The sequence below is a fragment of the Phragmites australis genome, chromosome 3, assembly GCF_958298935.1.
Source record: "Phragmites australis chromosome 3, lpPhrAust1.1, whole genome shotgun sequence".
Lineage (NCBI taxonomy): Eukaryota > Viridiplantae > Streptophyta > Magnoliopsida > Poales > Poaceae > Phragmites > Phragmites australis.
In genome coordinates this window covers 42,544,952-42,615,447 of record NC_084923.1, presented here as the reverse complement: position 1 = coordinate 42,615,447, position 70,496 = coordinate 42,544,952, and the positions used below count along the sequence as shown (strand labels likewise).

At 44.1% G+C, this 70,496-nt stretch overlaps 5 protein-coding genes across 7 annotated transcripts; 4 read left to right on the top strand and 1 right to left on the bottom strand.

The window, feature by feature from the left end:
* The first annotated feature begins 316 nt into the window (after positions 1–316).
* Positions 317–5,744, top strand: LOC133911222 (glyceraldehyde-3-phosphate dehydrogenase, cytosolic-like). 2 transcript variants are annotated; one of them, XM_062353427.1, is made up of 14 exons: positions 317–642; positions 1,229–1,339; positions 2,218–2,603; positions 2,674–2,749; positions 2,821–3,005; positions 3,099–3,160; positions 3,251–3,338; positions 3,527–3,673; positions 3,758–3,818; positions 3,911–3,966; positions 4,726–4,871; positions 5,067–5,153; positions 5,234–5,323; positions 5,394–5,744. In XM_062353427.1, the coding sequence occupies exons 2-14, from the start codon at positions 1,231–1,233 to the stop codon at positions 5,440–5,442; spliced, it is 1,542 nt and encodes a 513-aa protein (XP_062209411.1). In that variant the 5' UTR covers positions 317–642; positions 1,229–1,230; the 3' UTR covers positions 5,443–5,744. The 2 variants fall into 2 exon arrangements, with proteins under 2 accessions (XP_062209411.1, XP_062209412.1); XM_062353428.1 differs by lacking the exon at positions 5,234–5,323.
* An 11,187-nt stretch (positions 5,745–16,931) lies between these two features.
* On the bottom strand, positions 16,932–27,846 carry LOC133913183 (glutamate decarboxylase 1-like). The gene is made up of 7 exons (XM_062356249.1): positions 27,609–27,846; positions 27,328–27,532; positions 18,480–18,680; positions 18,172–18,386; positions 17,810–18,063; positions 17,669–17,721; positions 16,932–17,575 (listed from the first exon to the last, which is right to left on the bottom strand). Exons 1-7 carry the CDS (start codon positions 27,692–27,694, stop codon positions 17,111–17,113), a joined length of 1,479 nt encoding a protein of 492 aa, XP_062212233.1. The 5' UTR covers positions 27,695–27,846; the 3' UTR covers positions 16,932–17,110.
* Positions 27,847–39,831: 11,985 nt separating this feature from the next.
* Positions 39,832–44,125, top strand: LOC133913181 (protein NRT1/ PTR FAMILY 8.3-like). Its single transcript, XM_062356246.1, has 5 exons — positions 39,832–40,316; positions 41,171–41,276; positions 41,362–41,579; positions 42,218–42,774; positions 43,088–44,125. The coding sequence occupies exons 1-5, from the start codon at positions 40,257–40,259 to the stop codon at positions 43,908–43,910; spliced, it is 1,764 nt and encodes a 587-aa protein (XP_062212230.1). The 5' UTR covers positions 39,832–40,256; the 3' UTR covers positions 43,911–44,125.
* A 2,793-nt stretch (positions 44,126–46,918) lies between these two features.
* LOC133913182 (probable protein kinase At2g41970) lies at positions 46,919–49,096 on the top strand. Its single transcript, XM_062356247.1, has 7 exons — positions 46,919–47,174; positions 47,276–47,529; positions 47,669–47,795; positions 47,891–48,164; positions 48,272–48,404; positions 48,532–48,618; positions 48,718–49,096. Exons 1-7 carry the CDS (start codon positions 47,090–47,092, stop codon positions 48,835–48,837), a joined length of 1,080 nt encoding a protein of 359 aa, XP_062212231.1. The 5' UTR covers positions 46,919–47,089; the 3' UTR covers positions 48,838–49,096.
* A 9,884-nt stretch (positions 49,097–58,980) lies between these two features.
* On the top strand, positions 58,981–65,988 carry LOC133913180 (phytochrome a). 2 transcript variants are annotated; one of them, XM_062356245.1, is made up of 7 exons: positions 58,981–59,209; positions 60,664–60,699; positions 61,140–63,272; positions 63,506–64,322; positions 64,517–64,813; positions 64,918–65,159; positions 65,744–65,988. In XM_062356245.1, exons 3-6 carry the CDS (start codon positions 61,208–61,210, stop codon positions 65,129–65,131), a joined length of 3,393 nt encoding a protein of 1,130 aa, XP_062212229.1. In that variant the 5' UTR covers positions 58,981–59,209; positions 60,664–60,699; positions 61,140–61,207; the 3' UTR covers positions 65,132–65,159; positions 65,744–65,988. The 2 variants fall into 2 exon arrangements, with proteins under 2 accessions (XP_062212229.1, XP_062212228.1); XM_062356244.1 differs by lacking the exon at positions 60,664–60,699.
* The last annotated feature ends 4,508 nt before the right edge of the window (positions 65,989–70,496 follow it).

Below are 70,496 nucleotides of genomic sequence, written 5' to 3'. Positions count from 1 at the left end.
CATATACTATGGAGCATTTGGTCTTTGTATTTTAGATTTTCATTGTAAGAACAATGTTTGTTTAAAGAAACTGCTATCGGTCTTTTTTTTTTTTTTAATGCACGCGCCGAGAGGGTTCCCTCCTCTTTACGGTACTGTGCCGCTCTGTATGGAAGCACGAAACGAAGCTTCCAGTGTTTGGGGCCTGCTGAGTGTGGACGTTACCTGGGCTCGGCCCAAATAACACAATCGTGTCCGGCCCACGATGGCGTCCTCTCGAGCGCCAATACTTCCCGGCTTGCCGGGGCGTTGTGCGGTGCAGTCGCTCCCCTCGCTCCCCTTCGTCTTCCCTCCACCTCCCGGCTCTCCCCCGAAATCCTCCCTCTCTCGCAGCGCCGCACCGCCATGAATCTAGTACGCCCTAGTGTCCACATGCTTATTCATCCGCCTATAAGAGCACCCCCCGCTTCCGCACACCCGTGGTTGTTAGTTGCACGCGCCCACCCAAAGCTCTGCGCGCTCGCTCTTGAAGCAAGAACTCGAGGCCGGGCGCACGAGGTGGGGATTGAGGGCCATTCCCTTGCTACATTCCAAGGGAATACCGCCCTGTAGCAATAGGTTGCTCTTGGAGAATCCAAGAACCGGGTATCTGAAAGAATCGAGGTGGGTTCCTCGTTCTTTAGCCCCCTATTCCCGAGTTCTTGTTCCTGTTCATCTGTTTCGGTTCTTGATTCGGTATCTGGATGTCAAATTCGTCAGCTTTTGATGATGATTTGGTAGGATAATAACTCTGGTTTACAAAATTCGTTAGTTTCTTGATTTCTTGGTATCTTCGTTGCTCTATTATCCGGTTCTTGCAGTCTTGCTTTTGCTAATCACGTTCGTGATTTTACTCGCCAATTCGATCTCCTTTCGTCTGGAATGAGAAAGAAGTATGAAGTTTTAGGTACAAATTTTCACCCACATTCTTGAAGCTACTGTAATTGTCAACTCAACTTCTTGAATTATCCACGAATCAGTGAGTTCTTGATCTTTTTTAAGTCGTCCTGTGATGATGTTTCAATTGAATGTCATCTCAACTGTTTGCACAAATGCTTCAAAGAGTTAACGTGTTCTTTATTTCGTCATCGCGTTGTGTTCTTTCTTGTTGTGGCTTGAGTTCTTGGGCATTTTTTTTTAAGTTTTGATGTGATGATGTTTCAAAGAATTAACGTGTTATTTATTTCGTCATCTCGTTGTGCTCTTTCAGGCATGGAACAGTCAGGAAGTCCTCAAAAGGACCCGTGCAACTCCTCTGAAGGCCACACCAGTGGCACTGACAAGCTGCCAAGCCTCTCTGGGGTCTCTGCTCATGAGAAAGGTTCACTTATAATTTTTTTACCAATTAATTGTTAGTTCAACTAGCCAGTATCCTCGGAAGACTTCAAACCTAGTTATAAATTTTATTTGCATAGTCAATGGTATTCACTGTATCTACCCCATGTTCAAAAAATTAAGTAAGAATATTCTGGTTCTAGGCGAGTATCGCACACGAATGCTTACCTGTAGATATCTCTTCTCACCACCTACATTTGATCATCGTGGATTGTGAATAATAGAAACAATAAAGTTACCTCTAGGCATCTCTATACTATGTTGCAAGGCAATTCAGTGCGTTTCCTCATCACAACCGTGTTGCTGGTCGTATCCACTGCAAGCCCGCAGCAGTCTAGAATCGCGCGACCACGGTGTTTCAGCAAGCAAAATCAACACTAAACTTATTAGGGTTAATATTTGACTAATCTCTCGCTTGATTTCTTGGAATGAGTGATTGAAGGGGATGTCAGAGTGTGCATGCACTAGTTTATATTACAAATTCCATATTAACCACTGCAAGTTGCAAAATCATAGGAGCGAAGCATACATGAGATGAAAATTACAAGATTTTGGATGAATTGTTCGGTAGTACATGATGCAAGAAAGGAACATGAGCATATGAACAGGGCATGCATGGAGGATGCCTTCTCATAGGTATATCTGAAGTTTGTGTTTTCCATATCTATAAGGCAAGGCTAATAAAATCCATTGGTTGTAGCTTGTTTAAGTCTTATAAACATAAGGCTCCAACGAATCAAGACCTAGATGCTTTTCCTTTTTTTTTGTGAGATAAATGATTATTTGTCCCAATTGTATTGAATTTTGTTATCAATGCAATGCAGCAGTTTGAGTTGCTCAAATTGTTAAAATGCATGTGTGTAGGCCGTTTGGGTTTGGACCCCTACGGTGTGGATGCCGGCACCGTGTTCCCTAGTGCCCTTAGTTACCCAGAAGAGTGGCCGATGCCACCTCCTCTTGAGACGCAGAAGCAGCAGCAGCAGCTGGATCAGCTGCCGCCCATGGCTGTGAGCAAGGGGGACCCTTGTGCCAAGCTTTACCGAGAAGGCTGTTCCTCATCAAGGTGCCAAGGCCTGTCGGAAGGAGAAGATGATGATATGCCCCCTGTGGTCCAGAGCGTGGTGCAGGCGTTCCTTGGCAAGCCGAATGAATATGACCGCCAATTCCCTCCAAAAGAGCAGCTGGAATATTGTGAAAAGAGGAAGAAGGCGAGGAAAAAGGCCCACCTGCCTCACTTCAGGGAAATCAAGGTATAGTCGGTCCTAATCAGTTCTAGTTTTGTTATTCCTGTTGTTCTGAATTCCATACACTTGTTTGCAGAATTCGAGGTATGGGTTTCCTAAGCTTGGCCGCCCCACACCCAAGGGGTCAGACAATCTGTGGGTTGGAATAAATGGTGAGCATTTCTTTCAGAGTACAACATTATATAATCTGGCTCACTTTCTCTGTCGATTCGGTTCAATTCAGGTTTTGGGCGGATCGGCAAACTCTTGGCGAGATTGGTAATGCTGCGGCAACACAGGAAGCAGTTGAAGATCGTCGCCGTCAATGATCCCACTGTTAACGACAACGAAATGGTTATCCAGACAGCTCCCAGCAAGCAGTTGGAGATTGTCGCCATCAATGACCCCACTGTTAGCTCCGAAGAAATGGTAGTTATCCAGACAGCTACCTTTTCTCTTTGGAGATATCTTTCTTCGTTTGATCTCTGATAAAAAAATGTTGTCTTTGCTGCGGTACTATAGAAGAACTATATGGTTGAGATCCCTCCAGATGACTTTCCTGACATTAAAGTCTTCCATTTCAAGTATGTATCAGCAGTTCATACACTCGACTCAGTTACAAGAGAGTTCATCTTCACGTTACAGTTTCTGTTCATGCCAATTTTTTACCTAAGGAACCCTGAGGACATCCCCTGGGGCAGACTTGAAGTTGACTATGTAATTGAGTCCACCGACAGTGATGCTGCCGCTGCCCACTTGAAGGTACTAACTAGTTTCTGTTTCAAATTCCACTAGATTGATCACTACAGTGCTTCCATTTCTCACGTGCTAATTGGGTTTACTTCGGTTGAAATTCGCTGATGTCATTTTGAAACCATGCATTGCTTGTCCAGTGACTTGCTAAAAGTTCTGCAATTTTACTGACATTGTTCCCTGGTGTTGTGTACTAGAGTGGTGCTAAGAAGGTTATCATATGTGCTTTGACCAAGGATGCTCCAGTATTTATTTGTGGCGCCAATCAGGAGAAGTACACAACAGACATTGCAGCTGTTTCGATTGCTGATTGTGCCACAACCTGTATTGCTCCACTTGCTAAGGTAGCTTTTGTCCTTTGTTTGCATTCTCTTTTGTTCATTTTGGTCTATAATATGCATTTGCTGATGGCACTAAACTGTTTCCAGATAATCCATGACATTTTTGGTATTGCTGAGGGTTTTCTGACCATTCGTGAACCCTGCCCTGGTATCTAAATTTGTTTCGAGTAAAATATTAGTGGTATTACTGTAATGGTTTACATTAAATTTGGAACTAAAATATATTTATTCATCTTGTAGTTAACCTAGAGAATGCTGATGGACCTTCTTGCAGTGAATGGAGGGAGGGTGCCACGGTATGTCACTTAACCATCCTTATATTGACAAACAGTATGCTTTGCTTAATTACAACATGCTGTATGCTGCTGTACCTATTCAGCATTATTGTCTGGTAACAGAATTGTCTAGTTTCCATATGCTATATGCTGCTGTACGCTTGTAGCTATTCATCATTCTGGTCTACTGGCTAAGGGCCTGTTTGTTTGGGCTTCTGCTTCTGGCTTCTCTGAAAAGCTGTGCTTTTGGCTTTTTCTGAAAAGCAGATTTTAGATTTTAGCTGTTGAATTTTACAATAATTTTTTAGCTTCTCAACACATTACTTCTCAGAAAAGCTATTCTCAATTAGCTTCTCAGCTTCTAGTTTATTTCCTCAGAAGCAGACTTTTGGCTTTTTCAGAAGTCACTTTTCAGCAAACCTGTTTATTTGGGCTTCTGACAGAAGCAGCCTGAAACAAACAGGCCCTAAATTTCAGCGTTCGGATCTGGTAGCAAGAATTTTTAGTTTCCATATGCTATATGCCTTTTTTTAAAAAAGAAACATATGCTATATGCTGCTGGAGCTAGCATTTGGTCTGGTAGCAAAATTGTATAGTTTCCACATGCTATATGCTACTGTAGCGATACAGCACTGTCATCTGAAAATCTCTCTGACTGCTGGTTCTTAAAAAGCTCTATACCAGCACGTTTCTAAACTGGAAACTAGCCAGCACTTTTAGTTTGCTGTGGTTTAACTGCCAATGTGGTGCGTCCTTATTATCACACTTGCTAAACTGCAGGCACTTGGCTCTGTGCTTCCTGATTTAGCTGGCAAATTCAGTGGCAAGGTCTGGCACGTTCCTGATTTGGAATTATCATCTGTGGAAATGGTCATTAAGCTTGTTGATGAGTCAGCTGACTATGAAAGAGTCAAGAATGCTGTCAGGTAATAGTCAAACGCTCAAGTCATAACTATATCTGTTGCAAATTCCATTTTCAACGAACTTATTCTGTGTGCGATCGACCTTTTTCTTGAAATTTTGTTGACACAGATGGGTCTAATTTCGTGTAACCCTGTTGAACTGCTAGATTTGGAAAGAATATTCACTGAAAGGTTGACTTAAAATGTACTATTATACAGGGATGAAGTGTGCAAACGCCAACTTTTAGATATTGTGGCTTACATGGAAGGGGTAACAGCGCTAAGAGGTTATGAACACGATTTCAGGTAAGGCATGGCGCACTCATAAATTGGTCTTATGTAGTAGTCCTATTCATCCATTCAGTTACATGGTTATAACTATGTAGATCTTGCTTATTTGATGTGGACGCTGGACACACTTTGGATGACAATAGAATCAGTATCATTGCACGATTCAACAACGACTACGGCTATAGGTATCATTTGGAGATAACACCTATATCTATGTAACTGCAGGATTTTTATACTATCGTTTTCCTTTTGCAGCATGCGTTGCATTGATCTGATCCTACACATGGCCACGGTTGATGAGTAGAAGTTCTGCTCCTTGGTGCTCGTTTACCCTTCTCTGGAGCCATTGATTTGAATTCCAGCTGCTCCTGGAGACCCGTGTGTGTACCTGGGAAACTAGAAATACGGCAAAGATACGTTTTGTAAGGAACACGTACGATTGTGCAAGGATTTGCGTCGATCTTCAAAATGTATAAATACAAAATTCTCGTGCCGGTAGACTCGTGGTCAGATTTGCGCGTTAATGATTTGTTTCACTGGATTCCTGTAAATGGTTCAATCCGTGCTAATGAATAAAACTGTGTAGATCTTTTGTAGTGATCCCAATTTGTTGTCTCATATTATTGTGTTTTCTTTTTCTTGGGTCGGAAAAAAGTCACACATGATGTGTAAGATATATTGCTATATTTTCATGGAGTCGAATGCGACAAACTATTTAGGCCTAAAATCAAATGTGGTATTATTTTACAGAATCGAATATGAAACCAAAGAGTTTCAGGGAAGGACATTAATTGTACTACTAGCTAGCAGATGGTCGTGTGTAATTTAACATAAAGTTCAGTAGCTTGCAACTACTGATCTGATGCCATGGGCCGATGGGCTAGTCCTAGGTGGGTGTAATCCAAACCCAACTCTCCATCTGGACGGCGGTAATCTCAGGTTTTTAATAATATTTTTTACGGGAATTTCAAAAATATTGCACAAATCGCAAAATTACAAAAATAATACGTAGTAGCTGGACGGTTTAGTGAAAATCAATTTTCACTCGATGGAATAGTGAAAATAGTAACTTTCGTACTTTGGACCCGTGAAAATTAAATTTTAATAACTTTTGCGGTAGTGTAGCGTGAAAACTAATTTTCGCGGCACTGCAACGTGAAAATTATTAAAAAATAATTTTTAATATTTTTTGTGGAACCAATTTGCGAAAATAGTTTTTCGGTTTTTATGAAAAAATTTGTTGTATTTTTCGATGTAAGTTGTTATTTTATTGTGGTGCACAATCTTTTTTTTACGTAGTTAATTTTCACGGTTAATCATAATTTTTACTTTTGAGTGTTTATCATTCGAAATGTCACTCTACTTGCTCGGACATAGTAATCGAAATAGTATATCTGCTCTCTTATTTCTTTCACGAAGGCTTGAATTATTGTAGAAGTGGGGAGAACAAGGCGGCTGCTTAGCTTGATGAATAGTGTAACTAGTAAGGTACAAATATTATGTAGTGATAGCACCAATAGTTTTGAGCCTTCTCTGATTTCATTCGATATTTACTTCCCCAAAGTGTGGCAAAAAAGTTAAATTGTAATTATAGTAATATTTTAGTATCCTATCACAGGATCAAGCATTTTCAGTTATCTATTTTCAAGAATGGATGCAATGTTCTCTTCCTTTTAGAGCATCAATTGTCCTATTTTTTAGGCGAGTTCAATGTAAATGCCTTATATGTATGTATGTCATTGATCTTCAGGGACGTATTATTTCTATATGACAACAAAATAACAACTTACATAAAAAAATAGAAAAAAAATTGCATGCATAAAAAAATGAAAAACAATTTTCGCACATTGGTTCCGCAAAAATAATTTTTAATAATTCCCGTGCTACAGTACTGAAAGGACAATGATGTCGCCTAGAGGGGGGAGGGTGAATAGACGTTTTAACAAAAATTCAACCCTTTTTACCGTTGGTCTAAACTTGCAGTGGAATATAAACTAACGAATTTTTCACAAGAGAAAAACCTAAATATGCTAGGCTCAACTAGTGCACAATCACCCTAAATAAGTGTGGAAATTACAATCCTAAGGTGACAAAAATTACTCAATTCTAGCAAGAGATATGCAATAAAACTTAAATTAAAAAAGGCTGAAAATACTGTTCATATGACTGGAATTACTGTTCACCCCGGAGTCTCCGGTGTAGTCCGGATACTCCGGTGTGTACAGGTCCGGAAACTCCGGTAAAGTCCGGATTCTCCGGTTTCTGTACAGAACAGAGCCCGAAACTGAATAAAATTAATGAGTGGAGAGTTCTAGCTCAAACCAAGTGATGTCGTGTGTTCCCGGAGATGATTCCAAGTAGATTCACGAAGAACCTACACTCAAATACACACAAACAAGTAGATCGAGCAATATGCACAAAGATTTGAGTAAGAATATAAAAGTAAGGAAACAAGAGAGGAGACGCAAAGAATTGTTTCCCGAAGTTCGGATTCACCACCGTGAATCCTACGTCTCCGTTGAGGAAGCTCCAACGAGCCGGGTCTCTTTCAACCGCTTTCCTCTCCAAGCTCGGTCACACTTGAGCTCGGTTTCCACTAACTTGATCTCTTTCCTTCCGGAGGTGAGATCGACCTTCACAAACTTTCCGCGGCTCACCACAAGCACGGGAGCTCACCGGCGACACCTAGCCGGCTAGGAGGCTTCACCTCCAAGAGTAACAAACGCTTCGAGAACTTTTTGTCAAGAACTCAAGTGCTCAAGAATGGATTTAGCTCACTTGCACTCAATCTTCCAATCTCTCAACCCAACTCACTTTTCTTCTCAAATCACACACTAGAATGGAGTGGGAGGGAGTTCTTTTGGCTCTAGAGGATGTTCTTTTCGTGCCCTTGCAGCAGCCCCAAAGGATGGGGTGAGTGGGGTATAAATAGCCCACTCCAAACAACTAGCCGTTACTGTTTTTGACAGAACTGACCGGAGTATCCGGTGAACACCGGAGTATCCGGCCCTAAATCCAAATACGGCGTCAGAACGGTCACAGAATGTGTCAGAACTAGCCGTTATGCTCTTTTCTGGACTTTTACCGGAGTATCCGACCTACACCGGAGTCTCCGGTCGGCACTTAACCCAGAAAACAGCCCCGAAGACTTCCCGGAGTCTCCGGCCACTCCAGGTACCGGAGTATCCGGACTTCACCGGAGTATCCGGACCTCACCGGAGTCTCCGGCCTTTCCAGGTACCGGAGAGTCCGGTCTTCACCGGAGTCTCCGAGTACAGCACAGCTGACCTCCGAAAAACGGCGATAACTTTTGATCCCGGAGTCCGATTTCGACGATTTTGGACTCTATGGAAAGCTTATTCAGAGGGCTACTCATCCCAACTGAATTCATGACCTAAAACACAAAGGATCAAATTAGGAACACTCCAAAACCCATTTTGGACACTTCCCCACTTTCCGCTCCGGACTCTTAACAACAAACTCTCACTTTGGGTTTGGTTGGGAACTCTTGAGCACTGAGACGCGACAATTAGCTCACGTTGCATCCCTCTTAATAGTGCGGCATACCTATACTCAAATTCAAAGATAAAACTCATTTGAACCACTTTGAGCATTTGAAAACTTTCAAGTACCGCTTCTTTTTCTTTCAAACCTTGAGGGTTGCCAACTTCCATATATTCTTCACTCCATCTCTTCTTGATTCTTCATATGATTGATGTGAATCATCCATAGCTTCACATAGCCTCGCACGGTCCATCGGCGCAAAGCCTTCACTCGCTCTTCACCACCGCCTTAGTCCTTCGGCGCCAAGCCATTTGCTTGCCCTTCACCACGGATGGTCCATCGCAGCCGAGTCTTGCTTGCCCTTCACTGTCTTGCCATAGAAAACCACTTTGTATTCGACATCTTCTAGGAATTCACTTTTTCATATATGGAGTCCATTCTTGTTCTTCACTCTTGGCATATATGATTTCAATTCAACTTATGCCTTTTTATGGATCCTAACCCCAACTCACTCTCAAGCACAAAGTACATGGATTAGTCCATAAAACTTAAATGACAACATTTATACCTTAAGTTACTTGATCTCCACAAGTAACTTATTAGCCTTCATGCATATTGTCAATCTTCATATAGAACCTAACCCTACTCATTCTTAAACACATAGCACACAGGTTAGTCCATAAAACTCTATTAACAAGTCATACCTTTAGTTACTTGATCTCCACAAGTAACTTAGCATTCAAGCTTATTGCCAATCTTATTGAGCTTCTTCTTATTCTTATGAGCATCACTAAAATCTGAATGACTTTTGATGCAATTCTTTGAACTCATGGCATTTCTCAAAGAATCCATGCTTCATCATTTATGCATCTCCTATGGAATAACCTAATAGCCATAAAAGAAAGAGAAGTACAATTAATGAGACTTCTTCGAAACTATAGCATTGTCGTTTTGGCCACATTTCGAGGGGGAGAATGGAGCGTCTCATTAAGGAAGAGATTCTCCAACCCTTAAACTTCTCCGACTCTGACCACTGCATATATTGCATTAAAGGAAAATACGTTAAGCAAATAAAGAAAGGGGCCACTCGGAGCATAGGATTATTAGAATTAATTCACACGGACATATGTGGTCCTTTTCCTGTGACATCAGTTGACGGTTTTGATTCTTTCATTACCTTCACTGATGATTTCTACCGTTACGGCTATATCTACCCCATTAAGATCGATCTGAATCTCTCGATAAATTTAAGATATTTAAGGTTGAAGTAGAAAATCAGGACAACCTGAAGATTAAAGTAGTGAGATCGGATCGCGGGGGAGAATATTATGGGAGGCATGCCACATATGGGCAAATCCCTGGTCCTTTTGCCAGATTCCTTCAGGAAAATGGCATAGTAGCCCAATATTCTACACCTGGTGAACCTCAGCAAAACGGGGTAGCTGAGCGACGCAACCGCACGCTTATGGACATGGTGCGAAGTATGCTCAGCTATTCTAGTTTACCATTTGGACTGTGGATGGAGGCACTTAAGACAGCCACACGCATTCTTAATCGGGTTCCCAGTAAATCAGTTCCAAAAACACCATATGAATTATGGACTGGAAGAAAACCCTCTTTAAAGTATTTACGTGTGTGGGGCTGTGCAGCTGAAGCTAAAGTTTTTAATCAACATATTGGGAAATTAGATCCTAAGACAGTTAGTTGTCACTTTATCGGGTATCCAGAAAGATCAAAGGGATATCGCTTTTACTGTCTAGATAGGATCACTAAGTTCGTAGAAATAAGACACGCTGTGTTTCTTGAGAACGGGGATATGGAGTCAAGGGAAGTTGATCTTGAAGAAAAACGGGTTTATGTTCCTACTCCGCTGATACAAGAGTCACACATCCCTGTGCCTCAGGTGGTTGCACCTTCAATAGAAACTAACGTCAGTACACCCCCTGTTGAGGTCTCTGAAATTCCTAATGATATACCTAACGATGAGCCTCAGCAGTCCCCTGCAGTACCCAGTCCTTGTCCTGCAGTGCATAATGAACCGATCAGGAGATCACAGCGTGACAGGAGACCTGCCATCTCGAACGATTATGTTGTTTATATGAATGAGGATGTTAATGACATAGGGAAGACAGAAGATCCCAACTCATATAAAGAAGCCATGATGAGTAAACATTCGTCTGAGTGGCTTAATGCCATGAATGACGAATTAAAATCTATGAGCGATAATGATGTATGGGATCTAGTAGAAATTCCTGACGGAGCCAAAATAGTAGGCTGTAAATGGGTCTACAAAACAAAACATGACTCTAATGGGAACATCGAAAGGTTCAAAGCAAGGCTCGTAGCTAAAGGCTTCTCGCAAAGAGAAGGAATCGATTATAATGAAACTTTCTCTCCTGTATCAAGTAAAGATTCTTTCAGAATAATTATGGCACTCACTGCGCATTATGATTTAGAGCCGCATCAGATGGATGTAAAAATGGCATTTCTTAATAGTGACTTGGAAGAAAATGTTTACATGGCTCAGCCAGAAGGTTTTGTCATGAAAGACAACGAACATTTGGGATGTCGCCTTAAGAAATCAATTTATGGTCTAAAACAGGCGTCTAGACAATGGTATCTCAAATTTGACAAAGTCATCAGAAATTTCGGCTTTAAAGAAAATGAAGTTGATAACTGCATTTATATAAAGTTTAAAGGGGAAAAATTCACCATCTTAGTTCTTTATGTGGATAATATCTTATTGGCCAGCAGTGATAAGGATATGCTGTTTGAGACTAAGAGATTTCTTTCCTCTAATTTCGATATGAAGGATCTCGGTGAAGCCTCTTATGTTCTTGGCATTGAAATTCATCGAGATCGATCCAAAGGAGCATTAGGTTTGTCTCAAAAGGCATACATTGACAGAGTACTAAAGAAATACAATATGCATAAGTGCTCTGCCACGCCTGCTCCTATTGTTAAGGGCGATAAGTTTGGGATATATCAGTGTCCAAGGAACCAATATGAGATTGATCAAATGAAGACGGTTCCTTATGCTTCTGCTGTCGGAAGCATCATGTACGCTCAAGTATGTACACGCCCTGACTTAGCTTTTGTGACCGGGATGCTTGGCAGATATCAATCAAATCCAGGACCGGACCACTAGAAAGCCGTTAAGAAAGTCCTTCGCTATTTGCAAGGCACTAAGAACTACATGCTCATATTTAGAGAATCCGATAACCTTGAAGTCATTGGTTATTCGGATGCAGACTTTGCGGGGTGTATAGACACTAAGAAATCCACGTCAGGTTATATCTTCACCCTCGCTAGAGGAGCTATCTCGTGGAAAAGCTCCAAGCAGACACTTACAGCATCTTCAACGATGCAAGCTGAGTTTGTGGCATGTTATGAGGCTACCGGGCAGGCTGTATGGCTAAAGAACTTTATCCCGGGACTAAGAGTGGTCGACAGCGTTGCAAAACCACTTACATTATACTGCGATAATCAACCCGCAGTTTTCTATACGAGTAACAACAAGTTGAGTGGTGCTGCCAAACACATCGACATTAAGTATCACATTGTGAAAGATAGAATCCAGGATCAAATAATAAGTGTCAAGCATATAAGCACTAAGTCAATGCTTGCGGATCCGCTCACTAAAGGCTTACCACCTCATATTTTTCGTGATCATGTTGCCGGCATGGGGTTATTGGAAAGCCTATGATTCTGGATAAGAGGACCATTATGCCAACCACTCTCATTAGGAATAATGAATTTCCATTTCGAGATGAAATAGTGTACTATGGGTTCTGGGTTTCAGTGGCATTTTATGAGCCGCTGTAATCTTTTGCCTTGGTGTGCTATTTCATTAAGAATGGGCTTATGATGTTAGCCTTTCGATCAAGGGGGAGAATGTTGGAATTGATCTCGGCCTTATCCCTGATGTGACCGAGATAAAAAGAGGACCGTTTGCCCTCCATGCGCTCTGATCGGGAGCCCCAACCAACAAATGGTGGTGGTCCCACCTTGTGCTGCGCTTTATATAAACCAGGGGGAGTCCCGTAGGGCATGTGACCAGAATTTCGCATGTTAGGCTAATCTCCCCCCCCCCCACAAACTCTAATCCGATCCTAAGAGAACGTAGTAAACAAGGTGAAGGCTACTGCCGGCGTCATCATCGACAACATTTGCTTCTTCACCGACACTCCCTGACCTTACCATCAACCTCTAATGTCATCACCGAGCTCAGGTACCCATATTCACGCTTCCACTTCAAGTTAGTGTTTGATTTAGGGCTAATGATTAACTTGATTAAGGTTTGCTAAATACAACATAGGCAACCCTTTATTCTGCTCAGAGATGACTATCACTAGCTACTAACTGCACTCTATAGACCAAATACTAACATAAGAGAGCGTGTTGGTTTTCAAGGAACTAACATATCTAGATATTTTCTTCATGATTTCACTCGATGGTTAGGAATAATTTTTCTGGCCGAGCGAAATCTATTAGAATGAACAGCGCTAGAGAATTTATTTCGAAAGTATTCGATAATTATTACACTGGTTTGGTAATTAAAGTTGAATATTCTATACCGCACGTCCTCACTCAGAATAGACTATCCAAAACACTAATACAAAGAATAAAATTTATTGCTAGACCTTTGTTACAGCATTATAATTTGCCCACTACAGGTTGGGGATATGCATTTTTACACGTGGCATCTCTCATTAATTATAGACCATCCTCTTATAACATCCATTCAACTATACAACTAGTGAAAAGGGTAATTCAATGTATGGTTTATGTGTCAATACCGCCGCCACAACGGACCGCTATGTGACATTTGCAGAAAGTTGAAATATATATCAGTTATGAGACAATATCCATAATCCCATATTTAGAACCAACAACTGAAAATCTGCACACGACCTGCTTCGCTAACTGCATTTTTTATGAAAATATTTTTCCATCATTAGGGAGAGAAAATATACCCTTAGATGATAAATGTCAAAAAAAATTATTTGGCAAGCCGAAGGAATTGCGGCACATAATCCTCGCACTAGTGAAGCAAATAAAATTATCGATTTGCAGAAATTAGCAAACGATTTGCCTGATCATTTTTGTGATTTGAAGAGCGTGACTAAATCGCATGTGCCTGCACGCAATGCACTAGAGAGGGTGAAAGTACAAAAAAGGTACCCCTCATCTTGTCTTAGGAGGTCCGAAAAAATAATAAAATGATAAAAAAATCGGTTCCTCAAGTCTTAAATAGCCGGAGATGTCTGACGAAAGTGAAAAATGAGATCTTACTAATCTAAAAATACCCCAACAGAAAAAGAAGGGGAGCCACTTGAGATCTGGCGATGGTATAGAAATTAAGGAAGTATGCATACCAGATTTAAATCTACCAACGCAGGAAGAAACTGCAAAAATGCACGCGCTGAAATTGACGCTGATAAACTAAAGAACCTTGCTCCTACTATAAGAAATAACGAAGAGCAAGATGTTGAAGCACCTGAAAGTGCAATTCATGATGAAACAACAATAAACTATGTGAATTTAATGGAGTCCTATAACATAGCAACCACAATAGTTGATATATACTTCGCAAATAAGGTTGCCACAATTATAGATCATGACCCTGAGCATTGATCGCTCACTGAATGTAGAATGATGTCAGATTGGGAAGACTGATCGAAGGCAATTACAACTAAATTGTTGTCCCTGAACAAAATTGTGGTTTTTGAGCCAGCATGCCGCACAGCTCCCCACATCAAACCAGTAGAATACAAGTAGGTTTTTGTTCGTAAGAGGAAAGAAAGAAATAAAATTATGAGGTATAAAGCATGACTAGTGGTATAAGGTTTCACTCAACGATCAGACGTTAATTATGAAGAAATATATTCCCCAGTGATGGGTGGCAATACCTTTAGATATTTAATCTCGATGACAGTCAACCTGGAGTTGAAAATATAATTGATAGATGTTGTGACCGCATATCTTTACGGGAGTCTTAATTCGAATATTTATATGAAGGTACCTAAAGGAATATTATTGCCGAATTAAGATGTAAGAAATAGATGTCTTTATAGCGTACAATTGAAGAAGTCGCTATATGAGTTGAAATATTCAGGTAGAATATTGTACAATTATTTGAGTGAATTTCTCAGAAAATGAGGCTACATAAATAGCACGGATTGTCCTGGTGTATTCATAAGAAGGTCGTAGAATAGATTTTGTATAATATCTGTATATGTAGATGATCTGAATATCATCGGTACAGAAGAAGAAATAGAGCAAACAAGCTCATATTTGAAGTCTGAATTTGAAATGAAAGATTTAGGTAAAATAAAGTTTTGCTTAGGCCTACAGCTAGAGCATGTGGTAGATGTAATTTTTATACATTAGTCAAACTACACTCAGAAGGTGTTAGAACGGTTTAGTTTTTAAAAAATATTTTCCTCTAAAACCCTCATGATCGGAAGGTCAATACAAGCAGATCAAGATCCCTATAGATCTAGAGAAGAGGGAGAGCAAGTATTGAGACCGGAATTTACATTCTTAAGTGTAATAGGTGCGTTGATGTATTTAACTAATTGCACTAAACCAAACATAGTGTTTGCAGTGAATCTACTTGCACGATACAGTGCAGAGCCTACTAAAAGCCTTGGAAGGGCTTGAATCATATTATGTATTACTTGCAAGGTAGCAATGATATAAGTCTGTTTTACAGAAAGAATTGGAATCTAAGTCTGGTTGGATACGTAGATGCTGGATATCTGTCAGACTCGCATATGGCGAAATCACAGACTAGCTACATTTTCCTATATGGTGGAACTGTAATATCCTAAAAATCGTCAAAGCAAAGTCTTATATCTACTTTGACGAACCACTCGAAAATAATAGCTTTATATAAAGCCACACGGAAATACATATGGCTTATAAGAGTGATCAATCATATTCAGCAGTCATGTGATTTAAACACTACTAACACTCCTACCATTATCTATAAAGATAATGCTGCATATATTGCATAAGTGCAATCGGGATATGTAAAAAGTAACTTAACGAAGCATATTAACCCCAAGTTCTTTTATGCTCATGAATTGTATAAAATGAATGAAGTAAAGGTAATGTATATCAAATCATGTGAAAATCTTGTAAATTTATTCACTAAGCCTCTTCCTATATCTAGTTTTTAAAGATATATCCATGGCATTAGGATGATGAGCCTTAGAGAGTTGCATATTTCACGAATTTTTTTTTCACATAATACTGATATGAATAATTAAATCTTAGTTAAGAAGATTAAGTGTCCAAAGTTAATTATGAAGATTATAAGAAATATTTTGGGTGGATTGTACTCTTTTTCACTTAAATGAGTTTTTCTGAAGTTTCTCATGATAAAGTTTTTAATGATGCAATTCGTGTGATCATATCACGAGTTATGTACTCTTTTTCTTAATTTTTCTCACTGAGTTATTGGTAAGTTTTGATGAGACATACGCATTTCGCGAGAAGTGCCAATAAGGAGTGTTAGAAAATCTGGAGTTTTACAATTAAATGTGGGTCCGTCTTGATCTCTTGAAAGATTCGATTATATTGTTTAAAGGTTTTTTCCCTATATATATAGGCTGCACCTCTTATTATAAATATAGATGAATAAAAAATAAAAGGTTTTTTCCCTACAATATATCTTTTTTGATTATTTTTTGAAGTATCTCTCAACTATATTCAGTAGAAGAGATTTCTCAACAGTACACAAGCTACTCTCTGGTGGCCGCACCATGTGGCTTCCGCTCCTAAGGCCATCTCCAGCAGTTTTAGTTTTCATGCTACAGTACAGTGTTTTACAGTGTTGCGGAGAGAGAATCGGCACTCCAAATTTACTGTAACACTGTAGCAATTGCAATACTGTTTATAGAGGTTGACTGTGAGTCCGGAGGGAGGAGAAGAGTAATATAAGTTAAAAAATAGGTAGCTGCTGGAGATATAAAAAATAAAGAGTATTATAGTAGTGTAAGAAGATACTATAATAATGTTATAGGAGATGAATTTTTATAATATTTGCTGAAGATAGCTAAATGCGCACTCCGCGGTATCATTTCGAACGGAAAAAAAAAGGTACCGCGGGGTATTTTGGCGTACCACGAACCGCTCTTCAATCCCATTTTGCTAGTACGATGGCAACCTCCATTCACGAATGCACAAATACGTTATTGATTCGATAAGATCGAACGCACAAATTGTGGTGTGCGACTGTCACAAAACAATACATAACACGTTCCAGAACACAGTCGTTACTTAATATCGAGCCGGAATTATTCCGTCCCCCAAGAATTAACTTCGACAGGCTGCATCCTTAATTCGGGAGTAAAATTCACGTAAAAAAGGATAATTTTCACCCAGAGTTCGTAAAAAGGAGTGACTCTCATCCAGAACGGCAGATACGCAAACAGCACAGCCACGCGGGGTAGCGCTGCTTAACAGACGCCGTTGGTCTTCTTGGCCAGGACGGCCCTCTTCCAGAGCGAGATCACCTGGCGCTGCTTCACCTTCTGACTCTCGCTCTCCGCGGCGGCGGCCAGGGCGGCGATGTCGCCGCTGGGGACGCGCGCGGGCAGCGCGTCGAGCTCGTGCAGCACCTTCTCGATGTCGAGCACGAGGCGCTCGGCGAGGGTGCGGCTGAAGTCCTCGCGGATGACGACGCGGAGAACAGTCACGTGCTGCGCGTCGGGGGGCATGGTGTAGGCCGGCACGATCCAGCCAAATCGGCGCAGGAAGTCGGAGATCTCGAACTCGTTGTGCCGGCTGCTGTCCTTGAGGGAGAAGGCCACGAGCGGCACGCCGTTGTCCTTGGACACGATGTTGAACCGCCCACTCTTCTCCAGACCCTGCTTCAGCACCATCGCGTTCTCCTGGCAGTTCTCCATGATGTTCTTGTAACCCTGCATTGCAGGCACGTTAAATTATTAGAAGACGTGATTTCGTAATAGCAACATGATTTGTGTAAATAATAAGCAATGACCTGACGTAATTACCTCAAAGCCAAGGCGGATCAGCTGGTAGTACTGTGCAATGACTTGGCTGGAACCTGAAATCGTGGTGCATCAAGAGCAGATTAGCCAGCCTGCTGTGTGTATGTATCGAAGGACAAGGGAAAATGAACCAAAAAATGGCACCTTTGGAGAAGTTGAGGGTGAATGTGGGCTGGTCAGCGCCAAGGTAGTTGATGTGGAAGATGAGCTCCTCCGGCAGATCCTCCTTGGTCCTCCAGATGCACCACCCGATGCCAGCGTAGACGAGGCCGTACTTGTGCCCGCTGACATTGATGCTCTTCACCAGCGGCAGCCGGAAGTCCCACTCCAGCTCCGGGTACAGGAACGGCGCGATGAACCCGCCGCTCGCCGCGTCGACGTGGATCGGCGTGTTCCAGCTGCATGTTCAGTTCAACTTCATGTTCATAAGCATTGCAGTAGCGTACAACAAAATGATTGAACGCTGATGCACGGATAAAGGATGCAGAGCAAGACAGAGAGGTTACCCTGTCTGGGCATTCTTCTCGGTGAGCAGGTCGTTGAGCAGCTTCACGTCCTCGAACTCGCCGTTCAGCGTGGAGCCGAGGATGGCCGCGACGCAGATGGTGTTCTCGTCGACCAGGTCCACAGCCTTCTTCGGGTCCATGACGTAGTAGCCGTCGCTCAGCTTCACTTCCTTCAGCTCCACCTCGAAGTATCGCGCGAACTTCTCCCAGCAAACCTGCATTTCCCAATCCATTTAAGTCGCCCATATATGCAGCATTGAGCTACATGAGGTTATGCATGGAGAATGGGACATTGCAATTTTTCTTACTTGGACATTGGCACCGGTGACGATGTTAGGCTTGTCGCAGGGCTTGCCGGCGGCCTTCATCTTGTTCTGCCACTGCCTCTTGAACGCCAGCCCGGCGAGCATGATGGCCTCAGATGAGCCGACGGTGCCGACTCCGACGGCCGTTTCGGACTCCCCGAGAGGGGCGTTGAAGAGATGAGCAATCATGTTCACGCACCGGTTCTGCAAAATCACAATTCAAGCGAAAGTTCAGTTAATTCGACAGTCACGCAGCATTTCTCTTTTCTGCAATGCAGATGGGAGGGCACAATGGACAAATATCTGATCGATAATGTCCTGGGACAAGTATTTCGAATTTCAGAAAAGAAAAAGGGAGAACTTTTGCCTTCCAAACATTTTAGTCCCAATTCTGAACTCTGTAAACTTCAGCAACATAAAAAATGCAATTGCAAAAATCACCACGGAGGAGAAATTCAGATTTCACATTGCTTTAGAGTTTGGAATATGATACTAATCATTCCAGAGAAAATTTAACGCAGAGACCTGTGGGCCCAATACTGTGGCAGGTGTGTTTCTACCATTCGAGCACTACAGCTAGGGATGGCAATGTGTCAATCTCCACAGGGAATGCTTTTCTATTTCTATTCCCATTTAACTATGTGGGGAAAGTTTTCTTTCATCTCCGTTTCCGCACGAAATTTTGCAGGAATCGAATCCTAATTGAGATATAAAATTGAATCATAATTAATTAATTTTATATATTAATAATGTGTTCATAGCATAAATAAATAATTTATAAATACATACGAGAGTAATTAATATAATATGAGTTCAATGTCATAGGTTAAAAATATAAAATAATTTATTATTTTTCCTACATAATATAATGTTTATATATTTATATTAGAGATATAGCGAGAAATAGCTATCCCATTCCTATCCCTATATAAATTCACAAAGATAAAAAAAATTCCACATCTATCTTCTAATAGAAAAATTCTCCATAAGTTACCAGAGAACATAGCCACATTAACATACCTAATTACAGCTTTCTTCACACGCGTACTACCGAAAGCGCTGTACGCCTTTTCTAATCTTAGTTTCCTTTTCTTTTCCCTTTCGTGGCTAGGAGATAGTGGACTTTTTCATGTGCTGTGCACCAGGAATCGTTTCTAATTTTTGTTTCAGGTTAATCGAACACTTTCGGAATGCATCCTAACCTAACCTCGGATGGAGATATTTAAAGAAAAAAATATAACTTTTTCATACAATCTTAAATAGAGGTGAATTTTATATAAAAATAATAACTATCGACGATACCTATAATTTTATAGTTGAATAATTTTTCATATGAATCCGTTTAAATAAAAAAAAAGTGATTAGAATTTTCAGACGATAATTGATATGCCGGTTCTTGGAAAATTACTTGTCAATAGACTGTCCAATCGCCAACAAAGGACTAGTCAGCGATTGCAGTTCCAACTGACAACTATATATATATTTTGAATAATCGACGAAGCCACCCGGCTTGTTAAGCCACGGATCAGAATATCCGGGGTGCCTTGACACGGGTAACGTACTACTCCAATAACATGCCAAGAAGAGGATGGAGGGACCCGCTGGTCGCGGCATTATTGGTGCGCCAAGCAAGTTGGCCTCGATTCGGGGGAGGGGAGCCGGTGCGGAGAGTAGCAGCCGGTTGCGACAGCGACCGCCCGCCCATTGGCAGCGGCCAGTGGGCTGTTCAGAAACCACTGCTACTAGTCAGACGCTGATCACGCGTATTTTTTCCCTTGGTTTCAAACAGGCAAAAAAAAGGGACAGATGCACCGGCCAAAAATACTCTCCTCCCTCCGATTGCAATATATATTGTTTTAAATTTATACATAGAGATTAAAAAAGTAGATTAAATAATTTTATTATTATTTATTTATTCTGTATTGAAAAAGATAACGTATTTATTTATGAGAATAATAGTATTTATTAAATAAAAGTAAGAAAGAATAAAAGAGAAAAAATATATGTAAAAGTTCGAGAACAAATTATATTTAGAAATAATTAATAAGGCTAAAATGACCTACATTTATGATTAGAGAGATTAAGTAGCGCAGAAATAGACTACGAGGAGAACAAGTACTTTGTCCAAATAGTGGTGATGGAAATGTCTTTCCTTTCTGTCACATCGGGACCGCTCCTAGTCCCCAATCCACGATGCAGCTCATACAGTATCACACGGACCGGTCAACTTGCGGAAAATAATCACCTGATCTCAACTTGCGGTCCATTTTTTTTTAGCGTGACACGTGGCATCATGGTCAGGCCCACTTTGGCTGGCCCAGCAGAAGGCGCGGGAGTTCTAGAATCCGTTGCCGCCGTCGCCAAATCGTCAAAATCAAATTATTATTAAGTTATCCTCATATTAAGAAATAAATATCTTTTAATAAGGAAACTTTGGATTTAAATTAGGAAGATCACCATAGTTTGTTTGTTAGTCAAGATATATCATCTTTATATAAAAGAGGTATTGTATCATTTGAAAATTAAGAAAAAAGAGATTACATGTCTTATCTTGCTTCATCTCTACTCACGGTACCGTTCTCCTGTGTGAACAGTACGGAAGTCACTAGCACCACCGCATACCACCTTCTCTCCCTCCTTCTTGTCCTACGATCTCCTTCAACTACGATCTCCGCTGTCCTCCCTCTACAAATAAGCGCTCGCTACATTTGATATCACAGATCATGGGTTCTGGCAGTGCTGGTGATCAGGATTTCAACAAATTTGTAACGGAAGCACTCGAGGGGGCGCGATGCGACAGGACCTCCATGACTTGACATCCATGATAAAAGACTTGCAGCTCCGCATGAAGCGTCAAGAGGACCTCCTCATGAACAACAACAACGGCAAGGTAATGATCGACAACACCTCTGTGGCACGCGAGGCTACCACTCGGCAGGAGGCTGAGGCCGCGCGCATGATAGCAGTCAGGCGTGCTGCTTGTGCGGCTATGGGTGCCTCCTTGGGGTTGCCCGACAACAGCTCTTCTGTGAACATGATCGACGTTGTCGGAGGGTTAACTACTATCGCAGAGATCCTGAGGGACCCCTTTTTAGAGATTCAGCCGGGGGATGATCCTGAATATGTTCGCCGGAGAAATAAATGGGTATAAATGCGATGGCCGGTGGGGTGGAACGATCTAGTGGGGAACAGAGTAAATACGCTGGTGTTTAGACAGATTCGGGCCGCACGGAGGCGTAACATCCTACTCCTGTATGGATACTATAAATGCCCTGAGAATGTCCCTCAAGGATGTTGCTGGTTACAAGAATGTTTATCTATCTTAGAGCCTGAGGCTCCTTGTTCTTCGGTCTGCGTGTATCTGTTGGCTTTAGACGCTCTCGATCTTCTCTTCCCTTCGCTACTTACTTCCTCTGGGATTTTCCAACCTTTTAGAAATTGTCTAACTTGTCGAACTTGCTCAGAGATTTTCAAAGCTTGTCTACTTGTGAGAGATTGATTCACTTCAGAGCCTGTTTTTGTCCGTGCTGCCGGCGGCTTTAAATACCTGCCGGCAGTAGCGTGCCGCGAACGGGAGGGCGGCACGAGTTCCAAGATACCATAAATGGAAAGGGCGTCATCATAGCCTCTGTGCGAAGTGACCGGGGGTGAAAAATACGCCCCACGCCCGGTCATCTGTCACCATAAATGCATTGGCAACGGGCGCCGTGGAGAGGGCTCACCGGGTAGCCGCAGAGCGGCCCAGCGTGCGCATCCTGTCTTGTTCTCCTGCCACAGCAGCGTGGCAGACGGAACGCCTCGGCCCTTACGACGTTATCCCGAGACGGTCCGGATGGCACGGGATGGGATTCGTACATTTAATGACCCCACGCCCTTCTACCAGAATGTGGTAGGAACTGACACCGAGCGTGGCGGAAGCAGTTGGGGGTGACAGGCCACGCACGCTCTTTAAATGCGTCATTGGGCCTTTGACTGGTTGACACTTCATCAGTGGGCCCCTGCAGGGGCCACTGTCAGGGGGCTCTCTGAGTCGTCGGGGAACCGAGTGCTCGGGGGTCACTGTTCACCTCCCCGAGCACTCTCTCCCGAGAATACCCTTTCTTAATCCTCGGGGAACCGAGTGCTCGGGGGTACTGTTCACCTCCCCGAGCACTCTCTCCTGGGCACGCTTGTACGGATCCTCGGGGGACCGAGTGCTCGGGGGCCGCTGCACGCAGCCCCGAGCACTCTCTCCTGGAACTTCCTTCAGTGGGTCCTCGGGATACTTGGGTGCCCCGCTCGGTCCCGGGCACACTTCTCCCGGTACTTAGCTTTCCTGATTGTCGGGGGACTCGGGTGCTCGGGGGCCACCGTATATCTCCCCGAGCACTTTCTTCCCGGTACTTAGACTTCACAGATCATCGGGGAACTTGAGTACTCGGGGACCACTGACTGTGGCACCAAGCGCCCTCTCCCGGGACTTAATCTTTTTTACCTCGCGGAGGAGACTCCGCGGGATGGCGCCATGTGGCGGATTGCTGGCCTGGCCTCGGGATTCGGGGACCCCCGGTTTCTGATTCACCGAGAGACGCCATCCTCCTCGGCTTGTCCACACTCGGCGTTCCATTGCCATCCGGGACGTGTATCCTGGCTTCTTCCTCGACTAAGACACTTGACGGATGACAACCCCGCTACGGCTTCATGGTACCTAAGTACCACAAGTTGTCGTTCCCCACCTTCGACGGTAAGGACGACCTGCTCCCATGGCTCAACAGGTGTGAGCACTTCTTCATCATGCAACACATTCCGGATGTGGAGAGGGTTTGGTTAGCCTCTTTCCACATGACAGGCGTCACGCAGCACCGGTACATGTGTCTGTTCAAGGACCACAACCCTCTCACATGGGAGTCTTTCTCTCACCTCATCAACATCCGCTTCGGCCCTCCAACACACCGATTGGGCGAGCTTGCTGCCCTAAGGAAGACGCGTTCCATAGATGAGTACACGGAGAAGTTCCTTGCGCTTGTTGCTTGTATTAGGAACCTAAATGAAATACAACAGGTAAACATCTATACTGCAGGATTGACGAAGCCCCTAAAAATAGACATGGAGCTCTAGGAGCCTAAGGACATGAATGAGGCCATGAGATTGCACGTGCCTATGAGAGGCGTGCCCATGTCATGGCTGAGGCTCGGCAACATTCGACGACATCTAAGTTTGTTGCCCGTCCATATTCTTCAAGCTCTAAACCCACGACGAACAAGGCTAAAGGAACAATGACGACTAAAGGTACACCTGGGGGTGGCTCACATCTGAGGAGATGGCGGAGCGCCATCAACTCAACCTGTGCTTCAACTGCGATGAGCAATTCTCCAAGGGGCATAAGTGCAAGCATTTGTTCCTCCTGGAACTTATCGACAGCGACACAAACACAGAGGACAAGGGTGTGGCGTCCCTCATGATGATGAGGGGTGATCAAGAGGATTGTCTCCCTTGTGGCCGCACCATGCGGCTCTTGTCAGCCCTGCGTGAGGACGGACTATGCGTTCTTCTGGACACCGACACAACACATATCATCGACGAGTCCCTCGCACTTCGGCTAGGGTTGCCACTATGCCGTATTCAAATGCAGATTGTTATCGGCACTGGCGATCGCATCATCAGCCGTGGCCTCTGCCACGACCTACCACTTGTTATTGAGGGAGAGGTCTTCTCCATCGACGGCTACACCTTCCCTTTGATGAGCGACACCGACATCATCCTGGAGACTCCATGGCTTTGCATCTTGGATCCTATAATTTGGGACTTCGCTCGCTTGGAGATGAGTTTTCATCATGGCAACCGAAGTATCTGTTTCTTCATCATCGGCACTACCTCACCTCCACCTCCTCAGGCGTCATTTTGGGTGACTCTTGTCCCTGCACTATAGCCGGCAGCATCTATGATGGCTTTGTCTGCTTCCTCATTAGCACTATCGGGTGGCCACACGGGCTCATTCTCCAGATTGGGTGGCAACTGTACTTCATCAACAACCATGGAGGTCTCTCGTAACACTCGGACCTTCTCAACGAAGTTCATTGCACGGTCTAGGCCAACCTAGAGCTAGCCAACATCAAGGTGTACATACGACAGAAGGAGGTTGCATCAGCTTGGGCAGTGGTCGATGATGTCATATTGTTTGACCATTACCTCTGCATGCTTGCTTCGTCATCACTTCTTCACCGTCTGGTACATTGTCTCTTTGACTCGGGCGATGAGACCCTCGTTCGTCACTTGGCTGTGGGCGTTCATATGCCTTCCTCTGTGGGTTTATCAGGAGATGTCTCGTTCTTCCATGCCTGCTACAAATTTAAATTTTTCTGATCATACTAGTTGTGAGTTTATCACCATTGCCCAAGTCATTTATGAACTTTGCAGTTCTTCTGGTGCCCCGTCTCTTGCACCACTCGAAGATGCTTACGCATGACTATTGTTTAGTCATTGCATTGACTTGACTGCCAGCCGCACGACTACGATAGACATGTTCCTCTTCGGCTTGGACGTGACTCTATTGCCCAGTGCCACTCTCCGTCACCAGCTCTTCGATTCTCCTCCACCGACAGGAGAGCTCTACCATCATATGGGCATCTGGCGCTACTTTATGGATGTGCCTAGCACCCCTACCATGATGGGGGAACACCAGGCGCCCGACGTCTCGACATTTCACTCTTTGTGGCTACATCAGTAATGTGTCCTATAAGTTCACCCTGTGCATCAACCACACCATCCGCAACCTCACTAATGCACTGGTGTTAGACGAATTATGCTTAAGGGTATGGCTTCGAGACAACTCTTCATCATCATGCCAGGAGGATAGGATAAACTAGAGCATGGACATCCAGCGCGAGGGCGCGCTGGAAATCAATGGCAGTGGAGATCTCATGGGTCAGGCCCATGGGGGCCTGTTCGGCCGGCCTAGCAGGAAGCGGCGATAGCCAGGGCTAGGGTTGCCACCGATCTCCACCGCATGTTAAAAGCACGGGAGCCCTAGGGCCGGCTGTCGCCATCATCAAATCATAGAGATCAAGTCATCATCAAGTTACCTTCATATTAGGAAATAAATATCTTTCAAATAAGAATAGTTTATCTATAGTTAAGAAATAGTTTGGATTTAAATTAGAAAGGAGAACATAGTTTGCTTGGTAGTCAAGATATATCCTCTCTATATAAAGAGATGTATTGTATTATTTGGAAATTAAGAAAGAAAAGATTGCATTTATTATCTTTCTCCCTCTCCACTCACGAGTATTGTTCATCGACATGAACAGTACTGACGCCATCAGCACCGCTGCACATCACCTACTCTCCCTCCTCCTTGCAGCTGGCCATTTTGAGACATAAGAAGGCCATCCAACCCCACCATACGACCTCATTCGACTACAGTCTCCACTGTCCTCCATCTACAAATAAGCACCCACTACACGTGATAATTTATTTTCTTTCTTATTTTATCATATATGATTTTTTATCTTTATTATAAATTTATAATAATTTTTATCACGTATTGCACTATAAATTAAGATTGTGCTCCTAAATACTAACATCCGGTCTCCTTGTAACCGTCGTGATAGAAATGACTTTTCTTTCTGCCACAGAGGTACCGCTCCCAGCGCCTAGTCAATGGTTGCGGCTGCGGACCTTTCAAAGGAAAGAGAGCAGAAATTGATTCCTCCAGGACATCAAGAAGGAAAGGGTCTTGCACTGCTCGATCATCTCTCACGCACTCCCTGTTGCTAAACTAGAGCATGGACATCCAACGCGAGGGCGCGTTGGAAATCAATGGCAGTGGAGATCTCATGGGTCAGGCCCATGGGGGCCTGTTCGGCCGTCCTAGCAGGAAGCGACGATAGCCAGGGCTAGGGTTGCCACCGATCTCCACCGCATGTGAGAGGCACGGGAGCCCTAGGGCTGGCTGTCGCCACCGTCAAATCATAGAGATCAAGTTATCATCAAGTTACCTTCAGATTAGGAAATAAATATCTTTCGAATAAGAATAGTTTATCTATAGTTAAGAAATAGTTTGAATTTAAATTAGAAAGGAGAACATAGTTTGCTTGGTAGTCAAAATATATTCTCCCTGTATAAAGAGATGTATTGTACTATTTGGAAATTAGCCACATAGGTACCGCTCCCACCGCCTACTCAATGGTTGCGGCTGCGGACCTTCAAAGGAAAGAGAGCAGAAATTGATCCCTCCAGGACATCAAGGAAAGGGTCTTGCACTGTTCAATCATCTCTCACGCACTCCCTGTTGGTCAACAGTAGGTGGAAGAGAAAATAAATCAAGAAACAGTAGATAGAAACGAATCGAACAATATGTTAGGCCTTAGACCAACTCCAATAGATATGGTATCGAGTCGGTATCCATATTCACACCAGATGTGGATTGAAGACAGTTTGAAACATAGCTCCAACGTATGTCATATAGAGAGCTAGAGATGTCTCTAAACTTACGGTTAGCGAGAAGAGGTCGTATAATTGTGCGATGGAATGATTAAAAGATAACTGTAAGGCTAAAGAGAGATAAAAGTAATACAATAACGGTTGAAGATTAAAAAAAATAAAAAAAATACTTTAATAATATAAGATAATTCTATAGTAGTATTATAAAAGATGATTTTTTTAAGTAATTGCTGAATATACCCTTAGGATACCAAAAGACTTCAACGCGCATGTGACTGCTCGCTCTAACTCGATCGTTTTGCAGCACCCCCCACCCCCCAGTTTTCTGATTCCCAGGGCAGATCAGACGGCAAGTGGGCCAATGGAAAACCACGAACGAACCGATCTGATCTGGGCATCCGCGAGGTAATGAATCGGCGCGCGAGCGTACCTGTAGCTCGGTGGTGACGGGGTACTCGTCCATGTCGACGTAGTTCTTGTTGACGGAGGCCTGGATGAGCTTGTCGCACTCGGGCTCCATCCACGTGGTGACGAAGGACGCCAGGTTCAGCCGCGGGTTCCCGTCCAGCATCAGCTCGTCGTTGATGACCTGGTACGCCGCCTCCTTCGGCATCGACTGCTCCGGCATCCGGAACCTGCCCAGCAAAAGCGAGTCAAGCAAGACGTCATCAAACGGCACAGCCACAGTACCCAAAAGAACGGACGACGTGCCTGGGGAGGGAGGTGCGGACGTAGCGGGAGGCGAACGTCGAGTGCACGGACTCATCGGAGCCACCCACGCCATGTGAGAGCACCATGGTCGATTGCCGGAGTCGGGGAAGAAGGCCTGGGCTTGCTAGATTTGGAGCGGGGAGAAAAAACGACGGGGTCGTCGCTTTTTGCTTGAGGGACAGTTAAACTATGGAATGCGAATGCCTGCAATTCTTCTGCCACGCCGCGGCGTTGATGTAATACGCGACCGGGTGCCGGTGGCAAGAGGTCATCGTTCTCGTTCACGCGTCCTTTCCGTGGTAAGCTGTGATAGTTTGAAAACTTCCAACCAATTTAGAAAATCTACAATTAATAAACACTATCAATATTAAAAATATTAATGCATAATTATTTTCTTATATCTCTATCCAATAACTAGAATAATCTATATCTTCTATAATAATTAAATATAGAATACAAGAGGTATATAGTAGCTTTTAATATCTAATGTCCACAAGTTTTAATCACATAACTCAAATTCATATTTAGATCTTACTAGTTATAGAATGTAATCAAATTTTTTGATCCCCTCCCTAAGGAAACAACCAATCATCTTCCATATCTTGCATGGTAGCATTTAACTCTGAACCCGCTTCACCAAGATGCTTGTTGGAGGTTAGCTAGATCTCCTGCATTTTCTTTTCTTTTCTGTGTTATTTCCTTTCTACGTACATAGATAATTATATTTCACTATTTTAAGTTGAGTAGCTTTAATAATACATTATTAATTTTTTATTTTTAATTAATTTTTTATATATATATTATTTTTATTATAATATTTTTGATTTTACCTGTGTAACATATGGGTGGTTGCTAGTCGAAAAAAAATAGTTAGTAGAGGCCTGGTTTACCGTTTACATCATTCCATTTCCATGGATACATGATGCAAATAAAGCATGATGAACGGTGCGAGCTGAGAGCAATCGATTCGTCTCTTTGCATACGATTTACTATTATTTGGATTTGAAAACTGCTCCGGCTTGGAAGCTAATAGTGCACCTATCCTTTTTTGTAATAAAAGATTGGGAAGGATTGTTCGTCTGTACGTGGCTGCGTGTATATTCACGATTGCAAATTGGAGTTTTTTTCCTTTTTTGCGAGGGAAAATTGGAGCGGTTGTCGGCAGATCATGCGCCCACACGCGCGTAGAGGCATGAGCCTACTGTCAGTCAGCGTCCACTTTTTAATCACTGTCCATTCACGGAACATTAGGCCCCAGGGTATAATCATAAATGCATGATCTTCCTCGATCCTCTTGGCCAAAAACCATATATAAAGAAAATTCCTTATTTATTATCAAATAATAGCGAAATCACTTATCCGCCATAAAAAAATGACATTCCCTTCCTGGCCACTGATATAGGTTTTCTTTCCTATATCAGGACGTCTCTAATGTTGGAGACGGCATTTGCTCTTGTAAAATACTGTAGATACAATTTTGTCACTCCAGTCTTTTGTTCATCGCTCCAACAGAAACAACAAAATACTATTGCTGCTCGCTATATTGATAGAGGAGGCAGCTTCGGTCGGCAAATTTACCGCCCTAAATCCAGCACTGCATCCTTGTTTCTGGTGACTGACGTGTAGGTCCGGAAAGAGTAGAAGAGTAATAAAAGGTAGTAAATAGGGTTTTTGTTGAAAATAGATAAAATAGAGGATGTTGTAATAGTGTTATAGAGGTGAATTTTAGAGTTTATGTTGGAAATAGCCTAATATGTGGAAAAACCTGATCCTAAGTCATAAATGCTGTCTTGGTAACAGGTTCTATCCACTGTGGAAGCTAGCCCTAGAGAAAAAAAAAAACGAAGGACCGACTCCATGCTTGAAACCCGGCTCCATAAATAAAAAAATTGCAACAAGTCTCTCTCCTCTCCCTTCACCGGATGACCGAGCATGGCAGCGGCAGACGGGCCCCACCGGAGAGATGGTGGGTGTTTTGTGTTTTTTAATTAACACATGTGCCTCACTTCTTAGATCTAGCCAGGTTTTAAATATTAGGTGAGTTTTAACGAGAAAACGTCAGTACATATAAGATCTATTTTAGGATCAATCTCGGTTCCATACATTAGAGATGCTCTCAGCCACTTACATCGTCAAGCCGTTAGTCGGCTGTTAAGTTCTAGTGAAAAAGACGAGATTTTCCTTGCATCAAAATTTGTACATCAGCAAACTTGTTGATTTAATCGGCTCTAGAGTCCACCGATTCGTTGATTTTATGATTGGACTCTCTACACTACCAATGACAGCACATTTAGGACCTGTGTGGTTGAAGGCCCAAACATGCCATGCAAAGCCGAATCGTCCGCCTGTGATTTGACTCGGTCACATGGCCAGCTATTGGTACGTGTCAATCAGCAAATGGTGCAGTAAATGTATTTTTTTATTATCAAATTTCTAATGATAATATTTGCTAAACCGTACATCCAATTACAAATCCGTTTGAACCACTGTATTCCTTACAATTAAATCTACAAATCAAAACTCCTGTTGAATATATTTTAATATTAAAAAATAGTTACAAACGAATCGTACATGTCATATTCATATTTTTTTTAAATTAGCATGACTACAATCCAAACACCATTTTCTAGCCTTAATTTTGTTATCACCCCACCTTTAGCTTGTTCACAAACCAAACAATTTTTTTTTTACCAAATTTTGATATTGCCCTAATTTTTTCTAGGACCAAAATTTAGCTTGTCCACTTGAGGCTAAAAACCAAATAGCCCCTTAATACCCTGGTTTTGGTTTGGATTTCAACCTATTAATATCCCGAGCCCATTAAATTCTGTGGCCCATTTAATCTTAGAGTTCACTCTATGGCCCATTTTCCTCCAGTTGTCTATATACCTCACCACTCCATTCTGGTTGCCCCCCACGAGTGACTTGCCGATAGGGCTGGACAAAAAGCTCACGGCTCACGAGCTAGCTCGGGCTCATGGAGGCTCGGCTCGGCTCAGCTCGGTTCGTTACCCAAACGAGCCGAGCCCGAGCCACACCGTTGGCTCGTTTTGTGAACCGAGCCGAGCCGAGCTAGCTCGCAAGCCGCTCGTGAGCCAAACCAAGCCATGGACCGTTGGCATACCTGGTTCAGTAGTTCAGCACTCTAGCATCAGTCTGTTTACTTGTAGACTGTGCATGTGTACATATTTTTGCTCCATTGATTTGCTGCCCTGCTTATTCATAGCTAAGCCTCATGATGGATGCAATGCAGAGCTATATAGGCATATAGCTGGGCGTGGTGATGTAGACTGCAAAGCTGCAGCAAGTCTAAGACTACTTAGTGTGAGCTTGAGCTGTGTTTTATGACTCATACATGAATGTATATAAATAAATCTAATAGTTGTTGTTATCGTGTGTTCCCTATTTGCGTGTGAGGTGTTTTCGAGCTTCTGTCATGCATTGATGCCTGATGGTCTGGAAAGCTCGCGAGCCGGCTCGAGCCAGCTCGAGCCGGCAACCGAGCCGAGCCGAGCTGACATTTTAGCTCACTTTGCAAACCGAGCCAAACCGAGCCGAGCCTACACTTCACCGAGCTTTTACGAGCCGAGCCGAGCCAGGCTTGGCTCGTTTCCAGCCTTACTTGCCGACCCCTAAGAAATTAGAACCAAATTTGAGCAGAGCGTATGCTCAAGCAAAGCAGGTGTACATTCATCGATCCCTTGAGATTAGGCGGCGGTGACCATCTATTGCGCAGATGTTGCCACAAGGAATGGTTAGTCCTTCCTTCTTCTATCCTAAATTTTCTTAGGCTTCTTAAATTTCAAACGCCTGAAATTTAAGAGCGTGAATCAGGTGACAACATGCGTTAAGGTTTAGGGTTTATGAAGGGGATATTCGGGGTCGTTGGTGTGCTTACCGGGCTTAGACGGATGCTCGAGTAAGCAGGCAGACCTAGCGGAGGAGGCGAGCACGAGGCGGGCGGTGGGATTCTCGTTATGCCAGGTTAGCACGATGGGGGCTGCAGGATTCTCGCTGCCAAAGATAGCCTGAGGCGAGCAGGGGTAGGGGCGAATGTGAACTCGATTGAGGGGTGGGGGATCACGAGCACACGAAAATCATCGAAAGGATGAAGACGGTTGTGAGCTGTTCACAGTCGTTGCCAGAAAAAAAATCAAAAAATAGGTGGTTGAAATATAGCAGCAGCCAAATTTCTTGTTTTTTTGATAATCTTTTTTGATCATTTTTCTAATTTATACGACATGAGAGATTGGGCCAACTTGCTGTCGGAGCTCACCGAGCATATCGCAAGCCGACTGGTCTGGTACGACGTGGTCGAGTACCTCCGCCTCCGCGCCGCATGCAAAGTGTGGAGGGAGTGCACCGGTGACCCGCACGGCCTGGACAACCACTTTCGCCCCCATCGGTGGATCATGCTCTCTAACTGCGACAACACATGGCGCCGCTTCCTCAATCTCTCCATCGGCGTCTACGCTCATGTCGACCTCCCTGATGTAACATCCTGAGTTTTAGCAATTTAATTAATAGCAAATTTTACTCAAAATTAATTTTTTAATTAATTAAATCAAATAAAATCAAAAAATATGAATATGAATATATACACACACACACACTAGTATGAATATATGCATATATATTAAATTGAATAAGTATTCTAAATGCACTACCTTAATTTTTAAATTTTTTCCTGCATTAATTGATTCATATACATTTGGTTTATTGTTTTTATGGTTCTTTAAGTGGAGATTTGAATTGAATGTCTCCCAATTTTAAATATATTTTTAGTTTCCTTTCAGCTCAAATCTAAACTAAATTCAAATCTTTTGGATTCAAATCATGTTCCAAATCTTGGAGCTTTGTTACCTTCGCATAATTCAAATATACCTGTTTGAAACTATTCTAAGTCCAAAGTTAAATCCAAATTCAAAAACTCCATTTGAAATTAAACTCAAATCCTTTTCCTTTTTTCTTTTCCCTTTTTCTTCCAGGCCTAATCTCCTCTCCTTCTCGCCAAGCGGCCCCGCCGCCCGGCTTCTCTCCTCGTGCTCGGCCCAGCTCCCGCGTGCTCGCCAGCCCAGCTCGTGCGTGCCCACGCTCGAGCGCGCTAGCCTGCACCACGCGTTTCCCATCCGTCAGCTCCCCGCTAACGCGAGTGCGCCGTCAACTTCCTCGCCACCTCGCGCGCACTCTCGCTCTCTCCTCCTCTCAACTCTCTCTCTCTCTCTTGCCACCCGAGCGTCTCACAACCGCAACCGCACACAAGCCGGCCGGCGCAAGCCTACCGTCGTTGCGCGAGGCCCGATGGTACGCGCCGCCATCAAGCCGTGCTGCTCCTTCTCGCCCCTTGCCACCTTACTGCTGCGCCCCTACCTCTATAACTAACGCGTCCAGCCCTCCATTTCTCTGTGTCCCCACCAAGCCGCCACCATTGCCTCACCGATGTGCCATTGCTCGCCGTGGCATTCGTGTCGTCACTGTTCTTCCCTCGTGAGCTACGAAGGGGAACTAGAAGCTCGCCACCATCCCCGTGCCACCCTCCCTCGCCCGGAAGCCTGACAGGAGTGCGTCCGAGCCCAAGCCGAGCAGTGGCCACCGTTGAAGCTCCACACCGCCGACTGCCACCTCTTCTTTAACTCCGGCCACCTCCTCGCCCTTCCCAGCCTTAGTGAGCTTCCCCTAACCCTCCTCTTTCGATTGCATGCATCGATTTTCCCTTGCCCTACACCAACGCACCCCTCCACGACGATCGAGTGCCGTCGTACCTCACCCACATGCTGTCGACCCTTAAAACCCCTGGTCGAGCTCCCCGCATCACAATGCACCCGTAACCACCTTTAGCCAGCCAAACCCCCCTCCCTTTCCTCTTCTCCGCTGATGACTAAGCCTCCACCGCCTTAGCTTCGCTTCGGCCACCGTTTGATGCCGCTCTAGTCATGGCCAGCCGACTCCGGTGGAAACCTGACTCCAGTGAGCCCTTTGGCTTGGCTTTGCTGCAATTGCTCACCGGCGGCCCGATCCCCTTCGCCACTCCTCTGCCACACGCCCCCATGCACGTAGCTCTGCCGCCCGCGCACTGTGTAGCCTGACTGAGCAGACTGTGGCTCGACCCAAGCATCGTCGGCCTGTTAAGCCAGTCCAGCCGCCATGGGTCGTGCCCTAGTGTGTCAACACAGCTTCCATAGCCCGCAAACGTAGTTGGCTGGTGCACTAGGCTGATTACTGTGCAGCCCAGCTCAGGTCTAAGCCCAGCCCAATCCGAGCCCATTTTTGCCCAAACCGGCACTGTGCAGTGGGTCCCATTGAGTTACAGTTTAGCGGGCCCCGACTTACTGTTCAGTGGGTTCCACCTATAAATAGTGTAATTTCGTATTTTTTTGATTTAATTTTGGATTAAATATTCTAGGAGTCATAACTTCTCCGTAGTGGCTATAATTTTGGTGATTATATGAGGAACCGATCAAATAGTATTTCAATTGATCATTAGGATGATCATTTGCTTAATCACGAGCACGATGATTAACCGGAATAGCATCCCAGTAGTCTCGTCACGTGTTTTATGCCCAAGATCAAAACACATGCCTTTCCAACATATAGCATCACAACAAAACTTAAGAAATAGCGAGTAATTAAATTATATTACAAGTTCTTAAGCATTCAACCATTTACAATAATTTACATCAAAAGAAGGTAACTCATGCTATGTATCCCCAGCACAAGAGGAGAGCCATGGAGGTTGAAGAGGCAACGACTAATACGGTGCAAATGGAGATAATGATGACTCTTGTTGCTAATTTGCATGTGGTTGTCCCGGACGACGATGATGATAATGATGATGTGTTCCTCTATGAAGGATCAGACGATTAGCATGCGGGGTCAATTCGATGGGTATATTGTTGGTGTCCTATATTAGCGTACTATGTTAGGAACTATTTGTGAACTTTATTTGTAATCGTCATCTATTGTACTATGTCAACCATATGGATTGTTTTATTTGTGTCTTTGCTAAGTTTATTCGTGCACTGTTATGGTAATTATGCGTATCATCTATGGATGGCTTATGAAAATAAAAGATGCCTCGATAGTTTAGACAAATCATATTGGTCATCGACAAAATGAATTCTTCTTACCATCTTAGACAAGACACCACCAGGGTACGATACGTATCAGCAATAGAATAAATGTATCGATCTACAAAATAGAAAAATAAAGAGTGGTGAACATTGTGTCACGCTAGGTCCTTTGGTATTACTGAAAGTGCATCTAGGCCCCCTAAGTGGGTTTTAGCTTATTGATGATAAAACGATTAATAAACTAATATGTTTATCTAAGTTATGAACAGGTTTAAGTCTTAGTTGAGAAGACATATGACGTTTGACGCCCGTCGAAAAGAAAGGAGAAGCAACTAAGAATACTCAATAGGATTTAAATTCTTTTATTTTTGAAACTGAGTCTAGGATAGCCGCTCTATTAAGAGGGTTGCATTTGATTGCTTGATTAGTGTTTCAATGCTCAATATATCCTTTAGATCCAACAAGTTGAGAGACACACTCACCCACGGACACTGGGTTAGTTCTGCAAAAGTTCACTGAGTCCGGATACTCCGGTGTTCACCGGATACTCCGGTACTCAGTGTTTAGTCCGGAGTCTCCGAGGTAGACTCCGGCAGAGGGTGCTCGGTTTCGATTTATTTTTTGGTTAAAAAAGACCGGAGTCTCCGGTGTTCACCGGATACTCCGGTAGTTGGTGAGTTTTAAGGCCAGAGTCTCCGAGGGAGACTCCGCCAGAGAGTCTCGGTTAAGTCTTTATTTTTTTATTGAAAAAGACTGGAGTCTCCGGTGTTCACCGGATACTCCGGTAGGAGAAAAAGTTTTAACCGGAGTTTCCGAGGGAGACTCCGGCAGGGGTGTCTCAGTTAGCATTTTTTTTGTTAAAAAGACCGGAGTCTCCGGTGTTCACCGGATACTCCGGTACCTGGAGAGGCCGGAGGGTCCGGCAAGTCTCCAGACTTAGTCTTTTTGAAAGCACTGTCAGGACCGGAGACTCTGGTGTTCACCGGAGACTCCGGTAACTTAACAGAATTGTAACGGTTAGTTCTGACATGTTCTGTGACCGTTCTGACACCGTTTTTAGATTTGGGGCCGGATACTCCGGTGTTCACCGGATACTCTGGTCAGGTCTGACAAAATAGTAATGGCTAGTTTTTGAGAGAGGGCTATAAATACTCCCACACCCTATGGAATTTAAAGCTTACTGTTGCTGGTGAACTCTAGACTTTTGAGCACTTTAAGAGCATTCAAAGTCCCTCCAACCACCTCTAGTGCAAAGTTTGCAAAATTTAGTGAGTTTGGGTTTGGAGAGGGTTTAAGCCACTTGAGCATTGAGTTCTTCCTCGAGCATTCGCTGTGATCATTACTCTTGAAGCGTCGTGCTTCTAGACGGCAAGACGTCGCCCGTAGAGCACCCAAACTTTGTGGAGTGCCACGAGAAGTTTGTAATCAATTTTGAATTGAGTAAGAAAATTCTAGCTTGATCTTGGTGGTCGCTAGAAGAGGATAGGGTTGGAAAAGACCCGTCTCTTTGTGAGCTCCTCAACGGAGACGTAGGCACTTCTTTGTGAGGTGGCCGAACTCCGGGATAATCTCTCGCGTTCTTATTTGTGCAATTTGCTTAATCGTGTGAATTTGTGATTCTTCATATAAAATTTCCTAGTGATCATCTTACTAGTATTAATTGTTATTTTAGCTCTGTGATATCTAGTAGACCTAGCTTCAACTATAGATTCTAGCTACTTGCTTTAATTCGTAGTTGTTCTTGATTTTCTGTATATACCGGAGACTCTGGACTAGACCGGATACTCCGGACCAGACCGGAGTATCCGGCAGATTTAATCCGCTGTTTTAGTTTTAATTTTCAGAAAAGCCTATTCACCCCCCCTCTAGGCACTTTCAGTTACTCATTGGTTGTGTCATGCCAGGTCCATTGGCATGACATATTTGAAGTGTCACGCCAGAGGCACCCAATTGCAGGGGCTCACTGGTATTGATAGGGGGGAGAAGGGCCGGTATGACACCATTTTGGGTCACGCTAGGGACATTGGCGTGACCAAAGTTGGAGCCACGTCAGCCTATTTCTATTTTCAGGGGGGCACCACGAGCCATCGATTGAGGGGACGTACGGCGTGACGCCATGTATGGCGTGACCTCTCCCTCTGCCACGCCAATAGGATTGGCGTGAAAAGCCTGTATGCTTCTTTGAAGTATGTTCAGGCCTGTACAGGCGTGTCACGCCAAGCCTATAGGCATGACTTTGTTACTAGTCACACCACATTTAGTGGCGTGACTAACCTGCATAGGCTTCGACAACCACAATTAGGCTGAGTAGAGGCATTCCCGTAGCGAAACAAAATTTCAATCCCACGGATACATTTAATTCGCCGAGGGTTGTAGTAATTGTTGGAAATGCAATTGATATCCATTCTCAAACAATCGATAAACAATTGATATCCAAATGCAAACAATCAAAATGAAAAGTGATAATGTGACGGTAAAGTGTTATATGGTTCGAAACATCATAAAATCCACATAAAAGCATCACACGTTAAAGTTTTATATAGTTCAAAACAAAACTAATGCTTAATTACATAGAATCCCCATAAAAGCATCACACGTATGACATTGTCTCAAACATTCTTCACCACTCAGCCCCTAGGTATGTATGGCTTCTTCTTCCTCTGTTCACGCCCTGGATTGGTAGTAAGGATATTGGCACTTGTAATGTCGGTCCTGTCATGTGCACGCCACGATTGCTGTGAAGACTGTGTCGGCGAAGGAGCACTTGCGAGCTACGAGCTCCCAATCTCATCGGGCCCGTCTTCCTGGCTAAGTCTACCCCACACTTCTTGAACCGATAACATCGAGCTTCCACAAATACCCACGTCAACTACAACATCCGCGCAACAAAACTGAGAAAATTTCAACACATGCTCACTCACTTGATCAAACTTCTCATTTGCATTAACTGTGCCACCACAAAACACATGAAAAATCCGATCCATCTACACAAACCATCTAAATATTTCACATATGCAAAAATATATAACACATGCAAATTCTACACATAATCAATTTCAATCCCTACACCTTATTATTTTATCACAACAATTCAAAATTACTCATATATATATAGAAAAATATGTATTGCTCATATACATAGAGCCTAACCATATATACCTCAATTAACTACGCTCGACTGCATGCAACAAATTCCACATGATACAAATACGTAACTATACATCCATAGCACAATATTTAACTTCCAATCTAACCCAAAACTTACAAATTTCATAGATCATCATTACCAAAATACTAAACACTACCTACCATTCACCTAAGAATGCAAGCAAAAAACCAAAAATAGATGGAGAGAATGGACGAGCTACCTTACTAGGATAGTTCCCTGCAAAATCCGCTTCGAATTAGGTCCGAATGGTGGAGGATTGGCTGAGGAGACTCTCGTCGGCGCGCTCGGTTTGGGTAAACGGGAGGAGGAAGAACAGCGTGCGGGTTGGCGCGCTCGGTTTTGTCGTGACAGCCGATCACACCAAAACTACTGGCACGACTCAAGCTTACCACGTCGGCTGGCTGTCGCGGCTCCGTGCCAACGTGGCGCCTTGGTCACGCAAAAGGGGTTGGTGTGACACAGGTAGGAGATCACGCTAATACCTTTGACATGAAAAAAAAAGCTAGTTTCTGAAAATTTAATTTCACATGAGTTGTTAATAAAATATTAGTTTCAAATAAACTAAAATAAAAAAATCGTCTCTGATGGACCCGAAAGAATGTTGGTGAGAACCTACCCTGCCTCAAACTGCAGCCACAATAAAACCGGAAAAATAACTAAACAATTCTTTATAACTGATCTGTAAATTAAACAAAATAATAGTGTGATCATCAAACAACTAAATCCGAATACTTTGGTTTGAGATGCAACAGCCTCACAGCCCATTTTCAGTTTTCAATTATACTTCCAACTCATCGACCACAAAGTAATTTCCATTTACCGCAGTTTACTAGTACAACTGTATAAAGCCAATGCAAAAGCTAAAAAACACGGTGCCCATCGGGGCCATGGTCATGTCAAAAGTAATAGGCGTTGTACTGGCAGAACCGCTGCATACCTGGAGCTCAGGGCAGTCCTCCCTAGCAAGCTACTCTGCAACTGTACAAAGACTGCCACCACTTCAGAGCTGATCACCTCCTCAATTGTGGGGTTCAGCTCTAATAACTATCAGAGCAGTTAACATTTATTTCTATTGCAATTTGGACACAGCTTCAGTGGAACCAGATGACGATTTCTCTATAACTTTACTAAATTGACATCTCCCACAAATTTCATTGTAAGAAAACAATACTGATGGCTCCTTTCGTGCAAATGGTGGGGCAACGAGTACTATAGTGCGGGATCATGAGGGCCATTTTTATATGGCCTCTTCACGGTGGCTCCCGTCCGTCTCTTCTCCTCTTGTTGCGGAAGCGGAAGCGTGCAGGGATGGCCTCAAGCTGATTTCAGTTGCCAATCAAATCAATGTTGTCCTTGAAACGGACTCCAAGGTTCTCGTGGATTTGTGGAATTCCAAAAGTAGTACTCGATCGGTGATCACAATGATTTTGGCTGATACACAAAAGCTTAGTTCGACCTTCTCTTCATTCTCTCTAGTTTTTGTACGGCGTTCATTGAACTTGGCAACTCATTTATGTGCCAAACATGCCTCTCCACCTAGGTATTTGCAGTATGATTCTATCCCCTATGATTAAATGAAAAGATGTTACTCTTGGTCTAAAAAAACAGTATGAGTTGTAAGTTCGCAGGGGAAAAAAACAGTCTGAATTCTGAAAGACTTGTGAACTTTACGAAACCTCCTCTCGTCAGTCGTCACCCACGACGCCCCACGGGAGTAGCCGAGCCGAGCTCATGGCCGTCAGTCCCCCAGCCATCCTAAATTCAGAGCTGATCACCTCCTCAATTGTGGGGCCTTTCTTACTTTAGTATTTGCAGTATGATTCTATCCCCTATGATTAAATGAAAAGATGATGCTCTTGGTCTAAAAAAACAGTATGAGTTGTAAGTTCGCCGGGGGGAAAAAACAGTCTGAATTGTGGAAGACTTGTGAACTTTACGAAACCTCCTCTCGTCCGTCGTCACCCACGAAGCCCCACGGGAGTAGCCGAGCCGAACTCATGGCTGTCACTCCCCCAGCCACACCCGAAGGCCCGAACCAACGCCGGCACGAAACCCAGCTCCCAAAAGAGCCCGAAACGCAAATCAACCGAGCGCCGGAACAGCAGCGGGGCGCCAGTGCCGTGTCCTTCACTCGTTTGGAACCCTGAAACGTATCCAGATGACCAGATCTACACGCGATACCTTCCTTCTAATCCAAACTCCCCAACTTCCATAAGTACGACTCCCGAGATTCCACCTTGCAGGATTGGACCTGCCGTTCTCCTTCCTCGCCAAAAAAGAAAGAAAGAAAGAAAGAAAAGAAACTGTTGTTCTTGCTCCGGTCAGGCGAAAGATTGGACTGGCCACGGCTCGATCCGGCGTGTTCTCTGGTTGAGCCGTCTCTGGGGTTAGCTTCGCCGGGAGCGGTCCATGGCCAGCGCGGAGCGCGAGCAGGAGGCCGCGCTGGAGCAGGGGCTCCTCGCGCCGGAGGTGAGTTGACTCGACCACTTCTATTGGCCGCCCGGCTTGTCTTCCCTTACTTACCGGCTTTGTGTATGTTTAGTGAGTGGCGACTCTCGGTTAGTAGGATAATTTTGGTGAGATTGGTAGGGTACTTTACGTACCTTGGCGTGCCGGATTTGGAAGAATTTAAGCGGAACTTCCTGTTTGATCTAGTAGAGAATACGCAAGGATAGCTTGGCACACCATTAAGATTCGAAGTTGGAATAGTTTGTTCTTTAGGCTGAATGACTTGGGCACAATTCCGGTGCTTCTATATGGATGAGAACTCATGAATGGGATTTTGGGATTGCAATTGCACTGTTAATCGAAAGTTTGTACTCTTATTCTTCACTTTATTTTTAATAATATGTGAAAAATTGTTAATCTTTCCTTGGTATACCTATCTGAGCCCGATTAATTTGTCTTATTTGTTCGTTCAACTCATGGACGAGTAAAAAAGCGTCCTGTGTCAGGTCATTAATTTGTCTTATTTGTTCGTTCAACTCATGGACGAGTAAAAAAGCGTCCTGTGTCAGGTCAAGATGTCTGCTGTTTCACTTTCGTTTTCCTTAAGCTGATTGAGCTATGACCTTATAATGCAACAATACCAGCATAGTGCTATAGCCTATAATTGCTTCCTTTGCACATTAATTTTGAAAGTAAAGTCCGAACACATTCTCTGAATTTGGTCTTGCCGAATCAATGTAGAAAGTCATAGTGCCCTACTATCCTAAATTTAGTCAAAGTCTGTGTATGAAATCGAGCGCCCTCTGTCTGTTAGTGCTTCTACTATTTTTTCGACGGAATTTACACATGGCACAATAATATAATCTTGGTTTCAGGAACCCAACCAACTAACATACACTGGAGATGGATCAGTTGACTTTTCTGGAAATCCTGTTGTGAAGGAACGAACTGGTAGATGGAAGGCATGCCCATTCATATTAGGTAATTTACAGGACTAAATCTACTGTGTGTTCTTTTGTTTACGTCCAATATGGCATGCAATTAACTACCGTTTGTTAACATATAGGAAATGAATGCTGTGAACGGCTGGCCTATTATGGCATCTCTACAAACCTTGTGACTTACTTGACAAAAAGGCTACATGATGGCAATGCCTCTGCTGCTCGCAATGTGACCACATGGCAGGGAACTTGCTATCTGACTCCCCTTATTGGAGCAATCCTGGCTGATGCATACTGGGGGAGGTATTGGACAATTGCAACATTCTCCACAATATACTTCATTGTAAGTCATCTTTGCTCTCAAGTGTAATGGTGCATTCCACATTGATGCTCATATAAATACTCCTCAAATTGAAAGAAGGAACATGGATGACATATGAGGGTAGAAATTCTTTTCTCAATAGCATATGATTTGTAATGCTATGCGCTTTTAAATTACATATCTCCATGATTCGTCTCTGTCAAACTAAAGGCGTTTTATTGTAATCTGTCAACTCTAACATGAACATTGGGTAAGGTACATGCAAGTAATTTGTTCTTTTTGTGACTAACAAATAGGGGAAATTTGATTATATGTCCCAAAGTTGATCAACCTTTGATAATATATCCGAAATTGATCATCCTTTGATCATATGTCCTAGTTTGTAACAAAGTTTTGTTCATATTGGGAAACTTTGTTACAAACTAGTACCTGTGGGACATATGATCAAATGATGGTCAACTTCGTACATATTATCAAAGGTTGATTAACTTTGGGACACATAATCAATTTTCCCAACAAATGGCCCCTTAAGTTTCTGCGTACTAGACTAGTAGCTCTTCCTTTATTCATGTTCGTCCAGACATGAAGTGCTACATTCAACTGATTCTGGTATAACCCAGTTAGTTTGTTATGTTTTAAACTTCATCTTTTAATTGTAGGGGATGACAGTACTGACCCTTTCAGCATCAGTTCCTATGCTCATACCTCCATCCTGTGAAGGATCATTTTGCCCACCAGCAAGCCCTTTTCAATATACTGTCTTTTTTCTTGGTCTTTATTTAATTGCCCTTGGCACTGGTGGAATTAAGCCATGCGTCTCATCCTTTGGAGCGGATCAATTTGATGATACAGACCCAGTTGAGCGAATCCAGAAGGGTTCTTTCTTTAATTGGTTCTATTTTTCAATAAACATTGGTGCTCTTATTTCAAGCAGCTTTCTGGTTTGGATGCAAGACAACGTAGGATGGGGACTGGGCTTTGGCATTCCAACAGTATTCATGGGGTTGGCAATCATAAGCTTCTTTTGTGGCACACCACTTTATAGGTTCCAAAAACCAGGAGGTAGTCCTATTACACGAGTATGCCAGGTGGTTGTTGCCTCTTTGTGCAAGTGGAATGCACATGTCCCAGAGGACAGCTCGCTCTTGTATGAACTACCTGATGGGGTGTCAGCAATTGAGGGGAGCCGGCAATTGGAGCACACTGATGAACTCAGGTACGTCTATTTCTGAGACTAAATTCTAAAGCATAACCTAGCAGAGTGCCATAATCCAGAACATTTTTTTAGTCAGTAAATACTTTCGCAGATAGATTTTTACTAGTTGCCGAATGAGTCCCTGATTTTTGCTGGTCAGGATTTAGTTATACTAAATTGCAACTTATAAGCTATATGTCCTAGCCTTTTCTCCATTATCGCTTTGCCAAATAGATCAATATTTATGACTTGAATTGTGATAGCTTTTCGACTTCTTTTCCCATATCGTGTGAAAGCTAAGAGCCTAACATTTTCCAACTGACTTTTGTTTCAGATGTTTGGATAAGGCTTCTACAGTTACTGATCTTGATGTGAAAACAGATGATTTCACCAACCCATGGCGGATATGCACTGTCACCCAGGTGGAAGAATTGAAGATACTGGTAAGGATGTTCCCTATCTGGGCAACAACGATAGTGTTTTCTGCTGTATATGCTCAGATGTCCACGATGTTTGTGGAACAAGGGATGGTGCTTGACCCATCCTTGGGTTCCTTCAAGATTCCTCCAGCATCTCTATCTACTTTTGACACACTAAGCGTCCTTGTATGTGTCCCGATCTACGATTACATATTGGTTCCAATAGCTAGGAGATTCAATGGCAACGAGAGGGGCTTTACAGAGTTGCAGAGGATGGGCATTGGCTTGGTAATTTCCATCATAACAATGTCAGTAGCGGCAGTCCTTGAGATCAAGCGGCTGGCAATTGCCAGGGATGAACATTTGGTGGATCAGAATGTCCCAGTTCCACTGAGCATATTCTGGCAAATTCCTCAGTATTTCTTGGTTGGTTTATCAGAGATATTCACATTCATCGGGGCACTCGAGTTCTTCTATGATCAATCTCCAGATGCCATGAGAAGTCTCTGCAGTGCGCTGCAGCTCCTCACAACGGCGTTCGGGAATTATCTCAGCACATTTATTTTGACAATGGTTGCATACTTCACAACAAGAGGAGGTAATCCTGGATGGATCCCTGATAACTTGAATGAAGGGCATCTCGATTATTTCTTTTGGCTGCTTGCTGGCCTCAGTTTTCTAAACTTGGTCATATACATCATCTGCGCCAACAAATATAAAAGCAAGAAAGCAGCTTGAGCTCTGGGTGTCATCATGGACGGTGCACTTCAAAATCTGTTTATATGTTTCTTACCACATGAACTCGCTGAGACTTAATAAGTTAACCATCTGTATTTCAGGGGGGTGTCATCTTCCCATTGTCGAGTATTTTTTTTAGTATGTCAAGTTGATTAAACATTCACACTTCCAATTTCTGTATATTCTTATTTATCAGAAGCCGTTGCGGAATGTAGGGCCTGTTTGGCAGAGCTCCAGATTCAGCTTCTGAGCTGAATCTGGAGGAGCTCTGCCAAACGGCAGAATTTAACTTTAGCTCCCTGAGTGAATCACTTCTCCTGATTCACTGAAATGAACTAGAAGCTGAGGAGCTGAAAAAAGTAGCTTCTCCTGAGGAGCTGACCACGCTGATTCTCCTAATTCATAGAGTTTATCCTAGAGAATTATTAAGAATCACTTTCAGCCACAGAATCACTTCTTCAGATAATCAATTCTTTTAGAGAATTTGAATCAGGAGAAGCTCTGCCAAACAGGCCCGTAGACTTCTCTGATTCTTCTGCTTTTCTATCTATGATTTGATTGCTACGTTTTCGCAGTATGTGCGCTCATGTGTCAACTTTTGTCATTGAACTCCAGAGTGCTTGAAAAACATGAAGTATCTCTTTTCTACACAACTGACACTGCATTCTGACATGCAGCGGCACATCTTGAGTACATGAAAGATTTCTGAATTGTAAATTGTAGAAGATAGCTGACTGCGGTTTTATCAACTATTGTTTCTGTAGAAACAAACAATTGCTTGCATTCATGTCTTGGTTTCATCCGAACGGATTATTATTGATAGCTGATGAAACAAGCTGGAAAACTGTACTGGACTGGAACCCTGACGGTCGCCTCTTTTTGCACTCGAAATGGAAACAGCCCACGATATATCAGCATCATGTTATCAACTTCTAAAGTCTTTAGACCTTTCCTTTTCTTAGAACTCTGTACGTCCCCATCGCTGAAATTCTGCCTGCACTATCACAACGTCATTAGCGTAGGAAAATCCAAACCAGGTCACTACAGTTTAGACCTTTGCATTGTAGCCACCTCCCCTATTTCTGTACCAGCAAATCCAGCAGGCAGGTCGGTACATGCGTGTATTCAAGTACATCAACATGAACCAGGTTGCAAAATGCAAACACGTATGAAACGTGCGCGTGTTATTACCGTGTCAGCGTTGATTAATGCTTGGTCTATTTCTCCCTGGATTTGGAAGACAGGGTTGCACTGTGACCCTGTCATCCTGAGTTCCTGAAAATTTTTATTTTATTTTAGCCATTTTAATACTAATATTTTAAAGACAACATGTGGCACACTAAAATTTTTAGAAACTAGTCTCTTTTATCACGTCAAAGTGCATAGTGTGACTTACTGTGTAGTCACGCCAATGCATATAGCGTGATCAAGTTGTGAGCCACGCTATGTACTTTGACGTAACAAAAAGTGTCACGTGATAAGGCGCTGGGGGATGACGTTGTGATCATCTTGATTGCACCATATGCATTAGCTTGATCAAGTTGTGAGTAATGTTATGTACTTTGATATGATAAAATGGATTAGTTTTTAGAAATTTAGTATCTCACGTGTTGTTTTTTAAAATATTAGTTTAAAAATGATTAAAATAATAAAAATCTCAGTTCCTGGCCACCTGTTGTCGGCTGACGAGTATTAAAGAGCACTTTTACTGTACTCCCATTACCTCTCAAGAGGTAAGAGCTTTGAGTAAATCTTAGCCATTGATGTAGAGGCTTTGCTTTGGGTAAGAAAAGATTAACCGGTTATTCCCGGTGGTCAATCGAATGAGAAATGGAATCAACCGGCACATAAGGAAGGTAATTATGCTAATTGGTGAGTAACTGCCTTAAGAGCATTGAGTGTATTTATTGCTTTGGTCATGACATGCATGCTGGACGACGTCGCCTTTTTCTTTCATTTCACTTTTCTCTTTCTGAATCCACATCATAAAAATGTTGAGTGAATTCAAATTGAATCTAAATATATTGATTGGATTCAACTATGGACTGCAGAGTGAGTTATGAACTTGGGAAATTTTCAAAATTATTAAATTATGTTCACATTTGTTGATGATGCAAGCAATCAATGGATGTGTATCCTCGACGAATTTTATTCATTTCAACTTAGCTACCAAGAACATTGTACGATTCGATTTAATATAATTTGAGGAGAACAATCTCAGTTGCGGAACATACATTACGTTCTACAATGGTTCATCTTTACACAATGATACACATTCAAAAAAAATTCCTTTAATACTTACATGCCTAGTTGGCACAGATAGTATTTCCTTTGTAATGGCCTCAGGTAACATATTACCTCCCAAGGGTAATAGGTAACCATATATAACCTGAGTCATCAAGTCAAGAGCAACGAACGGTCCATATTACTTGGGAGCACTGTAAAATTTCCCATTAAAAAAAGGTTGGGCTTATTAAGCAGTTGGCAAGGTCAAGGCGTCGCTGTTGACGACGTGAAGGTAGCATGGGGGCACGTCGGACCGGGAGGGAGCTGAATGCGGCGGGGACGTGGGGCTACACCGGTCCGACCACCCGTTTTCAGTGCAGTGGCCCTAAACTATTTCATCGTAATCTCTATGCCAACAAGGATTCGATGTCATCGTTCAACGGATGCTAAACACAATCTTTAGCGCCCGGGACAATGTACAATGTACGAGATGATTAGCTACGGCCGGCGATCATATGATCTTTGGCGCAGATGGGGTGAGAAAGCGAAGAAAAATGAGCGCGCGCGAGCGACCTACCGGGGCCAACATGCCAGCAACGTCCGCTCGATCAGCCGCGCAGGCCGCACACAAATGATTGCGACGCCGGGCGATCGTCCGGTCCGCCGGGAATCGCGTCGTCCGCGCGCGATCTCCGTGCCAGTCGTCTCCCTCCCGACCACTCGGCTCGGCAGCAGGTCAGCAGCTAGTTGTCTGTCTCGACCATTTGCCATATAGCTAGGATCAGTTCAAACCAGTCGCGAACCTTGGCGTACGTGTTATATATCTTTTGACTTGCAGACGAGCGAGCCCGACGAGACCCGGCCGGCGACCTGTTCTTTCAGAGGTTGCTGCCGCTTCTTGGTCTGAAGGATCCAGGCAGGCATAGTGCCGCGTGCATAGATCGGATTTGAGGATGTGGTGCTGCAGTGGCGCAGAGGAGGAGCCTTACAGCGCCCCGGCGGCCGGCAACCTGGCCGCACCGCCGCCGCGAGCACCAGGTTCTTTCCTCCCCTTTTTTTTTTTCTTCTTTTTCTCCACACCACTCGCTAGCGTTCCAAATCGTATTGGCTTGAATTTCGAATGACATTGCAATGTGCAGCCCAGCCGAGAGGGCCGAACGTGCCGAGAACCGGCGCCGCGACTGCGGCCAAGGTGCTGCCCATCGACGTCCCGGCCGTGGCGCTGTCGGAGCTGAACCGGCTCACGGGCAACTTTGCGGACAGGGCGCTGGTCGGAGAAGGCTCCTACGGTCGCGTGTACCGCGCGACGCTCAGCACCGGGGAGGCCGTGGCGGTCAAGAGGTTCGACAACGGCAGCTCCTCCGGCCAATCCGAGGCTGAGTTCTGCGAACAGGTGATGAGAAATGCTAGCTAGCTCCTTATTTGCACTACCATCCGTCCATCCCTAGCTGCTTGTGCAGATAAATAGAGCTACGGCAACTGACGAGCGCTGTCTCTTGCCTCTTCTTGGTGTGATCTGCGCACGCACGCAGCTATCCGTGGTGTCCCGGCTCAAGTGCGAGCACTTCACCCAACTGCTGGGCTACTGCCTGGAGCTCAACAACCGGATCGTGCTCTACCAGTTCGCCACCATGGGCTCCCTCTACGACATACTCCACGGTACAAACGAGCAAACTAATAACCTACCCAAAATGACTCAGAAACATGCACACGCAGAATCTCACCGTCACGGCGCCACACGCGCATGATCGCAGGGAAGAAGGGGGTGAAGGGCGCGGAGCCCGGGCCGGTTCTGACGTGGAGCCAGCGTGCCAGGATCGCGTACGGGGCCGCGAGGGGGCTGGAGTACCTGCACGAGAAGGCGCGGCCGCCGATCGTGCACCGTGACGTGCGCTCCAGCAACGTTCTGGTCTTCGACGGCCACGACGCCAAGATCGGCGACTTCAACCTCACCAACCAGTCCCCCGACTCCGCCGCGCGCCTGCACTCCACCAAGGTGCTCGGCACGTTCGGCTACCACGCCCCAGAGTAAGCACTGCAGGCGCTGTCCGCCGTCGGATCAGATTTTGGACGGTCCAGACCAGCTTAATTCGATCGAATTCATGGAGCTATCTGAATCACCTTGCGTTTGTCAGGTACGCGATGACGGGACAGTTGACGCAGAAGAGCGACGTGTACAGCTTCGGCGTCGTGCTCCTGGAGCTCTTGACCGGGAGGAAGCCCGTGGATCACACCATGCCCAAGGGGCAACAAAGCTTGGTCACTTGGGTAGAACTCCACCCCGTCCTTCGTGTATACTAGCTGTGATACGTTTCTCGTTACGCATGCAGTATCTGCATCGTTACGCAGTGTCTCGTGTTAACTGAATTGCCTGAAAAATCCATGCCCTGTCCAGGCCACTCCACGATTAAGCGAGGACAAAGTCAAGCAGTGCGTGGATCCCAAGCTGAGCAACGACTACCCGCCGAAAGCCGTGGCCAAGGTACGCCGGATTTGAGCACGGGGTCCATCGACTCTGCATTGCCTTCCTCCTGCACTTCATGGTATTCCTTTTTGATTTGTTTGAGTTTCTCTTGTGCAGCTCGCGGCGGTGGCGGCGCTGTGCGTTCAGTACGAGGCCGATTTCAGGCCGAACATGACGATCGTCGTCAAGGCTCTCCAGCCCCTCGTCAATGCCCGGCCAGGAGGAGATCACCAGTAGCTAGAGAGAGAGAGAGAGAGAGAGAGAGAGAGAGAGAGAACGTGCTGTGCTAGTGTCTTCGCCCTCTGCGTCAATTTAGCACTATTCGTTCGACCAATTGTTCCAAGCGTTAGCTGTAATCGAGCGAGTTCTTTTTAACTTCTGTAATTCTTGTTTATGACACTGTTGTCACAAGAAATGGTCTGCTTGACCTTAAGAGTGTAATTCCACTGTTACAAACGATGCCTAAGTATTCATATATGGGATGTATATGCATCATGTTGCCTATATTTAGTGTCATGTGCATAACCTATAGTCCGTAGAGAGAGGCTAGAAATCGTAACAGGTGATTTTGTTGGAGTTAGTGGAACATCGCAGCTATGGCAGACCACCTCGCCTGAACTTTGACCCTAAACAAAATCCACCTTTCAATTCTATCTTGGCAATCCAACTCAGAAATTCCCATATCCAAATTCGAAGTTCTAACTTGAACTTCAAACCCTCCAGCACGAATAATTAAAAACTCTCAACTCCAATTCTGAAGTTTTATTTCAGAAATTCAACCTATCAACTGAGGAAGTCAGAATTGACGGAAGAAAGAAGACTCGAGGCCCTTGGGCCCAGCTGAGTACCTTGAAAACGAGTCTTCTGCATGAGTAATTTTGGCTCAGATACTGCTCTGGACCACCGGCTGGCTCTTCTTCTAGCTGAACCTTTGTGCGGCCTCTCTGCTCAGCCTCAGAGTCGGATCATCTTCAGCATTCCGTCAAATGAAAAGAAAAGAAACAAACGATCATCTACAGCATCTACCGACACCGTCTCGCCAGCAGATGTGGCCGTGACACTCGGCAGCCGGCAACGACTAGTTAGGACAAGGGGAACGGCCGCGTGATCGGGGCCGGCGACCGGTGAAAGAGAAGATGGCGGCCAAGTGAGGTCGGTCGTCGGGAGATTCAAGCGACATGTTTAGTGGTACCCGTTACTTCGTTTGGGTTGTGGTGTACCATTTAAATGAACCAACGATCTAATAAATTTATTGAAAAAATTAGAGGTATTTTGAGTAGACGAATTATGAAGAAACATACATGGCTTTTACATATGTTCGAGTCTATTTGAAAATAATAACTTTACGTGATATTTATCTTATATTTATCTGAGTCTATTACAAAGATTATATGTCTAACTTAGATAGATCTAATTATAATCGACGACTTCTTTACTCGACTTTAGTTTTCTTCTGACTTATTGAAAAGTTTGAGCGACTTCTTCAATCTCTAATAGCTCTAGTCTCTTATCCTCCGCAAGGGTCCCAAACTTCGTATATATATGGTTGAGTCGTATGTCCTATGGAGTCTGTATTTGTATTTTTGAGATAAATCTTTCTGTTTACGAAACACCCTAGGTAATTACAGGTAATTAATTTCATTCAGGGATTCTCTTTCTGAAGATAGAGATATGTTTCGAGAATTACATGGAATCTTGTAATACCGGTATGGTAATTATCCAGTATTAATCATCATCAAGTCCCTCATCAGCATGTGAAATGAGATTTTGATGGATCAAGTACATAGGTGTCGGTGTATCAGGAACCGGGGATCCCTGAGTCCCGAGGCCAGGCCAGCCGTCCGCCACGTGTCACCATCCTGCGAGGTCCCTCCTGCGGGATGAGGAAAATCTAAGTTTCGGGAGAAGGTGCTCGGGGCCACAGCCTCTGGTCCCCGAGCACCCCATTTCCCCGATGACCCGCAGAGTCCAAGTGACGGGAAGAAAGTGCTCGGGGAGGTGCTCGGTCGCCCCCGAGCACCCTAGCCCCCGATGATCAGAAGAGCTAAGTTCCGGGAGAGAGGGCTCGGGGGGCTGCGTGCGGCAGCCCCCGAGCGCTCGGTTCCCCGAGGGTCAGTGCAAAAGTGCTCGGGAGAGAGTGCCCGGGGTTGCACGTGGCAGCCCCCGAGCACTTGGTTCCCCGAAGGTTCGAGCAAAAGCGCTCGGGAGAGAGTGCCGGGGGTTGCACGTGGCAGCCCCCCGAGCACTTGGTTCCTCGAAGGGTCAGCGCAAAAGTGCTCGAGAGAGAGCGCTCGGGGTTGCACGTGGCAGCCCCCGAGCACTCGGTTCCCCGAAGGTTCGTGCGAGAGTGCCCGGGAGAGAGTGCTCGGGGAGGTGAACAGTACCCCCGAGCACTCGGTGCCCCGACGACCCAGAAGGGCCCCCGAGGGGCCCGCCGACGAGGTATTAACCAGTCAGAGGTCCGAGGCTGCATTTAATGGGCGTGCGCGGCCTGACATCCTGACATCCCCAACTGCTCCCGCCGCAGTGTCAGTCCCTGCCATGCTTTGGCATAGAGGCGTGGGGCAATTAATTGCACGAGTCCCGTCCCGTATCATCCGGTGTATCTCGGGATAACGTTGTCAGGATCAAGGCGTTCCCCCTGCCACCCTGCCGTGGCAGAGGAACAAGCCAGGGTGGGCGCGCCGGGTGCCTCTGTGGCTGCTCGGTGGGCCCTCTCAACGGCGCCTGGCGCCAGGGCATCCATAGTGACGAGTGACCGGACGCGCGCCGCGTTTTTCGACCGCCCCTGTCACTTCGCCCAGAGGAAATGATGACGCCTTTCTCAGTCGTGGCGTCTGGGAACTTGTGCCCCTTCTTTCCCGTTCGGGGTATGTCGTGGCCGGCGAGTGCATAAAAGGATGGGCATACAAAAAGAGGAGGAGATGGAGAAAATCAGACAACATCGGATAAAGATCGACTCGAAGCATCGAAGGAGAGAACAAGCCCAAGCAATCGACCGTGCCACACTTAGACGAAGAACACTGCAAGCAAGCCTGAGCAGAGCTAGAACAAGGAGCCTCAAGCTCTTAGTTAGAAAATATATTCTTGTAACCAGACATATTCCTTGAGGGATCCCCCAGGGAAAGTTATTGTATCCATACAGGAATAGGGTATTACGCCTCCGTGCGGCCCGAACCTGTCTAAATTTCGGTGCATTTACTTCCCTTTGCACTAGGTCGATCATCCCCCACCACCAGCCGTTGTATTTATTTCCACTTCCATTTATTTCTCCGACGAACTTATTCAGGATCATCCCCCCGGCCGGATCTCTAAAAAGGGGTCTCTCGGGATCCCTGCGACAGGAGTTCACCCTCCGACAATAGGCATCAAAGATAAAAAAAATTGTCCGACTATATCATCGAGTAAAACTCGGGTTCTCGATTAAGGTAAAACATCTAACTGAGTTCTCAGATTACTTACTTGGGATTCTGAACGCCTCCGAGTTCTCAAGCGAGTCCTCGAGAAGGTGTTTCATCCGAGTAGATTTTCTAATCAATCCATAAATAACATCCCATCCTTACAAGTATACGAGGGAGATAAGACTCATCGATGGCCAGGCTCGGAAGTTGAATTATCACAACGGAAATTTTGTGTAGTGGTGAAAACATTCTCTCACGAGTACGGAAGAGTTGATGTACCATCTTTTTTTTTACTGTACCTCATGCATTAAAAAATCCAACGGATAAACGGTTGTGCTGGTGACCGCCTCTTGGTCTGTGCGAGCCAGCTGAAAAGATGTAGCCTTGATGACCTCACGTCACTTGGATGTTTGTGGCTCATAATGTGGCCACGCCTGGAATTAATGTTCGGAAGATGAAGCGATGCATCTCTTGACTCGTTAGCCTATATAAATCTTCAGGTGCCGGAGATCAGCTGCATTAAACCTGAATTAGATCATGGAATCTCCTCATTCGTTTGAATACACGCCTTCTTCTCCTGATTATTCTCCATCTTCCTTCGAGTACTCACCCCTTACCCCGTCGTAGTGTCCCACTATATCTGGTTTTGTGGTGGTGGTTACCGACGTCTCCTTCGATGTGGAGGCTGAATAGAAGTCGACGACTCGCAGCATCCCTATTAAAGATGGCAAGCCCCCAACATCTCCAGTCCAATATGAGGTGGACTAAGATCTCTTGGAGGTGGAAATAAAGGAAGAAGAGGCAGTGGCTGAGGCAGAGAAAAGGGAGGCGTCTGATAGCGTCTTCATTAAAGATGGCAAGATGCCGACCATTTCATTCTCTACATCCTCATGTTATTCTGACGAGGATGGATGAAAGGAGTAGCCGGAGTAGCGACACTGATAATGATGGTAGGGAGCCAATACCTCTCCAAAACCCGTCGACGTTCGACGGCTCGGTTAGTGCATCATCATCAGACACAACTTGATCTTGAAGGTACTTGCAAATTAGGTCGATCCGTGAAACTTCACTTTCGAGCTGAGCCACGAGTTCCCCCGCAATTCCTTTTGGGGCGTCGGTCCCTAACAAGCCACTGAGCTAGTTATAGGTCTCATAGATCACCACCCTTTGCTTATGTCCTTTGATGATTTCACAAATAGCTTCGAGAGTTTTTCTATGAAAATTCCAGGTTGCCCTGGAGATCATAAGGATGCTAGGCGGGTAAAACTATTGACGAGACAGTTATCCTTCTTTAGGATATACTTAACCTCAAGTCCGATGAATTTCTTTTTTAGCTTCCTCACATCTACGAGGTAGTCTATCGTGATCTTATGTGATGTTTTATACTCCTTACTAACTTGCTCCACCAACTGCGAATCCCCTTTGACAAGTAGGCAGCATATGCCAATAGCAGAAGCTAATCGGAGTCAAGCGAGCATACCCTCATATTCAGGTACATTATTCGTGGCTGAAAAATTAATCTACAAAGCATATTGCAGGCTTTCTCCTATTAGAGATATTAGTATAATCCCAGCCCCCACGCCTTGAAGTGTGAGTGATCCATCGAAGAATAAAGTCCATCTACTCAATAGGTTGTTGTGGCCATCCTAAAATTGATCGAGTTCTGTCCATTCGGCCACGAAGTCAGCGAGTACTTGCGACTTGATTGCTCTTGAAGGCACAAAATGGACGTCGAATTCTTCGAGTTTAACGGACCACTTGGCATTCAACCGATTGCATCTCTGTTGTGCAGGATCTCGCCGAGTGGGAAAATTAATGGTACGGTAATCTTGTGAGCCTAGAAGTAATATCGCAATTTACGAGAGGCCATTAGTACAACATATAATATCTTCTGCAACTGCGGATAGCATTCTTTAGGATCGTTGTGCACTTCACTGATGTAGTACACCAATCATTAGTTTTTTCTCTCATTTGTCTTATGTTTATCTTTTCACTACCAATACCCCACTTACAACACATGGTCTAGCTATGATATATAAGAGCTATCTTCATTAGAGTTGGGAGAGATTAGCAAAGAGGTGAAGAAATATACCTCTTTAAATTTTTGAATGCCTCGTATGCCTCTCTTGACCATTCAAACTTGTCATATTATCTTAGTAGCTTCAAGAAGGGAAATCCTCGATCTCTGACCCAGAAAATAAAACGGCTAAGGACTGTCATGCAATCGGTTAGTCTTGAAACTTCTCGCACTGACCTAGTAGGTTGCATCTCTTCAATGGCTTTGATCTTCTCAGGATTGACTTTGATTCCTCGATATGATACCATGTAATCAAGTAGTACCCCGTATCGACTCCAAACATGCACTTCTTCAGGTTCAACATGACTCAATTCTTGCGTAGGTTGTTGAACATCTCTTGTAGGTCGAAGATGAGATCTTCCTTCTTTTTGATTTTGACATCGAGATCATCGATGTAGGGCTCGACATTTCAGCCAATCTGATCATGGAGTGTTATATGTATTCCTCTTTGAAATGTGGCACTGACATCGTTTAATCCAAAGGGCATCTTGACATAGCAGTAGACTCTAAACGAATTGATAAAGGAGGCCTTCTACTCATCCTCCAAATGCATGCTAATCTATTGATAACCAGAGTAGGCATTGAGAAAGCTTAGATAGTCGCAGAACGAGGTGAAATCAACTATATGATCTATTTGTGGTAGAGTAAAAACTATTTAGGGCAACCTTTGTTGGGATCGGTGAAATCAACACACATTTGCCATTTACCGTTTGATTTCTTGACCATGACAGGATTTGCGAGCCACTTAGGGTTATCCACCTCCCAAATAAAACTTGTCTTGGTGGGTTTTTTTTTATTTCCTCTTTGATGGCTTCTTTTCGGTTAGGCACGAAACGTTGGAATTTCTGATTGATCGGCTTTATGTCAGGCCGGATAGTTCTTTTGTGCTCAATCACCCCCTAGGGATCCTAGACATGTCTAACATTTGCCACACGAACACGTCGGTGTTTGTCTGGATAACGGTAATGAGCGGGAGTTCCTATTTTGGATCTAGTTTGGAGTCAATCTGAACAGTCTTGGATGGTTCCGCCAGGTTCAGAGGAACTGCTTTGACTTCACCGTGAGACTTCACGACTACCATATGCCTTGAATTTTCCATCTCTTTGTCTGGTTGATGCTGCATGGCCATATCCAGACTCTGTTTGTCACAGCGTAGACATACCTTAGGACGACCCTGGACGGTGATGACTCATTCGGGTCCCGAGATTCTCACGCACTGATGAGCATAATGCATGGTTGTCATGAATTTAGTGATAGTAGGTCTTCCCAAGATGACATTGTATGTCGTCTAAAAGTCGACCACGCCGAATAGAATCTTTCTGTCTGGAAGCTGTTATGCCTTTCGAAGGTAACAAAGAGCAATATATAGCCGATGAGAGTAGCCAAAGATCCAGTACCATACCGTGAAAGGTTTGAATAATCTGCTTGATTGCGGACTGGGAGATATGCATCCCTTCAAGTGCATTAGCGAAGAGGATGTTCAGGGAACTTCCTCCGTCGATAAAAACATGGGTAACCCTATAGTTATTTATTATAGCCTCGACCACTATTGGGAAGCAGCCAAACCGTACGAAGTTATCAGGACAATCTTCTTACCTGAAGGAGATCTCAATGTTTGACCACTTAACGCCCTAACGACCCTTGGGGAGACGGCTAAGACTTCTTGAATATGTGGTCGATCATTCTCTTGTCCAGCTAAAAAGACATCAGATATGTGTCGTCCTCACTGCCGTTGGATCTGGAATCCCTACTTTGGGCCACGACCTAAGGATTGTGATAGGGGATTATGTGGTCTGCCTTGATCGGCACTCTTTTCAGGCAGGGCCAGATGTGAGTTCTCGGCCTAGATGATGACCTCTTTTGTTAAGTCGATCGTCGAGTTCATCCAATCCTTACCGGCTGGAGTCGCTAGATATGTGATCAAAGGACGTATTAGGGTCTCTTGCAGAAAAAGGATCATCTTATTAGTTACAAACCTGAAGCATTCAACCCCTTGCTGATGGTCGGGAGACGGTAAGACCAGTGCTCCATTAAAGATCTAGGGAGGTGTGCTCATCTTGTGCAGACCGTTGCCCGCAGCCGAAGTTGGAGGGCCATGTTCATTTGTAGGGTCGCTGTCATGATTACTTAGATCGTCACCCTGTCTTCAAGAGCGAAAACTTCTCGTGGGTAACCTCTGCTGGAGGAAGTGTACAAATCCATCATAGAGTTTTTATCGGATTGCTCTGGTTTGGTGTCTTGACAATCCATGTTGTCAGAAGCTGCAAGTATTTATCCTGACTTACTGTGAATCAGACATTCATATTTGTCTTGGTAGCCGAGTGGTTCGAACTTGATGCCGTAATCTTTAGCGTATTGATCCATAAATCGACTTACCTCGTTGCTTGAATCGTTATCGAAAAATTCGTCGTTAAAATTCACCCGATCGATCACTTGCTCGCTAGGAAGAGAGGTAAATTTGTCATACAACCCTTCATCCAAAAAATTGGTTCTCGGTGAAGGCTTGAGTGATGTCGACGGCATGTTCTGTGCGACTCTTCAACGCCTATTGTGGTGATCCCCACAGATAGCGCCAACTGTCGACGATTTATAAACCATAGATCTAACGAATTTGTTAAAAATGTATGGATACTTCGAGTGGACGAATCACAGGAGAACACACGATATTTTTTATACATGTTTGAGTCTCTTTGAGGACAATAATCTTATGTTATATTTGTCTTATATTTATTTGAGCATGTTATAAGAGGTATGTGTCTAGCCTAGATGTATTTAAAACTAGTCGATGATTTTTTTGCTTAACTTCGTGTGTCTTCTGGTTTATTAAAAGGTTTGAAAGACTTTTTCGACTTCTAATGACTCTTGTTTCTTGTTTTCCGCAGGGGTCTTAGGCTTTGTATCGTAGTTGTGTAGAGTCTTTCTTCTTATTTACGAGACACTTTAGTTACTTACAGTTAATTTTCTTTTATCTAGGTATCTTTTTTGAGATAGAGATATATTATAAGAATTATAGAAAATACTAAAATATTTATATATGGTAATTATTCAGTACTATCGATATGGTGCACATACGCGAACGAAGAGGAAATCGACCTACTACTTGGGTACACGTGGCATGGCATGGCATGCCATGGTGCCATCTTTTACTTTACCCGGACGGATCAAGTGCCAGCGCCATTTCAGGAGTTCTTGTCAGCATACGTATTGGTTGTATATCTGAGTGGAGATATATAGATTATACAATGTCTCCCATCACTTCATCACATTTCCATTTCCTTGTCCAAATGAACTTTCCAGATGTTGCCTCGATTGGTTCCCCAGGCCCCAGCTGCTCAGCCCGTATGGGCTCTGGCGGGCGCCCACGTGCTTGTCACGTGTCCATGTCCCCAAGTGGAAAGCCCCAAACGTCCCGTCCCCATCTCCAAGAACGAACACCCCGGAAGCACGCAGCGCACTTGTTCGTTGTTACATACGGATACAATCAGTAATATGGTGACGAGTAATAATTTTTATGAGAACAAATAATTGAAAATAAAAATTTAAAGATACATATCCAAAACTTTTTACCTTAAGATAGCTAAAGTATATCTATCCTTATATAGAAAAAAATAATATAGAAAGAAAAGATCATGAGATCAAACTAACCTTTAACGTACGGTAGGCCCGGAGTTGAATGAGACATGTGAAACATGAGAGGTGATTGTTTATTAGCTAAGGAGGAATAAATTTTTGGATTAAGTTCGGTAATTAGTGTGGTTTAAATATAAATTTGAGTCGTGTAATTAACACTCATAAATAGTATATATTAAAAATTCATGCATAACTCTTACATTCTATATTTAATTTGTATGGAAGATACAGATTGATTTTAGCTATTGAATACAGGTGGAAGGAAATAACGATGTATTAATGATTTGTAATATTGATAACACCTATTAATTATAGGTTTTTAAATTGATTGGAGGTTTTCAAATAATTATTTTTATATACGAACATGATCCATTATTAACATACGTGAATATGCAGGAAGACATGACGCAGATCCGACAGAACAAATTCGATCCGCAGACGTTGGATGAGTGTTTAACACCAAACGCATTCGTGGCTATCTATCGGCACGGTGATACAGGATGAAGTCGAACACCGGCAAATTTGCGGCCAATGGGAGGAGACCACATTACTATACGACAGAGTGATGGTGGACGACTCATGAGTCTGAAGAGAGATGAAAAATAATATGAGATAAGAAAGATATCCGTTAGAAATAAAAAAATAGAAATATTATAATAGTATTAGACGATGCTTTAATAATAATATAAGAGAAAATTATAATAGCTGAAAATGACATAAGAAAAAAATACAGCCAAAGCTAACATGAAAACGCTACTGCATTTTGCAGGTCACCTATTAGACCACGTCTAAGAGATTTCACGTCGTGGAGGGATTTTCGTTTCCTTCAGTGCTCTAACGTTTTTCCTTCACGATTTTCGTCACGAAGGGCTCTCCAGTGTCATTCTTTGCAAGACAGTATTTTCTCTTATTTTTCTTCACGATTCCGCTCGAAAAGAAGCTGTTAGAGATAAAAGAAAATAAAAATAGAAAAGGGAATAAAAAAATAAAGGTAATATAGTTTCCCTGCGTCCTGTGAGGCTGTGACTCCTGTCAGTTGTGGCCTTGGGCTGCAGGCCGGGTTTTACGGCCGGACCAACTTGCCTTTTTAGTACAGTAGCCAACGCTGCAAGCTGTTTCTATGTGCTACATGGTGTACCTAGGTTGCCGAATCAGTCTCGTACAGATTTGCCAGCAGGATAATGATAAAAAACGTCACATAAAGTAGCATCGTGGTGTGGTAAAAGTACAGGCGAGTTCGTCCACTGAGGCCACGAAAGCCAGTTAATCGCATTAATTAACCCCGCGCCGAATTAGCTCTCGACACCTCCCGCTGCGCGCCCATGGGCGCCGGGCATGGGCGCCGGGTCGGCGAGCGCCCCCACCGGCCCACCCCCGTCGAGCTGTAGACTCGTAGTGCCCCACGCCCGCGCTATTTATGTACTACTACTTGGCTAGCCAGAGTCGCCGGAGATGGGCGTCGTCCAAAGCTCACTTCGCTCTCGCTCCACCGCTACCTCCTGTAGGTCCCCCCCCCCCTCCCTTCCTCTACTCAGGTTGCTCTCTTTGTTCTTCCGCCCCTGGTGTGTGCAGCGTGATTCTATGCTTTGCCCGGATCGTGTGCTCTGCCTTGATTACCATAGTCTTTCCAGATTCTTGGAAACGGGTTGCGTTGAGGCTCTTGGGCTGGTTACTTGATCCTCCGTTGCGTCTTTCTTTCTCCCGTTTGGTTCCTTGGGAGCAGCTGGAGTGTGATAGTCTGAAACAAGCCCTGAGTTTCTTCCCTGTTGATTGTGGGGACGTATAAGTAGAAGTTGGGAAAGTGAGGTTCTTGTTCTGTGTTTCTGACTAGTCTTCAATTGGCGAACTTGGTAGATTAGTGTGTCGTACGCATGATAATTCAGAAACCCTTCTCTGGAATTTCTTCAGACAAAAAGAAGAAAACAAATCCCTTTTCTGGGGTCCCCGATGACTAGCGAGTAGTGAAAGGATAGTGTTTGTTTCTGTTAAGCTGATCTGGTATCGTGTTAGAAAGGAGAGGGGGCTGCTGGAAGTGGATCCGTCGACTTTCGAGTGCTGTTGGTTCTTGGAACTGTTGATCTCACCGTATCTCAATACAGAAAGTGGATAGGAACAAAACTGCAGTTTCTTGATCCTGAAGAGGAGAAATTGGGACCCTTTTATTTGCTTTGCTTAGTTGTTTGTGATTGATGTCTTCAAAGACTAACGTGGTGACGTTGTGCTGTTTGTAGCGAAGTGTCATTCTATTTCATTTACTAGGTTCTTTTATGTTCTCCTATACGTATAGCTGTTTTCCTCAAATTTTGGTGAACTTAGTTTTTTGAGTTGTACCGCGTTTAGAAAAGGCATACTCTCTCTAAAAGAATAGCAGGAGCTTTTCTCATGTCACTGAAGTGAGAACTTGAACTACCCATCTGTTGGAGAAAATATGAAATGAAATCTTGTTCCATAAAAGCGTACTACCGGAAGTTCCTAGCAGTATTAGTCATCCTTGTTTCTTCCAAATTTTGATCAATTGAGAAGCAAGACGATCTCTTGCTTTATGACCTCTCTGAGTTATTTGCTGAAAATAGTACACACATACGGTTTACTACAACAGAAGAGCGTAATTTAACATGTCTCAATAATATAAAAAACTCGACCGACGAATTAGATGGCATTATAAATAAGAAGAAATAGGCACTAAATTCGTGTCGAAGAGGAGTCGGACTTTGGTTGGTCTAGATGTACATCTACACTCTCATCCAACTGAGGTCATAAAACCTCTTTAATACAATCTATGAAACCTCCTCTGTTGTTGAGGGGGAGAAATAACTTGATGTTATTATTATGTTACACTAGTTGTTGCTTGATTTTAAAATTACGGAACTTAGGACTTCATCTTTTTATAGCAAGAACCACATGTAACAGTACTAGTTCTTTTTTGCTAACATTTTTTTCCGAACGATGTAACAGTACCAGTAGTAGACATGGCAAGTTCAACGGCTTAATGTAAGTCCATGATGCTTACTATTCAGATAAGGATTCCATTATTCTTGGTCAAAATTACAACTTGGATCAGCTTAGGATTCTTTTTTTTGGCTAGCTAAGCAGTTACTATTTTGGGGTAAAATTAATTTGCACACTGATGGTACCATTGCTTTGAAAAAATTAATCTGAAACTTCTACCTTTATGATTCATCTTTCGGCACTATATGGAAAAGAAAAAAAGGTATTTTTGATATTTTCTTTTGTTTGGGAAAGACAAAAAATGATTTCTCTTTCCTGATCAAATCTGTCAACAGGGACTTGTCATAAGTTTTGAATCATTGAATATATTTTGTGGTGTACATTCATCAGTACATTTAGTAAATCTTTTGTTTTTGCATGTCACTATTGGTGCTATACCTTTCTATTTTACTGATTGACGCTTTCCACTACCCATTTACCAGTTTTGCAGGAGTGATAGCCAGTGGATAAGAGTCTTGGGTGGTTCAAGTACTTGAAATTGAGACAGAAAATGTCTTCCTCAAGGCCTACTCAGGGTTCCAGTTCATCCAGCAGGACTCGCCAGAGCTCACGGGCAAGGATATTAGCGCAAACAACCCTTGATGCTGAACTCAATGCAGAATATGAAGAATCTGGTGATTCGTTTGATTACTCCAAGTTGGTTGAAGCACAGCGGACCACTCCACCTGAGCAGCAAGGGCGTTCAGAGAAGGTCATAGCTTACTTGCAGCACATTCAGAGAGGAAAGCTAATCCAACCATTTGGTTGCTTGTTGGCCCTTGATGAGAAGAGCTTCAAGGTCATTGCATTCAGTGAGAATGCACCGGAAATGCTTACGACGATCAGCCATGCAGTGCCTAATGTTGATGAACCCCCAAAGCTAGGAATTGGCAGTAACATGCGCTCCCTTTTCACTGACCCTGGTGCCACAGCACTGCAGAAGGCACTAGGATTTGCAGATGTTTCTTTGCTGAATCCTATCCTTGTTCAATGCAAGACCTCAGGCAAGCCATTCTATGCCATTCTTCATAGGGCAACTGGTTGCCTAGTGGTAGATTTTGAGCCTGTGAAGCCTACAGAATTTCCGGCCACTGCTGCTGGGGCTTTGCAGTCGTACAAGCTTGCCGCCAAGGCGATCTCCAAGATCCAGTCACTGCCAGGTGGAAGCATGGAGGTCTTATGCAATACCGTGGTTAAGGAAGTCTTCGACCTTACAGGTTACGACAGGGTAATGGCTTACAAGTTCCATGAAGATGAGCATGGGGAGGTATTTGCTGAGATCACCAAACCTGGTATTGAGCCTTATCTTGGCCTGCACTATCCGGCCACTGATATCCCTCAAGCTGCCAGGTTTCTTTTCATGAAGAACAAAGTCCGAATGATCTGTGATTGTCGTGCAAGATCCGTGAAGATTATTGAAGATGAGGGACTCTCCATTGATATTAGCTTGTGTGGTTCAACTCTTAGAGCGCCACACAGTTGTCACCTTCAGTATATGGAGAACATGAACTCGATTGCATCCCTTGTCATGGCTGTTGTGGTTAATGAAAATGAAGAGGATGATGAAGCCGAGCCAGGACAACCATCACAACAGCTGAAGAAGAAGAAACTGTGGGGTCTCATTGTTTGCCACCATGAGAGCCCCAGATATGTTCCCTTTCCACTGCGGTATGCCTGTGAATTCTTGGCTCAAGTGTTTGCTGTCCATGTAAATAAGGAGTTTGAGTTGGAGAAGCAGATACAAGAGAAGAGCATACTGCGTATGCAAACAATGCTCTCTGACATGCTATTCAAGGAAGCCTCTCCCTTGAGTATCATATCCGGGAGTCCAAATATCATGGACCTTGTTAAATGTGATGGTGCTGCTCTTTTGTACGGGGACAAAGTATGGCGGCTACGTACGGCTCCAACTGAGTCCCAGATACGTGATATTGCCTTCTGGCTTTCAGAAGTTCATAGGGATTCCACTGGCTTGAGTACTGATAGCCTCCATGATGCTGGATATCCAGGAGCTGCTTCCCTTGGTGACATGATTTGTGGAATGGCAGTGGCTAAGATCACTTCCAAGGATATTCTTTTCTGGTTCAGGTCACATACAGCTGCTGAAATTAAGTGGGGAGGTGCAAAGCATGATCCATCTGATAAGGATGACAACAGAAGGATGCACCCTAGGTTGTCCTTCAAGGCATTCCTAGAGGTTGTCAAGATGAAGAGTTTACCCTGGAATGACTGTGAAATGGATGCTATTCACTCATTGCAACTTATACTTAGAGGTACACTGAATGATGCCATCAAGCCAGCCAGGGCATCCGGTTTGGATAACCAGATTGGTGATCTCAAGCTCGATGGGCTTGCTGAATTACAGGCAGTGACAAGTGAAATGGTTCGCCTGATGGAAACAGCAACTGTTCCAATCTTAGCAGTAGATGGCAATGGATTGGTCAATGGATGGAATCAAAAGGTAGCGGAGTTGACAGGGTTGAGGGTTGATGAGGCTATAGGAAGGCACGTACTTACGCTTGTGGAGGAATCTTCTGTACCGATTGTCCAGAGGATGCTATACTTAGCTCTGCAGGGTGGGTGGATTCTTCCTAGCTGCTCTAGTTTATTTTCCTAGTGTTTTGAGTTTTATACTTATTCGATAACACTATTTACCAATTTTTACAAAAAGCGTTCAGCACCTAACTTGTTATCTGCTACATTTGATCATTATGCTTACAGTTAATACTCAATCCCTCACAAAAAATAATAATAATCGATAATTAGCAGTATTGTGTGTTGCTTTCTAAATATCTCATCAATTGAGCAGGCAGAGAAGAGAAGGAAGTTCAATTTGAGGTGAAAACTCATGGCTCCAAGAGGGATGAGGGCCCTGTTATCTTGGTTGTAAATGCTTGTGCCAGTCGTGACCTTCATGACCATGTTGTTGGGGTGTGCTTTGTAGCCCAAGATATGACTGTTCATAAGTTGGTCATGGACAAATTTACTCGGGTTGAGGGAGATTATAAGGCAATCGTTCACAACCCAAATCCACTCATTCCTCCTATATTTGGTGCTGACCAATTTGGGTGGTGCTCTGAGTGGAATGCAGCCATGACCAAGCTTACTGGGTGGCACAGAGATGAGGTGCTAGATAAGATGCTCCTTGGTGAAGTTTTTGACACTAGCAATGCTTCCTGCCTTCTGAAGAATAAAGATGCATTTGTACGTCTTTGCATTATTATCAACAGTGCATTAGCAGGGGAAGAAGCAGAAAAGGCTCCATTTGGCTTCTGCGACCGAAATGGAAAGTACATTGAGTGTCTTCTGTCAGTGAACAGAAAAATCAATGCAGATGGTATTGTCACTGGAGTATTCTGTTTCATTCATGTTCCTAGTGATGAGCTGCAGCATGCACTACATGTGCAGCAAGCCTCAGAACAGACATCACTGAAAAAGTTGAAGGCATTCTCCTACATGCGACAAGCCATCAAGAAACCTCTCTCAGGTATGCTTTACTCTAGGGAAGTGCTCAAGAGCACAAGTTTGAATGAAGAGCAGATGAGTCAGGTTCGTGTCGCAGATAGTTGTCATCGCCAGCTAAACAAGATACTTGCCGACTCAGATCAAGATAGCATAACTGACAAGTAATCTTCTTACCGAATCTTTTAAGTTGTTCTATTAAGCTCTTGTATTTACTTTCATCTACCTTAGTAATTTGTCAGTTCTCAGACATAGTAGGTTGATGGTGTTGCTCTTTGTTTTATTTTTACTAACTACTGAAGCTCATAGTCATATGAGTTACTATCTACTTAATAATTCTCTATTATTGTGTCCACAGGTCAAGTTGCATGGATTTGGAGATGGTTGAATTTCTGTTGCAAGATGTGGTGGTGGCTGCTGTAAGTCAAGTACTGATAGATTGCCAGGGAAAAGGGATCAGAATCTCTTGCAACCTGCCAGAGAAATTTATGAAGCAAAAAGTTTACGGGGATGGTATTCGACTCCAGCAGATCCTCTCCGACTTCCTATTCGTTTCGGTGAAGTTCTCTCCTGTTGGAGGTTCTGTTGAGATAGCATCCAAACTGACTAAGAACAGCATTGGGGAAAATCTCCATCTCATAGACCTGGAACTTAGGTACACTGGCCATGCAAATTTGCATGCATGCACTTGTTTCTGATAAGGAAATCTTGAAGTATGAATGCTTAAAGTAAAGTTGCTCTTATGTTATGGGTTTTCAGGATCAAACACCGGGGAACAGGAGTCCCAGCAGAAATATTGTCACAAATGTATGAGGACAATAAAGAGCAGTCAGAGGAGGGCTTGAGCCTTCTTGCTTCTAGGAACCTTTTGAGGCTCATGAATGGCGATGTCTCTCATCTAAGGGAGGCTGGCATGTCAACCTTCATCCTCACCGTTGAACTTGCTTCTGCTCCAACAGCCATTGGACAATAAAACTAGTGCAACAAGTGATTCCCGAATGGTACGCAAAATAGCTTGCAAATGGGCTAAGTAACCTGCTGCGTTTGTCTTGTAGTAATCAGCTGCTGGTTGTGTAGCTCATTCTTATTTTCTTGATTTTGCTCTGTTACATGCACGAAGGGGTTCTTGTGGCTGCGAAACCAGCCACTAGAACATCTAACCTCCAATTGTTTGGCTAAGGATAAAATGCTCGTACCATTTACCAAGCATCCTGCTATGGATATGACCACCGAGTAAAATATCCACACACCCCTTCCCTTGCTGATAATGTCGGATGGCATAAGCTTATCATTGAAAATGAAGAAACTTTCTTTATTCCGTATACTTCTTAGTTAATACAGAATAGAAGCAACAAATATGGTTGATTTTGATTGATAATGTCGGATGGCATAAGCTTATCATTGAAAATGAAGAAGCTTTCTGTATTCCGTATACTTCTTAGTTAATACAGAATAGAAGCAACAAATATGGCTGATTTTGATTTTTGAGTTTATCCACATTGTGATGTATTGGACTTCATTTAATGTACTTTCTCTAGACAATTTCCAAGTAATCTTTTCTGAAGAATTTTGTTTTCTTCTCCAGGTGCCGCTGTTTCAGTTTATTCGGACGGGCTCCATGGCGTGCGGAGGATAGAAAATACCGCTGCCTGTAGGGTCATCGGCTGCATAAACAAGCGTGGCTTGAATTGTTTGTTGTCAGGTAAAAAGGTTGTACGCCACACTTGGCTCCGTAGCTTTCTTGTGCTATCTACCAGTGCTACTACCGTGTAAGTTTCAACTTCAAATCACATGAATAAAGATGTGCAGATCTGCCTGCAGTTCGGTCTCCCACTTTCTGCATGTAAGCCGTGCTGTACTAAGTTCTTGGGTTAATCACCAGTTTTCTCCACTGCTTAATTCATAGGTGTTCATGAAATCAACGTTTGTGCCACCCCACTCAGGTGATATATACCAAGAAGACTACAGAAATTTGTGTAGAAGCCGCTTGAAAAACTAAACGCTTTTGGCTGTTGCACGAACCTATGTGCCGTCCAAATCTGCTCCATCCTACCGGGCTTGACTGCATCTCCTTTTTTGAGTGTCTTACAGATTTTGAAACGATCCTTGTAACCTGTATAGGCAAGGAGATTCTTATGTTTTGCGTACGAATCATATGAAGCGTTGCACTGAACTGACAACGAAAGAGACGCAGCTGAGGAAGGCATACGTTACCGCGAATTTCCAGGAGCAGCCCATCACGCAAGCACCCTTAACGACCACCCGGCTGTGCGAGCGGCGCCTTCCCGTTCCCGGCGGCCTACCCCAAGTCGTGGACGACACGAAGTGGGGTGCCGAGACTACCTTCTCTTTCAGGCTCGCTTTGCGCTCGGGGAGGGGAATGGCTGCACTCGGCGCACGACGGTGTTCGGTTCGCGGGTTTGCCGACTCGCGTTTTGGCTCTTGGCTTGGTTTCGTCCCGTTCTTTGCGCGGTTGCTAGCGGCGGTTGGCTCTGCATTCCCGACGAGCACCTGTATTATCTAGGGCAATTCAGCAGTGTTGTTTGGACACTTATGTCTATTATTTTGCTAAATCGGATATCTAAATTTGACATCCGTGTTAGATTTCGAGTTGTATTTCATGTGTTTAATTTTTTTTACTAAATAAGACATCCGGTTTCAAGTCGGATTTCAACATGGTATCCTATAACGGTAATTCAGAGCTATAACGGTACCTTGATTGTCTGTGAGAAATGGTGCATCATTGAGCCTGTTAACAATTCAGCATTGATTGGAGTGGAGAATTTTAGCTGCAAGAAGACAACGGAGATCAGATTCAGTGTGTGTTGGGCACGAGAGTTGGCAAGTAGCAGAGGTGTTGCAGATGCAGGCAAAAAGCATCCAAGTTTCGATGGCAAGTACCCTGACACTCAATGTAATGTAAGGATGTGTTTGGATACTTATACCAACTCCTACTATGGGATTGTTTTGAATGAGTTGATACAGTTTACATGTTTGGTTGGTTGTACAGGATAACACATGTTTATGTTTAGTTGGTTGTATAGGATGAAACGAACTCGTATAAACTCATGTTTGGTTGGCTGAATCTGTACAGATAAGATCATCTATTCTCTTCTTATGGTGAAGTTATTCCCTGTTTCTAGTTCTCTTCTTGTTTCTGTTCTCTTTCACGATGTAGACACTACAAATGGTAGAGGTCCGAACCAAAGCATAGAGTTGTACAACCTCCAAGATCATAGAAGCTACGAAACAGCATTCACAACATACACTGAGGATCAATACACAACACAAATAACTGTCATTATTTGGTGTTAGCAGCTAAGCATAAAAAAATGAACACCGAGGCTCAATGAAAAATGAAAACAGAGGCAGGTTCACATGGGGCTCTATCAAAATATTTTTTCTTTCATTTCCACAGCTGGTCCACATGAGGCTCAATCAAAATAATCAAGCTGTCGTGCACAAGAGCTGAAACCATACAAAGCCATATATGAGTCAACAAGGGAAAAACACAGGAAAAATAATCTTTCATATCTGCAACAAAGGTGCTTCAGCTTGTTTTCTTCTCCTCTCTTTCCCCCTTCCTTTTATTCTTCTCTAGGACATCATATATATGCCAAACAGGAACTGAAGATTGATGAAAATAGAAGATAAATGAATCCTACAAACATGGCAGGATTACTGAAGCCAATTGGCTATATCAGACCTTTATCTGAATATTTACATGACTGCGGATAAACAGAGTGCATGCATCACATTTTGGTTCACATTTAATCTAACAGCTGGTACTAAAGCATGGCATTCATACAGAGCACAATTACACAACCTGCAGATTCGCCTTCACAAGGCTATTGTTGGTTATCTTCAGAAGTATCTAATAGCAACTTAGCAGTAAAGTCAGCACAATAGTAATATTCAGATAGACCCATTATCACTAGTTCTCAAGTTCATAAATTCATATGCACCCAATATCATAAGTTCACAAATTCTTTTAGGCTGTTTCAGAACAGCATTAGCTAAAGACACTCGCAAGTAACTAGCAGGTCACGAGATCACAAGTTCATAAGTTCACAAGTTCTCAAAAGATCATATCTCATACTAGCATGCCATTAGTAAAAGCAGCTCCCAAAGACACTCGCATGTAACTAGCAGGCCATTAGCAAAATATCATAAGTCATACTAGCTATGGATCTATATCTGGAAGATGCTTTTTGATGTACTAGCAACTCAAATCATTTTGTGTGAGAGAGGGGGTTTGTAGAATGCTCTTGTTTGCGAAGGATTCTTACACAAATAAGCATAATAATGTCTAGATGTGCTTCTTGGAACCTTGGAATTAGGGCTGGATGAAAAGCTCGTAGCTTGGGAGTAAGCTAAGCTCGGCTCGGCTCGTTCTAGTTTTTTACCGAGCTAAGCTGGTTTCATAGCTCATTTAGTTAATGAGCCAGCTTGAGCCAGCTCGCGAGCTAGATGAGTCAGGGAGGCTCAAGTCTCTCCAACTTCCCAACCGCCCAAGCTAGCGATCTAGATGAGACAAACTCATCTCGACTCCTTTAGATGGCCTAAATCTAGCAGTATTATGTACTTGACTACTCATCTCACTCGTCTTCTTTGCCGTTGGCCGTCACCACTCGTCGTTGCTCTTCCAAATTGCTAGATCCTTCACGCCACATAGCCCGTTACATTGAACTTGTGCTATTATTGTTATGATTTATGAAGTTGATTCATTAGAAGGTGGTGATGGATTTTAGCAGAATAGTATCACCAGTTCCTTTTTTGTGTTGATTGTTTCTTACATTGGTAACTCGACTATATCTGGATGGTCACATCACACAAGCTTGTTATTGGCAGAGACTTAATTTCATGTAGGAAAACTTTATTAGTTTTATTTAAACTGGTTGTAGTTGCAAGTCCAAAAAGCTTATGTGAGATTTGGCTATTTCCATCATGCTCTCGCCTGGTTGCACTCCAAGAAAAGATGATCACATAACACATAATTGATTTCTTTTGTATAACGTATTTGTCGGTGTATTCAGAACCAGGGGTCCCTAAGTCCCGAGACCAGGCCGGCTATCCACCACATGTCACCACCCTGCGAGGTAAGAAAAAGCTAAGTCCCGGGAGAAGGTGCTCGGGGCCGCCGCCTCTGGTTCCCGAGCACCCTAGTTCCCCGATGATCTGCAGGGTCCAAATACTAAGACCAAAGTGCTCGGGAGAGAGTGCTCGGGGCTGCACGTGGCAGCCCCCGAGGACCTAGTGCCCCGAAGGCCCCACCAAAGTGCTCGGGAGAGAGTGCTCGGGGCTGCACGTGGCAGCCCCCGAGGACTCGGTGCCCCGAAGGTCCCACCAAAGTGCTCGGGAGAGAGTGCTCGGGGCTGCACGTGGCAGCCCCCGAGGACTCGGTGCCCCGAAGGTCCCACCAAAGTGCTCGGGAGAGAGTGCTCGGGGCTGCACGTGGCAGCCCCCGAGGACCCAGTGCCCCGAAGGCCCCACCGAAGTGCTCGGGAGAGAGTGCTCGGGGCTGCACATGGCAGCCCCCGAGGACCCAGTGCCCCGAAGGCCCCACCAAAGTGCTCGGGAGAGAGTGCTCGGGGCTGCACGTGGCAGCCCCCGAGGACTCGGTGCCCCGAAGGTCCCACCGCAGTACTCGGGAGAGAGTGTTCGGGGCTGCACGTGGCAGCCCCCGAGGACTCGGTGCCCCGAAGGTTCGCGCAAGATCATTCAACGACCCGAAGGGTTCCGTCGTCAGGCTGTCATCCAGTCAAAGGCCCAATGCCGCATTTAATAGGCACGCGCGGTCTGACATCCTGACATCCTGACATTCTCAGCTGCCCACGCCCCAGTGTCAGACCCTGCCATGCACTAGCAGGGGGCCGTGGGTCCATTAAATGCACGGGTCCCGTCCCGTTTTTATCCAGGTGCCTCGGGATAACGTTGCCAGAATCGAAGCACTCCGCCTGCCACCCTGCCCTGGCAGAAGAACAAGACAGGGTGGGCGCACTGGGCACCTCTGAGGCTGACCGGTGGGCCCCTTTTAGGGCGCCCCGAGGCTTCCGCAGCGGCTGGTGGTCGAATGCGCGCCGCATTTCTCCACCGCCCCTGTCACTTCGCCAAAATGAAATGATTACGCCTTTCTCCGTGGCACCTTGGCGTTCGTGTCCCCTCTTTCCCATTCAGGATATGTTGAGGTCGGCGCGCCTATAAAAGGAAAGGATGGAGAACACTAAAAGAAAAGGAGAAAGCCTTCGACCACCAGACGACCAACAATCTCCGACGAACCAGGCCAAAGATAGATCGACAGACACTCGAACCAGCTCGAGTTAAGCTAGAACATAAGA

Coding starts and splice junctions, on each gene's coding strand:
- LOC133911222 (XM_062353427.1), top strand. CDS start 1,231: ATGGAACAGTCAGGAAGTCCTCAAAAGGACCCGTGCAACTCCTCTGAA. Junction 3,339..3,526: donor CTGCCGCTGCCCACTTGAAG/GTACTAACTAGT, acceptor GTTGTGTACTAG/AGTGGTGCTAAGAAGGTTAT. Junction 3,674..3,757: donor GTATTGCTCCACTTGCTAAG/GTAGCTTTTGTC, acceptor AACTGTTTCCAG/ATAATCCATGACATTTTTGG.
- LOC133913181 (XM_062356246.1), top strand. CDS start 40,257: ATGGCCAGCGCGGAGCGCGAGCAGGAGGCCGCGCTGGAGCAGGGGCTC. Junction 40,317..41,170: donor AGGGGCTCCTCGCGCCGGAG/GTGAGTTGACTC, acceptor TCTTGGTTTCAG/GAACCCAACCAACTAACATA. Junction 41,580..42,217: donor TCTCCACAATATACTTCATT/GTAAGTCATCTT, acceptor TTTTAATTGTAG/GGGATGACAGTACTGACCCT.
- LOC133913180 (XM_062356244.1), top strand. CDS start 61,208: ATGTCTTCCTCAAGGCCTACTCAGGGTTCCAGTTCATCCAGCAGGACT. Junction 63,273..63,505: donor GCTATACTTAGCTCTGCAGG/GTGGGTGGATTC, acceptor TCAATTGAGCAG/GCAGAGAAGAGAAGGAAGTT. Junction 64,814..64,917: donor CTCATAGACCTGGAACTTAG/GTACACTGGCCA, acceptor ATGGGTTTTCAG/GATCAAACACCGGGGAACAG.
- LOC133913183 (XM_062356249.1), bottom strand. CDS start 27,694: ATGGTGCTCTCACATGGCGTGGGTGGCTCCGATGAGTCCGTGCACTCG. Junction 18,064..18,171: donor GAGAAGAATGCCCAGACAGG/GTAACCTCTCTG, acceptor CTGAACATGCAG/CTGGAACACGCCGATCCACG. Junction 17,722..17,809: donor CACCCTCAACTTCTCCAAAG/GTGCCATTTTTT, acceptor CCACGATTTCAG/GTTCCAGCCAAGTCATTGCA.
- LOC133913182 (XM_062356247.1), top strand. CDS start 47,090: ATGTGGTGCTGCAGTGGCGCAGAGGAGGAGCCTTACAGCGCCCCGGCG. Junction 48,165..48,271: donor TTCGGCTACCACGCCCCAGA/GTAAGCACTGCA, acceptor TGCGTTTGTCAG/GTACGCGATGACGGGACAGT. Junction 48,405..48,531: donor AACAAAGCTTGGTCACTTGG/GTAGAACTCCAC, acceptor TGCCCTGTCCAG/GCCACTCCACGATTAAGCGA.